At 44.9% G+C, this 51,168-nt stretch overlaps 1 protein-coding gene across 1 annotated transcript; it reads right to left on the bottom strand.

Annotated features, from left to right (window-relative positions):
- Positions 1 to 1,697: 1,697 nt before the first annotated feature.
- On the bottom strand, positions 1,698 to 27,250 carry EMILIN3 (elastin microfibril interfacer 3). The gene is made up of 4 exons (XM_081195663.1): positions 26,689 to 27,250; positions 16,018 to 16,140; positions 8,799 to 9,046; positions 1,698 to 6,842 (listed from the first exon to the last, which is right to left on the bottom strand). The coding sequence occupies exons 1-4, from the start codon at positions 26,886 to 26,888 to the stop codon at positions 4,948 to 4,950; spliced, it is 2,466 nt and encodes an 821-aa protein (XP_081051789.1). The 5' UTR covers positions 26,889 to 27,250; the 3' UTR covers positions 1,698 to 4,947.
- Positions 27,251 to 51,168: the final 23,918 nt, after the last annotated feature.

The raw sequence follows: 51,168 nt of genomic DNA, 5'->3' as shown, positions 1-51,168 counted from the left end.
AAAACTCCAGATGCTTTCATAATAAGCAGCTGCTACCCACCCAGCTTAAAGACCTAGCCCTGTCCTTGATCACAAAATCCTAGCATATCTGGAGGAAATCTGATGGGTTGACTTGCTTTACCTCCAGTCTATGAATGGAACTCTACATTATATATAGTTCCATGTCGTTTCTTTTTTTCAAATCATATATGTTGAAGCCTCTGAGGCTACAATTTGAAGCAGAAGACTGATTCTCTCACCATATTTCTATTGAAAACATTTCTGCTTCCCATTCCCCCAAGTTGCATTTACCTCTGCTTCAGAAAAAAAGCAGCAAGACATCTTTCCTTGCTGAGATCTGTATAATCTAATATTTCAGGGTTGTTTTTTAATGGACAAACACTTTGGCCCTTTAATTAGCTACAGGCGGGCACAGAACAAGCATGACAAGCATGAGGAAAGTGCTCTTATCTGCAAACTTATTTTCCCCTTTCATTTCATAATTTATTTCATGGAATTTATATACCTCTTGGTTGTAGAAAGAAACCTCAAAGCCCTTTTGCATGCTTCCCATCCTTCACGTTCCAAGCAGATATGAGTGGTAGTTTGTATTCAGCACATGCTCTTTTCCCCAATATGTGGTTGGGTTTTTTTGGTTTTGGTTTTGTTTTTTGCTGCTGTACGTAGAGCTGTTTTAGTAGAGAGAAGACAAAATGCAACTGAGAGGAGTGACTTGCCAAAGGCTAACTGGTTGTGAGATTTGTAGTGGGGTCTTTCTGCTTAACTCACAAGTCAAATCTCTTGAGGGATGAGAAACCTGCTGTGGTCCTTTCCAGATGTTGCTGAATTAGAAATCCCATCATCTCTAACCATTCACTATAATGCCGTTTTCCTCAATTGTCATGCCCCTTGGTTGATCCACCCACGCAAACACCCTGCCAAAGCTTCCATTAGCCATGCTATTAATCTTTCCTTCTGCGTGGCTAATACTTTTGGCCATGGACATTTAACTTTGCATTAAAGCTCAGTATTGTTTTGCTAACAATTAAAGCACTTTCCCATCCATGCTACAGACCTGATCCAAATGGGTTTTTCTCCCTTCTCTAATCTCCCTGCTGCTTTTAGCCCAACAAAACAAAAACAAAAACCCCAGGGTGGTAGATATAATCTCCTTCTTCATCTGTAACTTGGCCTTTAGCCCCTCTGCAATCCTTGCTCTGATAAAGGCTGAGATTATTTGAACTATGCTTCTATTGGGCCAATATGGAGGTCAGTACTGGGTCTACACAACTGAAAACAGTGCTCATGCATTCAGCTAATTTGGATTTTGGCTCTTAAGGAACTGAGCCCTAGATGGGAATGTCTAAGAAGCTGCAGGAAATGGCATCTTGCAGGTTTCAAGGAGCAGCAAAGATTTCATTCTCACAAGCAGTGAAAATGTTGGGCAGTGGTTGCACGCAAAGAGCTGTAGATACTGTAACTGCTACGAACCTACACCTGTTTATCCATATATAGCAACCCACATATCCCACCAGCAATCTGGAAAACAAACTCTAGACGGGTGTTGTTTGATTTTCTCAGTAACTCAAACCTCATGTTTTGTAGGTGGGGGTTTTTGTGTGTGGCTCTTTATGTTTAGAAGATACAGTAATCCAATCTTGGAAACCTTGGTGAGAGTCTTTCTCTCTCCTGCCCAACAGTACAAACAGTCATTCAACTTTTACAATCTGAACAAAATGTACAATATCTTTAAAAAAAATACAAACTGTACTGAACAGGATCTGTTACCAGCATTGGCAGAAACCCCATCAGGACCAGCAACTGAATGTCATAGTCTTTCTTCAAAAGTGACACAATGCCCTGTTTCTTGAAAGCAACCACAGAGTGATTTAGTCTTTAAACGAAGAAAACAGATAACTGTGAAAAATGTTGAAATATTCAAGTTCCCGGCTAAGAAATAAATGCAGACATTAGCACCATTGCTGAGAGATAGTCACATAACCATTATTTCTCAAACTCTGCTCACAGAAAACTCCCAACCAGCAGTCTACAAGAAATAGGTTGTAGATTAGGTTAGCTTCTGATTTTGTGATACTATTTAAACTCCTATTTTAAATAAGGAGTTTCTTTTTTTAGGATTTGCATAGCCCGTCTGATCTCTATCCCACATTTCAAACTGGTGCCCAGTTTATATGTAATATGGACCTATTAGTGAAACACTAGTGTAGGCATCCAATGCACAGCCTGTCACATTTAAATGCACCTGCTGTTGTGCTGCCCTGTATGCCCATAGTATTAGTATGGCAGTGGGGCAAATTTCTTCCTCCTCACCCCTGATAGGGCCAGTGCTACCATTAGGCAAAGTGGGGCAGTTGCACACAATGGATGCTGGGGGTAATGTCTTGAGCCAGCCCCACCTGCTGTACATGGCTGTGCTAATATGTGGGTTTTGGGTGACGCACACAGTAAGTGGGTTGAAACGACAGGGTGCATATGAAATCTTCCCATGGATAAACTGCTTCACCATCCGAGATGGTTACGGGTGCAAGTTATTTCAGCAGAGCTTTTATTTCTCCATCTCTCAACATGCAAGGACCCCAAGCTGAGGTTCTGAGGAGGTTGGGATAGATATAAGAAAGCACTTTGTGAAATGAGTCAATTGCAGAGTCCATCGTTGCAGCATTCAGTGATGGCCACTGGCTTATAGAACTTTTGAATAATGGGGGAGGTTAGAAAAACAAATGATGCTTCCCTTATTAGAAGCATGATGCCTCTGGATGCTGGGGAAAATCTGTGAGCTTCCTATGATATAAAGTTGGCCACAATTTAAAACAGAATACTGGGCAGGAACTGGGTTGGAGAAGCTTTCCTCCTGCTCCTTTCCCTTGGTAAACTCACTTTTTAGCTTTAAATTGGAACAAACAACAATCCCTGGATTGCCAATGCCGTTTGTTCCAGTCCAGCACTAAATATTGGGTTTCCCCAGCGAAAGTCAGCTGGGCAAAATGGAGGTGTGGATAAACGCTCAGTTCCTTGAATGAGAATGTAATTTTCATCAATGGAATTCATTTCAAAGTAGACGTGTTTACCACCTAGCTGCCATGCTTGAGGGTAGAGGTTATGAAATAGAATGGGTAGCATTAGGAACCCTCTGAATACTTAATGCTTTGTCTAAAGAAATACTGACGTCTTTAAAACAAAAAACAAAAACCTTTGCAGTTGAGATGGTGACAAATGAATAGCTTCACTTGAACATACTCCAGATCCAATAAGAGATCCTCACTCCCCCTCATGCCACTCACATACTGGGCTAGATGAATGATCATTGATCATTTTAAGGACATTCTCCCTTTGGTACAGGGAGATCAAGTTAAAGCAGGTTGGACCTGGCAAGCTGGTGAAATGAACCCAAATGATGGAGGCCCCTCACAATGTGCCGCTACTTATATGACCACCTGCTAGAAGGCAACCTTCTTGCCCATCCCGTAAGGGGAATATAAGAAACTGCCTTAATACTGCGTCAGATGTGTGTGCAATGATTCACAGTGCTTCTAGAGCACCGAGGGCTGCACCCAGTGCTAGTCATATGCAGAGTAGACTCACAAGAATGAACTGACCTGACTAACACATTCATTAATTTCAGTGGAGCTAATCTGAGTAGAACTTAGTTGGATACAACCGTAGGACTGCCATTGTGTGTTCTAGAGTGTCCCTGAAGAGGAATTTTGTTCAAAACAGGTTGGTCTTTTATCTTTTGACCTGCATGTCTCCCTCCTTCCTTCTCTACAATGGCAGGGAGTGACAGCATAGTATTCCTACAGCACCATATGGAGAAGTTCATGTGCTTCCTTCTGCTAGTCTCTAGGCTTACAGGAAGCCACCTAAGGGCCAGACTTGATGGTACATTAGCTTCATATTTGTGTCCTTCAGTGCAGGTTTAATGCAATTATTTAGCACAATCCCTAGCACAGAGGGCCTCTGTGTGGGAGTGGGAAGGTATTAACCCTTTGTCTTCCAGTTAGGATCAGGTTTCCTGTGTCAGCAGTTTGCTCCCCTTTTGCTTCAAGGGGGGAGCATTTCCCCATTGCAGATTAGCTGGGGGATCAGGCAGAACTATGGCCTCTCCCAGGGACTGAATCCAGATCAGGTGTCCCATGCATTTATGGACACAGATATGGAGCTACCTTGGTCCTAAGCAGGTGGTGCATTCAGCCTGCCCCCTGGTTCTTTCATACAAAGCGCATTCTGCACTCACAGTGCTTGAGAACAACAACTGTCAGAAAACTGTCCTGAACTTTGTAGCAATGAATGCATTGGAGGAGAAGATAGTGAATAGAGGGTGCTCTCTTCCTGGATGCACCCATGCAATACCTGTTGATTTCTGAACTGAGTGTTCCTTATGCTTGCATCAATCAATGCTGCCATGAAGAATTCCAGTCCAGGTTTTGTACACATGTATAATACGGAAGTGGGGGAAAGTCTTAGCTAAAACCAAAGTGTTTCTCATAGCTGGCAGTATTGCTTAGAATGGTCCCTGAACCAGACCTTTGCATCGAGTAGATAGATATAATGGCCAAGAACTGATTTTCTTTGCCCCAGCTCTTAAATAGCAGGTTTTTCATTATTCCCAAAGCAAATAATCCTATAGATAGGTCTGTCTCCTCTGCAGTTTCTTCCTGAACTGAACCGCATATTGGAAATGTAACCCAATGTGACCCCATCTATGGGAAGGCACTTTGCTACATACGCACAGCTGCTAAATATCCACAGAGAATACAGTAATGGCAAATGTACAGCTTAAACTGTAGCGGGAAAATGTCGTTCTTCCAGGGGCGGAATGAGATATGGGATTATAGCAGCTTTTAAGATTTAGTAACCTCCCCACCCCGCAAAAATAAAACAAGATCCTGGTATCATCACATTGGAGTCTGTATGATATAAGTTAGTTGTACTTTGGGTTTGACATAGCTAATGCTGGTTGCCTTGCAGCTTGGTTTCTAAGAGGCTGATGTCTTCAGCTAATTCCGTGACTTTTGCCTGGCAGTCCAACAAGTTATCTTTGAGTACAGTTATTTCCTGAGAGTGGGCAGCTAAGGTTGCATTCATATGGTCCATGTAGCCCCACATACTTCCTGCATTATTTTCCAGCTCACTTTTGATGTGGTCCAGGCTTCCCGTTACCATGCCCAGTCTGCCACACATGTCCTCCACCTGGGCCACACGGTCATCAAACTGGAGCACTTCCTTCTGCAGGCCATGAGCCACACTCTTGCAGTTGCTCAAATCACTGATGATTCTGGACTTGAGCCTTTCAAGGTCTCCTTTTAGGTTGAGGACTCGCTTGTTGCTGAACAGAAGCTGGGAGCCTTGGTTGTTGATCTTCTCTTGAATGGAGTGGACCTCATCTTCTATCTTGCGCTCGCGCTCGTCCAGAGAGGAGTTGACGTGGAGCACCGTGTCCGAGTACTGAGAAACAGAATCCTTCAGCCCAGTTAAGGACTTGCTCATGGTGTTCAGGTTGATCTTCAACAGAGTGATCTCACCTTGCAAGGACTCAGCTGCTTCCTCTTCAATCCGCCTCTGGATTTCCAGGATAGTAGCATTAAGTTTCCGAAGCAGGTCAGAGTTGCTGTCCATTCTGAGCAGTAAATCCTGGTTCTTGCTTTGGCAGTCCTCAATTTCTGTGCGAAAAATCTCTACGTCTTTGGAGGTGGCCATGCAACCCAGTGAGCATGTGCTTTCTAAGGTAGTCAGCCGACTCTGGATTACTTCCAACTTCTCATCTGTTCCCTTTCTTATAATAGCAAGCTCCCCTTCCAAGAGGGGCATTACAGCTCCATCTATGGCCACTGTGGAGCTGACATTGTTCACATCTTCTACAATGGTTATAAATCTTTCCTCCAAGGTTCGCATTTTGTCCTCAAACAATGTCCTTGTGCCATCCAGCTCTGACCCCAACAGACCTCTCATGTTGTCCTCTACACTGGAGCAACAACTTCCCATTTCCCTCTCTGTAAAATTCAGCCTGGCTTCAAAGTCCTCAAAGCGCCCTTCAACTATGTTCCCCAAGGTAACAGTGGAAAGTTCATTGTCCAACCTGGAGTGTAGATTCTTCTGAGACTCAGAAATACTGTGCAAGCCCTTCTCTAGGATATCCATCCGTTTGGTGAGGTAGTTTAAGTTGCTACAGCAGCTTTCCACAATGGTCAGCCCTTGGATCTGGGTTTCCAGCTGGGAGATCTCCTTCTTGATTTCCAGCTCTTTTCCATCCAGGGTCTGCTGAAGACGGAGATTGGCAGCTTTCTCTTCCTCACATTGTTGCTGGACTTCCTTGATCCGGTAATCGCATGTGCTCTGAATGTTCACCAGCTTCTTCTCAAAGCCATCCAGCAGCTCCACCCGCAAATTGCTAAGCCTACTGTCCACATATTCTTCTAGCATATCAATGGAGGTGAGAGGAGAAGGCCGGGCTGACTCCAGCAAGTGTTTGATCTGTCCATCGTGGTCCAGCACCATGCCATGCACCTCGTCCAGCAAGTTAGTCTTGGTTTTCAGTGAATCACTCATCTCAGTCACTTTGCTTAGGATCTCACCCACTGGTGGATAAGGGGAGAGGTCTGCTTTGTCTGCGGCATCCACAATCCCATCAGGAATGACTCCAAACCCCATGGTTGAATCAGGCACACTTGGGCTGTTCATCAGCGATCCAATCATCTTACTGGTGTCCTCCTGGATGGCAAGCCGCAAATGGTCCCCCAGGCCATTCACCATGTTGTGTAGGGTGTCATAGGACTGTGAGAGACGTCTGATTTCATCCTCTAGCCGATCAAGTCGGTCTCCAAACACACTAGGCATTTTTCGACCTATAAACAAGAAGAAGCAAACCTCAGTTATAATTAGGGGCACAATTTCCCTATCCGAGGGCATGTTCAAGTGGCGGCTGCCTAGACTTTCCAGTTCATCACAAATGAAGAAAGTTACTTACAAAATGCTTAAAATAAAAAAAATTCCTTCCAGTAGCACCTTAAAGACCAACTAAGTTAGTTCTTGGTATGAGCTTTCGTGTGCATGCACACCTCTTCAGATACACTGAAACAGAAGTTGCCAGATCCTTCTATATAGTGAGAAGGTGGGGAGGGGTATTACTCAGAAGGGTGGTGGGAATGGGAGATTGGCAGATAGCTGAGATGAGCCTGTTGAAGTGTGCATGCACACGAAAGCTCATACCAAGAACTAACTTAGTTGGTCTTTAAGGTGCTACTGGAAGGAATTTTTTTATTTTGACTATGGCAGACCAACACGGCTACCTATCTGTTACAAAATGCTTATAAACCTATTGGAATCAAACTGGACCCACACTTAGTGTGGAAAGCACATGTATGAACAGCTATGCTGGATCACATCAGTGGCCCATCAAGTCCAACATCCTCTTCTCACAGTGGCCAACAAGATGCTTGTGGGAAACCTGCAAGTAGCAGCTGAGCACAGCAGCACTCTCCCTCCTGCAGTTTCTAGCAACTGGCATTCAGAAGCATCACTGCCTCCAACCATGGAGGCACCCCATAGCCATCATAGCTAGTAGCAAGTTTTGCACAACATCCACACAGTATTGTCCTCCTCAAATGCTTCTGCTTGGCTGGAATGTGTCCTTGAACTGCAATCCTGCTTGCCTGGATGGAGAATAAAGGTAATCTGATTTCTCCATTTGAAATGTAGCCTACTGTAAAAAAATATGCACCACCTCCATCAATATGCTCACTGTCTCCAGTCGCCCAGCCCATCATTGGAATTTAGCCCCAGTAAGGTTATTATTGAGGGAATAGGAACCTTGGGCTGAAAAAGGTTCCTGTGATGGCCTGGGACTCAGGGTCGGACTCGGAGCCAGAGGAGTCCCAGTCCACACCGGATCCTTGGCCTCAGGCGGCAGCTGAGCCTACTGGGGTCTGATTCTGAAGAGCCCCAGTCTGCACAGGTGGCCCTGCAACAAGCACCAGCTGGGCCGAATCAGGGGCCTGAGCCTGCCCTGGCTCCAGGTGCAGGGATTACCTTGTTGCCTTCAGCTGGGCAATCACTTACAGCTGCTCCACTACCAGTTGGGTAAGGAGAGGCTGAGGCGGCCTCTGGGTCTAGTAACCCACCAAACTCTCCCGAGCTGTGGAGACTCAGGTCTGAGAGAAGGAGAGACCTGAGTACTCGCAGGAGGAGTGCTCGCCTTCGGGCGAGACAGGGAGGTGAGTCACCGGGGGATCAGGACTGGCCGTTACCTGGACAGAGATAAAAGGCTGTTGGACCCCGCCCCAGGTTGCGGGAGCAACGTTGTTGTTTGCCAGAACCTGCCTGTGATCCTGTATCTGACCTTGCCTGGTTTCCTGCCTCGTGTCCTGCCTTGGCACTGTCAGACTGACTTCTCATGGAACCCTTGGATTTGGGACAGGACCTGGACCACATTACTTGGGTTACCCCCCGGCCCAGCACAGTTCCCCAGTCCTGCCAGAAAGTGACATCTGGAGAAGGATTAGGGCAGAAGGATCAGCCAGGGCCTGATTCACACTGTACAGCAGCAGGACTTTTTTCAAGCAGAACTCAATTCTGGCACCTTTCAAGTGGGTGCAATTGCCATTCTAAGAGAGCAAGAGAGGTGTTCATGGTGAGTTCCAGCACCTCTTCTAGAAAAACAGCATTGCCCTGCAGGGACCTTCTTGACGGGTGAGAAGTGTTCTTTATCTGCATCTTTAGCCCACGAGCTTCCTGAGTTAGCCATGCCATTGGATTCTGTGAATGGAACTCAACAGACAATCCTAAATGAAGCCGCGACTCACCGTAGTGGTTCTTTTTTGGTCCTGGAAATGAGTCCGCATGAATTTTGGGGTGAGGGGGAACTCTAGGACCTGGGAACATCTTCTGAGTAGGAGGCAACTTGGGACTGGGGTGCTGGGGAAGAAGTCCTGGCTGGTCAGTGGGACTGTCATGACATCCTTCTCCCATGAGGCCTGGGCAGCACCTCCACACAATCTCAGTCACTGTCTTGTAGCCAATCTTGTACCTGGGTCTGAAGAACGTGCGGTACCTGAAGGAAAGAAGGCAGAGCAAGATTAAGAGCTGTACCTCTGCGTCCCAGCTTCCATAATGTGTAGGTCAAGGAAATCTTGGCAGCACTCACACACAATTTGTATCAGTGATAGGTAACACATGCATAAAGTGTGCACACCTGGTAATTTATATGTATAGAGCAAATTTAGAAATAATTACCGTACTTTGTATAGGAAAATGATATCTCTCCTCACATGGAAGTATCAGATAAGCCTGCTGGATCAGATCAAAGGCCCAGCATTATATTATGGGAAATTGTTTGTATATTAGGAGAAATTTAAACTAAAATGCTGGTGAATTTTCAGGAGGGTTTTTTTTAAAAAAGAAAAAAAATGCAACCTGATGTGGAAATGTGGAGGACTGAACTTAAGGATGGAGAAATGAGAAACTGAGATAAGCTGAAACTGATGGATGCACTCATCCCTATCTATTGCTGATCTCTTCTCAAGCCCTCTATGATTCTCTGCGGGGGAAATGTATCTGCCTCTCCACTCTAAGCCGCGCATGAAATTAAATCTTAAAAGTGCTGTCTTTTAGCACTAGAGGGCAGCAGCTTCCCAGCAGTTGTATGTCCTGCCTGTACTATCACTCTTCTGATCCTTTGCCCAGGGAATATGGTAATGATAATCTTTTGCATTTATAGTGGAGAATCTCAAGACACTCTAAGAGGTAGTACTTAATCATCTGGGATTCATAAACCAGAGGTTGGAGAAAGCAGCTTAAAGAGAAATATGTAATCCCCAGATAAAAAGATATACAGGTACATAGATATGTCTTTAAATGCAGGGATTGTGTGTGTATGTGTGTTTAATATTTTATTGATTTTGAATTATTGATTTTGTCTTTTGAACTCAAATGCACAGCTACATAGGTGCATGTAGCTTGCCCATAAAGCCTAACACATTTTACACTGCTTAGGGAAAGGAATGTGATCTACAAAGGCAGAATGAATTTTTATTATTTTGGTCACAGACCAGTTCCAGCCCACATATAATATCAAGGAAGTCATAAAACACGATAGGGATACATTTGAATTTGCAATTAGGTATAACAGGGACAATACAGATATAGCAACAGTTAAAAAATATATAAATCAAAACTTAGTCACTAACATATAACCTAAAATTATCATTTAAGGCCTTAATCATTATGATAACACAGCTTGTTCCAAGTTTTATGGCAATTGCACAGAATTTGGCTTCCCTTAACGTGATCTCAGGATCCTTGTCCTCTACCAGGGATTTTAGACATTGAAGTTTGGATTCACTGGAGATTTACAAAGGCAGAAATGACACTTACAGTCCAATATGAAACCCCACTGAGCTCAGGCATCAGGCAACATTAATCAGTACTCCAGAGCCATTTTGGTCTTTAAGTTGCATTGACTATTCAAAAGCTGCAGGCCAGCTTTCAAGGGCCAATCTAATGATCAGAAATTAAAATTTGCAGCAGCAGCAGCAAATAAATGAGTTAGGGTTGTTTGGGGTTTTAGTCCTACTCATGTACACATTTTTTTTAAAAAAAATAAAATAAAATGAAGTATTTTAAAATGCAGTGGGCATCCACAATCATGTACTGTAGTGGACATTACAGTGAAAGCATCCAAGTACATCACCTGATGAGTGTAATAACAAGCGATGAGCTTTGTCTTTGAAACAGCTATCACTGATCAAAGCAGAGCTTTTCATCTCATGTAACATGACTTCAAAACACTGTCATATTTTCCTGTGAAGGCAGCTCATGCACTCAGCTGCCAGACCTTGAGTGATAGATCACCAGGTGTCATGACACTGCCAGAGACATCCTAAGCATGTTTGCTGAGAAGCCCCACTGCTTTCAGTGAGCGTTACCTGCCAATAAATCAGTTTAGGATCACCACATTTATGATTTATATTCATGTGAGAATCGGCCCTTGAAGATGCATAGACTGTAACATTCATGGACCTGTGTATGCATGTTCCATATATACTGAAGGACTGGTTCTCCCGACCCAAAAAGTGCTTGTGATATATGATTGGAACCAATTACATCTGGTTCTGATATGCCAAGAGCACATGGAAGTGTCACCAACCTCAGAAGTTTTTTTAGGGGGGTTGCAGTCTGAGCAGGTGGTTATCTGTGGAAGCCCCTAAACTGTGGAATTTCCTCCATCTGGTACCTTCATTATGCAGTTTTTGCTGTCAGCTGAACCTCCACCTGTTTATTCAGCCCTTTGACCCCGAGATGCATATTTTTAGGACCAACACTCTGTTATTCAGCTTGCAAATTGTTTTAGCCGATTTTTATATTGTATCCTTACGTTGTTCTAACCTGCCCTGGAACCTTAAGGCGCAAAGAGCAGGTAAGAAATCTAAAGTAATACAGTGGTACCTCGGGTTAAGTACTTAATTTGTTCTGGAGGTCCGTACTTAACCTGAAACTGTTCTTAACCTGAAGCACCACTTTAGCTAATGGGGCCTCCCGCTGCCGCCGCGCCGCCAGAGCACGATTTCTGTTCCCATCCTGAAGGAAAGTTCTTAACCTGAAGCACTATTTCTGGGTTAGCGGAGTCTGTAACCTGAAGCGTATGTAGCCTGAAGTGTATGTAACCCGAGGTACCACTGTAGTAATAATAATAATGTGAGTTGATCCAATTGGTTCCAGGTTGGACACAAAACGAATCAGCTGTGCGGTTCCTTGACAAGATCCCTCGAGCCAGATTATACGGCGCTCCTTGTTGTCACACATGCATATTTCATGCTATTAAGCTAATTTTTTACATATCTGTAAGGCTAATGGTAATCCTCTAGAAAATGCTGTGGATTAGGTTGGATGTAGCCCTGATCGGATGCACAACATTTCATTCTTTTCAGGAATTAAGTGGTGCTGGTTCATGATGGAAATATGACCACTTTGTCACACACTCATAGGCATCACGGCTTGGCTTAACCCACTACATCTCAGTGCTGATTTTGTCACAAGAATTACCGCCCCACCCCACCCCCTATCTGATGACTTTAAAAGGGGATTATTAGACCAATTTGTGGGAGGGGTGGGATAAGGCTATTAATGGCCACTATTCATCCAGAATCAGAGGCACCAAACCACTGTCTGAAGACAAGTCACTGGAGAACATATGAGAGAGTGCTGTTGGACCCATGTCCTACTTTTGGGTTTCCCATACAGTGGAACCTTGGTTCCTGAACTTAATCCATTCCGGGAGTCTGTTCGATTCCTGAAACAGTTTGGGAACTAAGGCACAGCTTCTGATTGGCTGCAGCAGCTTCCTGCAGCCAATCAGAAGCTGCGGAAGCCGGGTGTTCGGCTTCCAAAGAACATTTGAAAACCAGAACAATTACTTCTGGTTTTTGGGAGACAGAACGTTCAAGGTTCCGCTGTATTTTAAAAAAAATAGTTTTATTTATTAAATTTGGATACCTCCCTATACCCGTAGATCTCAGGGCAGTTCACAACATAAAATCACAACATAAAAAACAGAAAATACATAATAAAAACAAAAAGACAACCCAAGAGACTCCTGTTCCACAGCACATTTAGAAGGGTATCAGATGTCAATCAGCCCAAGGCCTGGTTAAAGAGGAACATTTTCGCCTGGTGCACTAAGGTGTATACTGAAGGCACCAGCTGAACCTCCCTGGGGAGAGCATTCCACCAATGGGGAGCCACTGCAGAAAAAGCCTGGTCTTGTCTTGCTGCCTTCCAGACCTCTTGCGGAAGAGGCATATGAAGAAAGCCCCCAGGTAATGATCTCAGGGTCCAGGTAGATTCATGTGGAGAGAGGTGGTCCTTGGGGTATTGCAGTCCTGAGCTGTTTAATGCTTTATAGGTCAAAACCAGCACTTTGAATTGGGCCTGGAAACTAACTGGCAGCCAGTGCAATTGGGCCAGGACCAGTGTAATATGCTCAAACCATCTTGCACCAGTGAGCAACCTGGTTCTACACTAGCTGAAGTTTCTGAACTGTCTTCAGAGGCAGCCCTACATACAGGCATCTGTTGTCAAACAGGTTTGTTGGCTTAATAGACAGCCCTTCCACCTGATCCAGCAGGGCCCTTCTTATGTAATGTTCCTATGATAACTGTTTGCGGTGATGTGCTTAGGACTGGATGAGTCGTTGTTATTTTTCCGGTGAGCCACTGGACATTGGAAGAGGCTCCTTCTCTGGCAGCCCTCTTTTGGGAAGCTGCCACAGAACTCCAGGCTGTACCAGAACCTGCCGTAAATGTCTGTTTGTTCTCTCTGTCATTGATTGAGATGAGTGGGATTGGAGAATGCAGGCCTTTACAGATTATGGCTCCCTGCAGAAGCCTCCAAGTTACAGCGGTAGTTTAAAAAAGAAAACAACTCTGGTGCGCATAAACCCGCTTGGAAATCTTGCTGAGGCCAGAGAAAGCTGCCCAGCTGAGCCACTGTCAACAACAACATTGGCGCGAGCCATCGGCTTGGCTCTCTGCAGACATCTGGGCCACTGCCCACCTCTCTCTCTTTCTCTTGGCAGGGAGTCAGGCTTGTAAAGAGAGCAGAACCTTTTGCGGGTTAAAGGGGGAAGGCAGTTGGCATAGAGGTGCCTCGGCCGTGCCATGTTGCCCTTAAGTGCTGCTTTCACTTAGAAAGGAGGCTGCTTCTTTTCAGGGAAAAAAAGTCCTTTCAAAGTGCAAAAAACTCCACTCCACATGTCAGCAACAGGAAGTATTTATTGCAGCTGGATAAACAGTTACCAGTGGCCCTGGTGGCTGGAAAAAGCTACATCTCTTTCTCAGTCTTCCAAGCTATGTAGAAAGTTCAACTGGCAGGACTCGCTTGGTTCGAAAAAACATCCTTTTAAAAAATACCCTGTGCTTGTTATGAAAGGGTGGAGATGGTGGTGCCATGGTAGTAGGACTTTAGGGCAGGAGACCAGGGTCCCACTCAGGAGAATGAGCAAGAGGGCTCCAATGCAGCAAGGCTGGCTTGAAGTAAGTGAACACGTTCCCTTTTAGAGAGACCCACTTCTCTGTAAGACTCCAGAGTCTAAAATTACCTAACTGGCCAGGGTGGAAAGACTGCCATTTCCTTCTTCAGTGGCTTAATTCATTGGATGTATTGTAGACAAACTTCTACCCCCAAAAGGTGGGATATAAATATATAAATAACAGTAATTATTATAATAATAGCCAAATGGTTAGGAAGCATGCCATATGTACATATAACTGCCCAACCAGAGGTGGCACCGATGGGTAACTAGAAGTGTTTAACTTGGCTTGGATCTGCTTTTCTCAATCAGCTCCCTCCATCTTTAACACAACCAGGCAAAAACTATCTTGTCCCAAACTCTCCCTCAGAAAAAAAGGCAAAGGACCCCTGACAGTTAAGTCCAGTTAGGAACGACTCTGGGTTGCGGTGCTCATCTGGCTTTACTGGCCGAGGGAGCCGACGTTTGTCACAGACAGTTTTTTCAGGTCATGTGGCCAGCATGACTAAGCCACTTCTAGCGAAACCAGAAAAGCTGTTTACCTTCCCGCCGGAGCTGTACCTATTTATCTACTTGCACTTTTTGGCGTGCTTTCGAACTCCTAGGTTGGCAGGAGCTGGGACCGAGCAATGGGAGCTCACCCCGTCACGGGGATTTGAACTGACAACCTTCTGATTAGCAAGCCCTAGGCTCAGTGGTTTAGACCACAGTGCCACCCAAATCCCACAAACTCTCCCTAGACACTTTGAAAGCCATTTGGAGCTTGGTAAGTCCCTATCAGAGCTTTGCATGTTTTACCCCTATCTCAGTCCTGCTAATGAAATGCATCTGTTAGAAGCCTGGCCTTAAACAAATTTGCTTGGAAGTACCATAAGTCCCACCAAGTTCCAAGGGACTTATTCCAAAGCAAGTGTGTATAGGATTGCAGCCTTAAATATGCAGCACTGAGTTGATACATTCACGTTCATAGCTCTGTTTGCCATTCCTTTGTCTGGAAATATACAATCGGGAAGTGCCTTTCTGCATATGGAAGACATTGCTTGCTCATTGAAGGACTGTATTCCACCTGATGATAAAAATGGTGAAGCTAACTCCTAAGATGTTCTCCTAACTGTGTTTTCTCTTGCGCAAGCAGAAGCACAAGAAATGCTATTGAACCCACCTCTGATAGCACTGCCTGAACTCTCTTGTGCAAGTGTTTGTGGAATGATGCTGACGGCTATTTTCCTTCCACTCACGGTGCTTTGGACCTACTCCACAGCATGCGAAGGATTTATGCTATATTTGGGTGAACTTCCAAGAAATACACGGTCATGCTGAGCTGTTTTTGGACTCTTGGCTAGCATGGGCCTTTTGCTGGAAACAGGCAAGCATAAGAAGCCTTCCAAGTTTTAAGCTTGCGCGATACAAGAGCATTTCTGTCACTTAAATATATGACATGGGAAATCAAAACTCCCAATGGGAGCATGGGAAGCTGCTGCCTGGTTTGCCCTAAATAAAGCATCACATACCACAAGCAGCAAGTGTCAGCTGTCTGTCTCTGTTCAATGGTTTTCCATTGCAAGCTCTAAAGTCACTCAATCAATCTTGTCAACTACAATGAGCATGGCGCATAGGCAGTTCTTAAGCATTGAACGATGAGAATTCCACTCCCAAGGTTCCCCAAGTCCACCCTTAGCAATTAGTTTACTAGATTTAACTTCTGTGACATCATAGCAGCTAAACCAATGGTGCCTAGAAAGGTTACATGTGGCACATTTGCTCAACAGGGCCCCCTTGTGGCAGCAAAGAAACAATGGCCAGACAGGCAGAGAACATAAGGGGAGGAGATTTGATAGGAAAATGGAAAAAAAATGTTCATGCGTGTCGGAAATCTGCTGCTACTTATTATGACGTTTAATCCACAGGAGTTGCTATGGAGGCAACCGCTTCCTCTGACCATGTCAGAAGATGATAATAGTCCTCTGTGCTACAACTGCAACCCAACGTTTACTTACAGAACTTTCCCAGGACACTTGGGTCCCCAGCTGCACTTGTGATATTCGGCTTTCACGTAGCTCTCTGCTCCATCCTGAAGGGTGCAAGTTACATTCCTCTGCACCACATATGCACAGTAGCTCCTGCATTTGAAACAAAGCAAGATTTGGTCAAACATTTAGTTGCTGGATCTGGTTCCCAAACCCCTTCCAAAAACTCCAGGCTAGGCATTGCCTGCAATTGCCCACTTATGTTCCGGGGTGATCTCTCCTGGGGTGAAATAGCTAAAGGGCTCTCTGGGAATAACCAGTTCACTGATGCCATACCACTAACTCAAAGAAAGGGAAGAGAATGGGTGATATTCAACTAACTTTTACTCAGAGGGGACCAACTGAAATCAATGAGCATGACTAAATTAGGTCCAATAATTTATCGTCTATAGACTTAGCTGACTACCATACTACGGAAAAAAGAAATAATGTTTGTTCTTCTTATTGGCTGAGTTGCATTGAAAGTCACACCCAGCTGCAGAAGCATGGGGCTAAATCATATTTTGGCTTTTTATGGTTCTATGCTTAAGCAATCAAGGGCAGGATAGATTCTGCATGAAAGGTCACAGTGAGGGAAGACTGCAGGTGTATAGTGCTGGGCAGATGGAGACTTGAGACAGGATTTCAAACCAGCGTTCTTGGATGCAAACAGAAAACATATGGGATATGATGAGAAATTCAGGATGCGGTGAGTAAAAGATGGCAAAACTGCAAAGGAGGATTAAGGACACAGGGCTGTAGCAGATGGTACTATGAGAGGAGAAAGAATTCAGGGATAAAGGGAAAAGATGGGGATAGTAGGTCCCTGTGACATGGCAGATGGGAAGAGATGAAGCTCAGGATGCTGAGAGTGGAGATATTATTCAGAGGAAGGTGTAAGATCTCACTGGAAATGTCAAATGTAGTAGTTTTGTTTCTAGTAGGCAATGATGTAAGAATAAGGGACAGGTCTCCTGTTTGAGATCTCATCATTTGAAAGGAAATGCTAATACAGTCCTTATCAGACCTGATACATAGTGCATCTGACACCTGAGGATTTGAAATACAGGAAATCTGAAATGTGAGGGTTTGACATACAATGTTATCTTCTGAAATCCATTGCAATCCTAGTTAGGAATACTGGAGCAACCGCTGTAACAATTTGCCAGTGGAATGCCATGTGTTTGCAATTTGATAATAACGAAACTCAGTTTAAAAAGAAAAAAGGAAAGGAAAATTGGCATGCATAGCAAAGGACAAGGGAAAAAAATCCCGAACATCTCTTCGGCATTAGAAAGTGCTGCAAATCTTTAGTGGATTTATTGGGGAATATTGAGTGCGGGAAGTTAGCTAAAAGTTTATATATATAAAAAATGCCAGCGGGGTTCAGCCACTGTTGCCAAAATAGATGGGCCTTTTATGAGATCCACTAAGGCAGTTCTTACACACTTATACAAACCTGCATCCACCAAACGGAAAAAATATACTCCCAAATCCAAAGTCCACACAATAGATTTGAAGCTTAGAGGTTGAACTTTTAAGATACCCATATAAAATGAGTCTGGGTGAGATTTTCCCCTCCTGACATTTTTTCCAACTCTAGTCCATTTAAAATTGGTCCCAGCATTTCTTACAAAAGTGTAAGTTACAGGCTTCACCAAAGAAATGTGGTGGGCTTCATATAATGACGCCATTGCAAAGAAAGCTGCCCACTATGAGTGGGATAGTGGAGGCTGCTGTACTGGGGACAAAAGGATGCTGATTGAAGACAGGAAAAGAATGGAACAAGGGCATCCCCATCTCCATTAAGAGTCTTACTGTTTAGGGTTTCAGCAAACCGGCTATTCCCTTCTGCAGGATAAACATTGTACAGTGGTACTTCGGGTTACAGACACTTCAGGTTACAGACGTTTCAGGTTACAGACTCCGCTAACCCAGAAATAGTACCTTGGGTTAAGAACTTTGCTTCAGGATGAGAACAGAAATTGTCCTCCAGTGGTGTGGTGGCAGCAGGAGGCCCCATTAGCTAAAGTGGTACCTCAGGTTAAGAACAGTTTCAGGTTAAGAACAGACCTCCAGAACGAATTAAGTTCTTAACCGGAGGTACCACTGTATTCTATTCACTCCAATTTTCTGCTTCCCCCCACCCCACAACAGACATCAACAAAATTGACTGCATTTTCACCATACATTTGGAGCAAATGGCTTCCCCCACAGAATCCAGGGAACCCAAGTGTGTTAACTGTAGCTGTAGCAGATAGGTAGCCGTGTTGGTCTGCCATAGTCAAAATAAAAAAATTCCTTCCAGTAGCACCTTAAAGACCAACTAAGTTAGTTCTTGGTATGAGCTTTCGTGTGCATGCACACTTCTTCAGAAGTGTATCTGAAGAAGTGTGCATGCACACGAAAGCTCATACAGAAGTGTATCTGAAGAAGTGTGCATGCACACGAAAGCTCATACCAAGAACTAACTTAGTTGGTCTTTAAGGTGCTACTGGAAGGATTTTTTTTTATTTTAACTGTAGCTGTGTTAGGGCTAAACTGCTGTCCCTGGGAATCCTTGGGAGAAGTCATGTGCTTAAAATGTGCTTTAAGCCACTGTGGTTACTGAATATGCTCAGTCCTCATTGAGCTAGTTTGGGGAGAAAGATTTTGCTCCGTGTGTGTGTGTGGAGAGAAAGAGAGAGAGAGAGAGTTTGGGTTTGGGTTTTCTTAACTCCTGCAAACCTTGGGGTTTCTTAACACTGTCAATACTGCCTGCTTTTTCCTCAGTGACCTCATTGTGGCTCCATGTCTGTCAGCGCTCACCACCTGAGCTTGCTGTTAGAGGGAGTGATAGAATAGACAGATGGAACGAACCATCTTCACATCTGCTCACTGCCACAATGAAGGCTCACTCATGCTTTTTATCTCTCCACAAATCAACTCATTACACTGCAAGTATAAAAGTTTCCAAGGAGAGAGAGAGAAAGAGAGCAAGAGCGAGAGCGAGAGAGCGAGAGTGAGAGCGAGAGCGAGAGCGAGAGAGAGAGAGAGAGAGAGAGAGAGAGAGAGAGAGAGAGAGAGAAGGTCAGGCTCTCAGGCTACATACACTGACTGAGCCTGGACTTTTCATTTTATGTAGTCCAAGCACTTTTCAGCTGAAACAGCAGCTCATCAGACTGGAGGGAGAATGAGAGCGAATGAGCACATGCCTTGAGTGGCTGGGCTCAACAGGTGACAAATAGCTCCAGTCAACTATACAATCTGCAGCCAGGCTCAAAGGGAGCATCTTTGTCTTCCCCACCCACGGGAAAGATGGGACACTGAGTAGAAGACGACACGATGGAGATGGTTACAGGATGCAGCAGGGCACTCAGGGGCCCTTTTAGTGTGGGTGTGCATACTAGGCATGAATGCCCCAAAACAAAACACAAATACCATCTGTCGAGAAGGAAGAGTGTGTCAATGCATTCCACTTCACACAAGGGATGGCTGGAGCTGGGATCACTTGCATCTTAAAGGAGAAAATGCCAAAATGTGCATGGGCAGCACATGTGCTATTTTTATTTAGTTATTTAGTTATCCCTATAATGTATAAGCTGCCACGTACAGTGTAATAAAAATAAACCAATTTACAATTGCATCCATGTCCAAGTACACTCCAGATGCAGCTGGAAAACAGCTCCCATCACAACCCAGCCAGATGGGCAGCGTATTAATAGAAATTATTATACATTATTATGGCTATTAGCCATGCTGGCTTGAGCTGATAGGAGCTGGAATCCAGTAACTTCTGGGGTGTCCCAGGATCCCCATCCCAGCTGTAGGAAGTAGCCCTTAGTTATGGCAGGCAGCAGATAAGACCTCATGTGTCCCAGGGTAAAAGAAGACTTTCAGGGAACACAAGAGCAGCTCTGTCTTGATCAGACCACTGGTCACCAACAGAATTCTTCCCCAAAGCCCCCAAGCAGTGCAGAAAGACAGGAGCCCACCTCCACTGTCTTACCTCACTCCAACCAAAGTGACTGGTATTATTTGCTAAGAACATAAGGAGAGACTGGCAGATCAGACCAAAGACCTGCCTAGTCCGGCATGCCTAAGAGATGCTCACAAGCAGGACACGAACCATCCCAAAGCACTTTGCTGCCTGGAATAAAGATATCATACATTCTGTTCCACATACAAAAACGGATCAGACTGATCGGGCTGCACCTGAGATCAGCAGGTTAGTTTAAGGGGTTCAAGTTAGGGCAGGTTAGGTGGCATACACAGTCTGCCCTGTCACAGAAATTATATTTTTCAAAATTAAGTGTGTTATAGTACAGTAGCATCCTGCACCAGTTTATGTAGTTTGCCATATAAGCGGTAAGGGTCATGCTGGACTCACTATGATTCCCTCATAGGTAAAAGAACAGTGCAGACCCAGGGACTGGCTGGGGCACATGATGGTTCAGCAGACCAGTTACAGCTGACCCCTATGAAAGCCCCATGCATGTGGGTGCACACACACACACACACACACAGAGAGAGAGAGAGAGAGAGAGAGAGAGAGAGAGAGAGAGAGAACCTATAGTCCACCAGAGCATGTAGACATGGCTGGAAAATATCAGGTTTCCAACATCATGAAAAGAAAGGAGCACTGGTCTCGGTCCTGGTCCCACAAAGCACCGGCGTGAAGCCCCCTTGTTGGCACCCAAGGCAGGGGCGGAGGAAGGGGGTGCGGTGAGTGCAGGCCACCCTGGGTGTCACCGCTGAGGGGCAGGGTGATAAAATACCAGGCGGCACTCACCGTGGGGCCTGCAGCACTCCTGAGCCATGCGTCTCTCCTGGGAGAGGCGCAGTGGCTTGGGTGTGTGCAGGCTCCACACTGCCCAAATGGCCTGCCTGCTACCTCTCCCCCAGCTGTAGGGCGGCTGAGTGGGAGGAGGCAGGCAGCCCCCTGAGGCCCAGTGGTGTGCCCTGCCCCTACGGGCAGCTCGCCCTGTCCTCACCCCACCCCTATGGGCAGCTTGCCCTGCCCCTGGGCGCGCTGCCCCAGGCACCCAAGTGGCTTCCTCCGCCACTGACCCAGCATGCATTGGGCAGAGGAAGGAGCATTGACCCTGCCCCATGAGGCACCAGGGTGAAGCCCCCACCACTCCCCCCACCGCCTGTACCCGATATACTGCCAGGTCAAGACACCATTGTGGTCCAGCCCTCAAACCAGTGGTGGACGATGTAGTGATACATCGCCCAGGCTTACATGTAGGCAGTGGGCTTTCAGTGCAGGCTGTTCCTTCCACATGGCATGAAAGGTATGGCCAGTTTGCCCACCTCACATCCTTCACATGTTCCTTCATTTCACTCCCACTCTTCTAACATGAGATATATAAGTAATTGAACTGAGGAGTGGAGACCAAAGAGTAGGAGAACCCCACACTCCACAATGTTAAGTTCTCAGAGGTGCATAGGAAAGAAGTGGCAACCTTCATTATGCCAGGGGTCTGAAGCTAAACCAGGCTTGGAAGTTATGCTAGGTAAAGCTGGATTTGTTGACCTGGGTAAATTATGCAAATCAAGTCCATTTGCATATATTTGCTTCATAACTTTAAGTTAAGCTTCTTTAAATCATGGCATGCAACGTATGGCCAGTTTGCCCACCTCACATCCTTCTACACAGCTCCTTGAGAGCTTCTTGGTTTTTCTAAACCCCACAGTGGGAATGCCGAATATGCACACAACCCCTGATTGTGCTGTATGCTGCACCATGGTGAATCCAGCCCTGGGGTGCATGTATTCCGTAAAGCGTCATGCATGCTGATGGTGTAACAACAAACCACGTAATCAACAGCAGTACACTTGGAAATGCTAGGAGCCGTACTCCATCAACAATTGGAGGACCACAGGCTCCCTGCCCTGGGTCTATGACCTCAGTGAGTTGCTGATGGTCAGAGCAGATAATACTGGCATATATAGACCACGGATGTGTAACACACCTACAAATGTCCAGTCCCCTTGCAACAATATCCTATTCTTCTACCTCAAGAAGAGCTCTGCTCTTTGTCCTCCACTTGACTAATGGACATCAAATTTCTTCCAACTTGGCCCTGCTTTCTCCTTGTTGGTACTGCTACTTTGGCTGTGTATATTACATTGTATAGGAAGGGGAGAGTCGGGTAAGGTGAGCACACAAAGCTCATTTCATTCATTGGCCTGTCTGGCCATTTTGTCTGCTTTGATGGTTTCTGCAAAGGTCAGCTTCTCCTCAGTTGTGGCTGGGGATAGCCAGCTGTTTCTTTTCTTATAGAAAGTCATGCTTACTTGAAACCATGGACTTAATATTCCAATCCTTTGCACATTTACTGCAATGAGACTTACTTCCACAAAAGCATGCTTGGGATTGTTGCAGTCTAAGTGTGACACTTTTTGTGGCGAGACACTCTGAGCCTTTAGGAGGTTAGCTGTTACAGCAGGAGACAAGATGTGACGCTTACCAGCAGACTTGATGTACAGCTGGAAATGGAATATGAACACAAGAATAATATTATGATAGTTGGGTAGGACAGAGGGAGGGCATGGATTCCAGTGGACACCCTCATGCAGTTCCCAGCCCTACCCACGGCTTACACGCCTACAGTCTGCTCATATCCCATCTATGAGTATATTGTCTGCTGCAGTTTGAAATACAATGTAAACTTCTCAGTGTTGAAAGGATCAGGGAGGAAGTCATGGTCCAGGGTCACAAGAGGTTGAAGGTGTGTTTCCATATCTGCAGCACGGTTCCTGTCTCCAGCATCATAGAGCCATTTAATAAAAATTAATGGGGAGCCTTTTAGCCACGATATGCTCTGGACCTAAGTAGTCAGGAACACTGAAAACACAAGGTGCTTCTGTTTCAAGAGAACGGTGGGCAAGTCCTGTTATGCATAATGGAACTTCAAGGAAAGCACAGCTTAAGTCATTCTGAAAGATTTGAGAGCACTCCAAATTATTTGCCCACATATGTGCACAGAAAATAGTAGATCTAGTTGAAAAGCAACACATGGAGATCTGAACCCATTGTTGCAATGCATCCCCAATTATTATTGTTGTATACTTGTAAAATGATGATATGATCAGGGCTTATTCTTTTTCAGCCGAAACGTGCCAGAACTCAGTTCCAGCACCCCTCAGGTGGGTGCCATTGCCATTATAAGAGAACAAGGGAGGTGTTCATGGTGAGTTCCAGCACCACTTTTTCTATAAAAATAGCAGTGAGTATAATCTTAGGCTGTATACTCTCAGAAGGGGTGTGGCTGTTGACCGTCATGAATGGACCCTGCATTTCCGAATTTGCCGCTACACCACTGGGAGGAAGTGCGCTCTCAGTGACCACTACTGCAGTCTAATGGACAGACTCAAAATCAGAAGTCTCGGGGTGAAATCTCATTCCTGTTCTTATCAAGCCCCAGCAGTGAGATGGGCCACTCCAAAGGCATACTCCCTCTCTCATCCACCCCCTGCCATCCACACATAACAACCCCCACAACCTCCATCCATCCATGCTCAAGACTTAAGAAAAGCTCTGCTGCATCAGACCTATGTCAGCAACCCATTTCCCACAGTGCCCAAGCAGATACTTCCAGGAAACCCACAGCCCCCTCCCCTCCAAGCCTTGCAGTTGCCAGCAGCAACTGGTGTCCATTGACATGCTGCTTCTGCACACGGGTATTCATTGATTAGCCTATCCTCCATGGCTTTCTCTAATCCCCCTTTAAGCCATATAAGCTACCACCACATCTCAGGGCAGGAAATTCCATAAATTAATTGTGTGCAGTTTGCCTAATTTTCTTCCATGGTGAATGCCTTGCCATTGGGTGACCCCACATTCTATGTACTATGGGGGAGGGAGGGAGGGAGAGGAGAGGAAGAGAAGAAGGCGAGAAGCAGCCCTCTTCCAAACCACAATTTCATATCCTTCAAAGAACTTACTGTCCATATCTCTCAGCCTCCATCGCAGGATGTTCAGTGGACATTTAAGGAGAGCAGGGGGTTATCCCCCAACTCCATTTCAGACCCTTTGTGACTATGGGTCAGAACTACCAGCACTTCTGCCAAGCTTTCTACACAATGAGCAGCAATTGTTATAAATTATTACATGGACTTACATGCCAGCGATAATGTACAGTGCCTTTTTTGTCTGTAGAAAGCCCCAGGTTCAGTTCCTAGCATTGCCAGGTTTCTGTCTGAAACCTGGGAGTAGCACCGTTGCAATAATACTGAGCAAATGGACTGATGGTCAGCATAAGGCAGCTTTCTGTGAGCACACACCTGGCAGCCTCGGGATGCGATGGGATCTCCTTTGCCAGAGATATTTAAGTAGAAGCTGGATGTCCACCTGTCAGGGATGTTGAGGCGTCACATCCACGCCATACATTTAGAGATCATTTAAAGCACATGACTCCCCCAGAAAGATTCATAGGATCTGTAGTCTGTTAAGAGTGCTGCTGGGAATTATAGTTCTCTGGAGGGGAAGGTCAAACTACAGTTCCCAAGATTCTTAGTGGGAAACCATGTGCTTTAAATGTATGTTGGGGATGTGACCTTTGCACACTGCATCACAGATCCTAAATGATCTGGAGGCTAAATGATCTACAAAGTCTCTTCCAGGCTGATGATTCTGTGAAACCCCTTTGATTTGCTTAAAAAAAAGAAGCATGCGTGGGACTGTCCTGTCCAGATATAGATAATGCTGCTGAAGTTACTGTGTGGCATAAAAAGCAACAGCAGCAAATGCTCCCAAAATAAACGACCACTTGCAATTTAATCTTGACTATATCTACCAGTAGGTTATTAAGCTAGGCTGGAAATCTCTCCCAACTCCTTGTTCCTTCTGATTCCACTCAGCCCTGAAAGTGCTCTCAGTTCCCCATTAAATGAGAAGCATAATGTTGTACCTCACATAGTTGCAAGGAGGAAAACAACGAAGTTTTGAAGCACTTTCCAGTTTAAAATGGCCAAATCAGTGATAAATATGAACAACTGAATTGAACTGGTCCTCCATCTATGACTTCACTCAGCTAACCTTATAGTAACTGTAAGGCCAGAATCACCAACCTTTGGGGGCACTGCAAACCAGAGAAATAGTTGTGGGTGCCACAGATACACTGAAAGCAAGCACAGCCGATTCTATTTGCTATGCTATAATGCTGCTTTCATGCCTTATTTCATCAGGAGAGGGAGTGGCAGAAGGGGACCTCATGAGCACTGGGGAAAGCTCTCAGGGCACATGGGTGCCCATGGGCACCACGTTGGTGACTTCTGCTTAAACAATCAATGGGACCTTCCTTCAGGACTAGGGCTGAGTGCACACTATACAGCTTAAAGCACATTTGAAACACGTTTTCCCCCTTCCAAGAATTCTGAGCACTGTAAGGGGGAGGGGACGCCAGGAAACAAATGCATTCTTCCCTTGGAATTATCTTGTTCCCATATCTAACAAAGTAAGTGCAATTCAGGGTTTGCTGCTCCTCTGGATTTGACCGCCTGGATCCCCTCCGCCTTTGGCAGAGAGATCTGATCCCGGCTAAATGCCCCCTCCAACGCGCTCGCTCCTCCTCCAGCACTGTGCAAACTTTGCCTGGCTCCACCCAGCTAGGAGATGAATTCAGACCGAGGAATTCTGAGAGAGAGAGAGAGGTCCTTAGCCAGTCAGGCAAAAGGTTACGGGGCAGCGCTGGCTGGAGAAACCATCCTTCCCCACCTGCGGCTTGCAGTTAGACGCCAAAGTGCTCGGCCCGGTGTTTACACGGCGTCCAGACGGAAAATCTCCCTTTGCTGCCGGTATGTGTGCGAGAGAGGAAGAGAAAAACCATCGGCGATGGATGCATGGGTGGAAGGGCGCGGCTGGGGAGAGAGAAACATCTCCTTCAGTCCTGCAATCTGCATCCTTCCTTTTCTTTGCAAAAGAAGCTCTCCTGCGCAGAAAGCAAAGCAGTGCAAAGCACGCTCTCCAGAAAAGGGGCACCCTCCCCGCCATTCAATGCAATATCTCCCCGCCGACCCACCCCTTCCCTGAGCATTCCAGAATGCTAAAATCCATATGAATTTTTGGCAGATCCGCTTTTCGTGGAAGGAAGAATGGAAAGGGGTGTGTGAGGGAGAGGGGGAAAGGCAACGGTATATACGCGACTGACCAGAAGAAAAAAAGCATTTCGATCGAGTCTTTACACCCAGAGGCAGAAACAACCAACTTCCATCATTTGTCCCACATCGCTGTGCCTTAAAGTGGGGAGTAGGAGGTCGTATCCAACTAGGTTAGAGCAAATCTACTGAAATTAATAGGTCTATATTAGTCATGCCTATTATTTTCAGTGCTCTACTCTCAGCAAGGCTAACGTTGGACATATCTCATGATATCTATTTATATAGGCATGCATATGTCTGTTTCTATCTATCTACGCGCACATCTGTGCATACACGCCCAGACGTATATCCCTCCAAGGAATTGCCCCGTGGGTGAAACTGCCACAAACCGGGTGCGATTGGCCAGTAATGCCACTGTGCTAGGGACGTCCCTCGGATGAAGAGACCCTCGCCATCCTTTCTCCTCACCCGGGTCTTTTTGAGAAGAAGAAAAGAGAGAGGAACGGAAGGAAGGAGGGAGAGAGCGCGAGGAAGCTCGGTGAGCCGAAGGAGCGAGGAAGGAGGCGCAGCGCTTACTTGTGCTTCCCCATGGGCTTTCCCGGCGTGAGCTGGGGGCTCGATCCTGAGGTGTAGAGGTTGTATCGGTTGCCGTAAGGGATGGGCACGGGGTGGCGGTAATAGGTCCCTTTGGCATCGGCGAGGCCAAGCAGGGCGCAGAGCAGCGAGATGGACGCGCCAGAGAAAGCTCCCGCCGAGAATCGCCTTGCCCTGTTCATGTTCTCCCGGGAGAGCGAGGGAGATGCGCGGCTCCGACGAACTCTTCCCCTTTCCCCCCCTCACCGAGGATCCGCCGAAGGAGGTTTGGCTGGAGCCAGTTTGCTCTTCGCTTTCCAAAGTGGGGAAAAACCTGGAGGGGGGGACCCTACAGGGGAGAGGATGAGCTGCGCTTTGCTCCTTTACGCAAAGTTCTTCATCCAGTTTTCTAAGGCGCGCGGGGAAAAGATCCTCTCCCCAAACCTAGACTGGCCAAGCGAAGGCGAGGATCTCCGCCCGCTGTTGCTGGAGCTCCGCGCTCGCCAGCCAAGTCTCTCTTTTTGTACCTTTCCTCGCTCTTCGGCTCGCTCTAGTTCAGCCCCGGCTCCCCTCGTACGGCCGGAGAGAGGGAGGCGGGTCCCTCGTTCCCGATTAGCATAATACTCCAGCCGTCTCCTCCTCCAGCCGGCGGGCCTTTGAAATGCGCACCCCTACCAATCGGGGGACGAACCCCCGCAGCGCAGCATCAAACAAATGCCTTCTAAAGAGAGAGAGAGAGGAAGAGGGAAACAAAGGCAGGGATGAGAGACAAGAGAAAGTGGAGAGGAGGATGCCCCAGGCAAGGATGCCAGCTTCGGGGAATCTTGGCCGGGGGCTGTGCATTTCTTAGGCCTCTGGTGCCCCGATCCAGCACATCTGAGCCGCGTAAACTGCCATGTGCAGCTGGCACCCCAGTAGCTCACAGACAAACGGGGGGGGGGGCGTCTGGTCCAGCATCCTGTTTTTACAATGACCACCCAGATGCTGGTGGTAAACCTGCAAGTAGGACCCCGGCACAAGAGCACTGTCCCGTCCTGGGCTTTCCAGGAACTGCTATTCAGAAGCATTGCTGCCTCCTCCAGCTGTGGAAGCAGAGCATCGCCATCATGGCTAATAGCCTAATGATTGCCAGCCTCAACCTGTGGGTCCCCAGATGTTGCTGAACTACAACTCCCATCACCCCTAGCTAGCAAGGCCAGAGCTCAGGGATGATGGGAGTTGTAGTCCAACAACATCTGGGGACCCACAGGTTGAGAACCTAATCCTCCATGAAATTGTCTAACTCTTTTTTAAAGCCCTCCAGGTTGTTGGTCATCATTGCCTCCTCTGGGAGCGATGTGTCACAGAGCACACTGGGGAAAGACGCAGAGCTCTTTCGGGGTTTTGCCATCTATTCCTTTTTGAAAGCATCAAAGTAGGGAAATGGGTTGCTCTTTGGTGGCTAGGTTCCCCAGCCTGCCATAAGGGAAAGGCACTATAGCCAGTGGAGGCTGGTCTACACACCAGTCTCAGACAGCTCTTGCCCAGTCCCTACTTGCCAGGCTTCTTACAGGCAACCAGCCAGAGCATGGCTCTGTCTGTCATTGACTGTGGCTTCACCTACTGCCAGTATTCCTATCTTCAGCCCTACCACTCCCAATGGGCACAAGCCACTGTTGTAATTCCAGGGATCCGATGCCTCCAACCTCATATGCTGCACCACCTGGTTCAATCACCTGCTCTTAGGTAGCACAGCACTGAGAGCCCCACCAGTCAGTGTTAGTGGGAGAGCATTCTGGGCCAGGTGAGCCAACTGTCTGATTCAGTGAACACAACAACACCTTACATCCTTCTGTCACCTGTGTGGCAGATTAGGGGAGGGCCTATTTCCACTGACCAGGTCACAGGCCTAGCACACAAGTGACGATGAAGAAGAACATGCATTTTTCTTTTTTAGTTTCTCCAAAGTTGTTTCCCACTAAGAGCAAATAAACACAACCAATGCCTTTTGGGGTGTGTATGGCTTTTATAGAACAGCTTCCAGAATGGATGTGCAGTTTGGACAGACTGGACCTCTGCTAGATCTCATCTTAAGATACTAAGTGTTAGTAGAAGCACACTTGTTTTTCATTCCCATGGATCTAGTCTCCACAAAACGTTCAAAGTGGTAAAATTATCACAATTGTTTGCATACTGACCTGATCTTCTGAACTTTCCCCTTTCCTTGACCCCCTCAGTCCATTTGGAACATTAGATATATTGTTGACTTTGGACCTAAAAGACCTGGGTTCAAGTCATCAGCTACTCAGACCTGCAGTACCTCTCCAATACATGCATAGAGTGAATGTATTGCAAGTGGTGAACACACCAATTCTTTCACTGTGTACACATTACCAGCTTAAGACACAAGTAGGTGATCCCCCCCCCCAGTTTGGATTGAAGCTGGTTTTGGGGAAAATGCAACAAAATGAAGTTTTTAATAAGAAGTAATGGGATAGATATGGATTGTGGCTTATGTTGTGTGTACACATTTTCCCAAACCAGTGATGGTAGCGCACTGGATGCAGAATAAACAGGTGTGCATACGCAGCCTTAAGGTTGTATTCAACTAAGCCCTACCAGAGTAGACTAACTGAAAATGAATCAACATAAGATGTCCATGTCCATTAATTTCAGTGGATCCACTCTTGGTAAGACTAGCATTGGCTACTGTCCTCAGAAACTGGGATTTGCTCTTGCAAGTAGATATCACGCTTCTTCTTTCATGTGTAAACGTGGCCAATACTCAGCCTCAGTTCCCCAGCTGTCAATGGAGATCACCTTTCAGGTAAGTTGTGAAGATAAACAAGGTAAGAATATGTACTGTACAACTTAAAAGGGCTACTAAAGCAATAGTGCCATATACTGACTGATTGTTCTGTATGTTGAGATCACATCATACTGGGGTTTGGAACTTTCTTGAAATGTGGCTTAGAGAAAGTTGACAGGGCACTTAATTTGGCTTTTGCATTTCCTGCATCTGTAAGGTTTGCAGAAATGGCATAGTAGCACTAGCAATTGAAAATAATGCTTACTTCTACTTTCTACAGATACATGCACAAAGTGTAGGATAATAGCAACATCTGAAAATGCTGTATAACCTGTGCACACACCAACCAGAATTAATGCTCATTATACAGCAACAACACATAACTGAAGTGCCAATGTCATGTAAATGAATCAGGTTGAATGTTCAATAAGCAGGTCATGTCAGTGGAAGGGTTACTTGTCACCAGTAGTAAACAATGGAGTGGTAGTGTTTACCTGATCTCCTGGCTGCAAAGCTGCTGCTTCTTACTAGGAGGGAGAGTAGGAGGGGCAGGGCAGTAGAGAGGCTATCACTGTGCAAGCACATCTGCAGGAGCACTGCATTGGCTCTGCTGGTGGGTTTGCACAGCGCTGACTTCTATGCCACCTTGTCCCTCCCACTCTCCCACCTGGTAAGCAGCAGTGACTCCACTGCCAGGAGGTCAGGTAAACACCATCATCTCACCTTGTGCCCCGTTATGGTTTGTCACAGTTGCTGCCAAGAAGTTCCAGCATTCTTGGCACTCTGTGATCTTTCTCAGCAATACCTATACAAGATCTTTATGTGCTTGAAGGATAGAATTATGCAAAGCAGAAGATATATGTATATATAAAGAACTATGCCTAGTTGTGCAGTATTTGAGTGTCCCCTGTGTGGGCTAAACTAACCCAGAAGTCCACCTTTCCCTCTATGTTTCCCCATGCTCCCCACATGCTCACAAAGCACCATGAGTATTTCTGATCTCACAGCGGCTCAGGAATGTCCCTTTCAGTGACATGATGATTAAGTAACTACACCCCCATCATTGCCATCACCTTGGCGAAATGTGTGTGTGTCATCATTTACTGTTGGGTGGTCTAATGGTACAGTGACAGCTATTCCCACACACAATTCTATAATGGTTTAACTACCATAGCTATGATGATGATGATGATGATGATGATGGTTATTATTATTATTTATTTGTACCCTGCCCATCTGGCTGGGTTTCCCCAGCCACTCTGGGCAGCTCCCAGCAGAATAATAAAAATACGATAAAACATCAAACATAAAAAACATCCCTAAACAGCGCTGCCTTCAGGTGTCTTCTAAAAGTCAGATGGTTGTTTATTTCCTTGACATCTGAAGGGAGGGTGTTCCACGGGGAGGGTGCCACTACCAATAATAATAATAAACCAAGAAGAAGAAGAAGAAGAAGAAGAAGAAGAAGAAGAAGAAGAAGAAGAAGAAGAAGAAGAAGAAGAAGAAGATTGCTCACACAAAGTAGACATATGAAGCCAGGCCCAAACTACAGTGGTACCTCAGGTTACATACGCTTCAGGTTAAAGACTCCATTAACCCAGAAATAGTGCTTCAGGTTAAGAACTTTGCTTCAGGATGAGAACAGAAATCGGGGTCCGGCGGCGCGGCAGCAGCAGGAGGCCCCATTAGCTAAAGTGGTGCTTCAGGTTAAGAATAGTTTCAGGTTAAGTACGGACCTCCAGAACAAATTAAGTACTTAACCTGAGGTACAACTGTACTGTATCCACTGAATCACTAATTGGATTGATAAATTGGTCAATTTTGGTTTCTATCTTTTTCTAAATTCATTAGGGTTTTAATTAAATTTCTCCTAACATACACATTCTTGTATATATATTTGCCTTTCAAACACTTTTTTGCATGCAATTTGCATGTTATTTTCACTTATATATGCATTTTTATCCACACTTTCTCCTAATATAAGCATTTTTCTGCACTTTTTCGGTTGGAGAACACCATCAGAAAATTGCAGAAGTGTGTTCCATTTCAGCTCATAAATTGTTTCAGGGAATGAGAATTAGGTAGGCTCATGGTCAAATTTCTCCCCTACCCATAACTGTGCAGCTACTGGTTTAGGTGTTTTTGTTTTTTTTGTCTCATGGGGTAGACACTGAGCCATTTTGAGGCCTACCAGTGAGGTTCTGGTCCAGGGCAATCCAAAGAGAAGAGAATTCACTCCAAACTGTAACATTTTTCAAAAGAAAGATCATCCTTTCTTCTTTCTCTACTAGCATGGGTTTAGTCAGTGAGTGACTCCCCACCCCCAGCATGAAGAGAACTAAGGCTGGAATCCTAGCACCTGGGAGTAAGCCTCATTGAATTCAATGCAACTTCATTCTAAGTAGACATGGTAGACTTATTTGTTCTGTTACTGGCCAAAGAATTGTGGCTTATCTGTTTCATTGATTTAAAATGCCTGTTTTATATGCTGTACAGTCAACCCTGTGCATGCTTATGCAGAGGTAAATTCTGTTGAGTTTACTGGGGCTTACTTCTTAGTAAGTGTGCATGGGATTGCAGGTTTCAAATATTATTTACAAGCCAAGAGCCTTCAGGATCAGAGACGGCTTTGAAACAGATTAATGAAAACTTGTCCTGCCTACTCTAGCCAAGTTGCTAAAAGCACACAAAAATTAAATAAAAGTATTCAGATAAAGCTTTGTGTTTGGACAATCATCTATCTATTCCTCCTATTTTTAGTCAACATCTAAAGTTGATTATAGGTGTTTGGAAGGCTGTCAAGTTTACTCCACAAAAATCCAGAGAGGCCTTCGTGACCTCTCTCGTACCTGATTGCCATCTTCATGTAATTTTTTTTGAATGGCCCCCAGGGCAGCCAATCAGGGGGTCTTTTGAGTGAGCTATCCCAGGATAAATCATCACTGGACAACATCGCCTCCTTTGTCCAGCAGAGGTCACTCCATATCACCAGAAAGGTGAGTAATTTTGAAAAGCAGGGTGAAGGCTGTGTCTGTGCCAGAACTGATAACACTCTTTAGCTGCAGCACCAGGTGAAGGAATAGGAGGCACACCAATTATAGAATATTCTCTTTTAAACAAGAATTGGGGGGGGGGGGAGAGAAATAATGCAAATTTATAGCATCCAGCAGTCTTCCCTTGGCTGTGACCAAGATAAAAGGCCCTTCCCCAACATGAAAACAGGGGAGAAACATGTTCCTTATTCCAATGGAATGAAACAACAGGCCTGAAATTGTATCATGTCCTTTGCAAAGTTATCTAACACTGTCATTAACCCAGCTTTGTGCAGACAGAAGCAGGGCTGATGTAAGGCTCATCTGATGTGGCTGCTGCAGAAAAATAGCTGGTGTGAGCAAACGATGAATAGTGATGCAATCAAATCCTAAATTTTGGGTGGGGGTTGGATACCGGGTTCCCGTAACCTCATAAACTGCTTAGGAACTCGGGGCTTTTGGTGCCCTTTAAGAAACCTGTAGAAAAACATTTCAACTTCACAGGACACTGTTAGTGACCTATGGTGGCCATTCATGAACAAAGGGATTTCAAAGGGTGACTCAAGTTATGCTAAGGAGTTCAGTTCCGTTACCTGTGACCTGAATCAGGATAATGGGTTGTTATTCCACCAACAGGTATCATAGAGTATCATAGAATTGTAGAGTTGGAAGGAACCCTGAGGCCCATTTAGTTCAACCCGCTGCAATGCAGGAATCTCAGCTAAAGCATCCATGACAGATGGCCATCCAACCTCTGCTTAAAAACCTCCGAAAAATGAGAGTTCACAACTTCCCCAGGGAGACCGTTCCACTGTTGAACAACTCTTACTGTCAGAAAGTTTTTCCTGATGTGCTGATTTATTAATTCATAAATGCCCGTATGTTTGTGCTGTCATCAACACTGCTTTGTGAATGGTCGCTTTAATTATATTCCGTGCATTTAACCTTTCGCACAATTATCAATGGCTCTATTTCTTTCTTTCTTTCTTTCTTTCTTTCTTTCTTTCTTTCTTTCTTTCTTTCCGTTTTTATTTGTTTTCATAGTGCAGAAGATAAATTTTGAGAAAACAATTGTTACAACAGTAAACAACAAGTAACTTGTCCTGATAAAATCACAGACTTTTATCGTGCCATGTGTTAAAGTTTCATTTGATTGCTCTAAGAGATCAAGTCACATTTCCCCATGAGTGCTAGGTGGATTCCTGCCACAGTCTGAACAATTTATGTATTCAGTGGTGTCTGTATTTCTTGCATTTCATTTCACTCCGACCTCACGGATACCTTGCTCCACCCATCTGCCCCCCACCCCCTGTGCCCACCTGCCTGCCAACTCAATACAACATTCCATGCATTTGATGAAGTGCAGTGGAGAGAATGAGCATCTCTAAACATGTAGACGGCCGTATAGCCTGATCTACTTCCAATATTCTACATCAGAATATGCTTCCTGCCCATAAGTCAGAACATAGGCAGCCTGATTCTGTGCAGAACTGAACATCAAATGGACTTAGGTGCCACCAAACTACTTACTGCTGTGTCCCTGCTATAGCAGAGCTATAAACTACTGGTGGTTTGACAGAGGGCAGCTACAGAGGTTTGACAAGAAGGTGTTATTTTCTGTGCAAGGAGGCACAATATAAGCCACCTAGAGGCTAATTTCACAAGAGACTGACACCAAACAGTGACCTCCTCTCCCTGATCTGCTTTTTAATTAGCACCTGTACAGAGTAATCACCTGAATAATTGCCTCTTTTCATGGGTCAACAAATCAGCAAGCTCTGACCTCCCTTCCCACCTGGGTAAAAGATTTTCTTGGAAGTGTGTGCAGGGGCAATTGATTTGTTTATCTTGCATCGGCTGTAGAGCCGATGAAAGATACCAGCACCGTCTTCCCGCCTCCCAAAAAATCTCCACAGTGTTCCTTATTTGCCAGAAAACGAAGTACTGTAAAGCACTTCACTTGGGGATGCCTTTGATGACTGTTTAGGAACTGTGGTTAGTGCAGAATGCTTTATGATCATATCACAAATGGGTTATGTCAGCTGCACTGATTCCAGGGCCCAGTTCAAAGTGCTGGTTCTGACTTTTCCTACCCACCATGGCTTAGGACCAGTGACCTTGAAGGACTGCCTGTTCTCATATTCTGTTCCTGAAAAAATGTGTCGAGATTTCTGCATTGAGAGAGGTTGGACTAGACAAACCTCGGGGTCTCTTCCAACTCTACAATTCAGTGTTTCTATGATTCTCTGTAACCAGGCCTTTGGCCTCTATCTGTCACCCTTTAGAGTGCATGGGATTTTTTTAATGTATCCCCCCCCCCCCCCGGTTTTAATGTTTCTACATGGGCTTCTTTGTCGTTTGGTTGCAAGTTGCTTCAAGTTGCCTTGGGCAAGAGAAAACAACTAACAACACTGAATAAATAAATAAAATATCTGGTGCTGAGGAACAACAATGGGAGGGTGACTGTTTTGCTGATGTCCTGCTTGTAGGCTTCCCAAAGACATTTCAGGTTGGCCATTCAGGGATGATGATGCTGGAATAGACGGTCCTTTGGTCTGATCCAGCAGCCTATTCTCAGCCTTGTGTGGATGCCATGTTCTCATGAAAAGTGGCATCTGGGGAAAATAACTTTGTCCATGCAGACTTCTCAATGGACAGCTGGGGCATTAAGCAGTACAGGCAGAGAACACAGTGCTAGTTAATGTTAACAAAGCTGATGCCCAAGTTATTTGTGCAAATCGAGTGTTCGTTGACAGACAGAGCATATGTTTATACTCCTTATAAATGCCTTGTTTTCATGGGTATCTGTGTGCTTTGTGGGTGGCAGGAAGAGAGGCCCAGGCCAGCAGCCCCTCTGGCTTGAAGCCTTGGGGGATGTTCCCTAACATTCCAAGCAATAGAAAGCTTAAAAAGCAGGGAATGGGGGAGGTTTTCTGTGATTTACCCTGGAATAGATGCCCAGTCCCGCTTTTCAGGAATGTAAACACACAGACACCCATAAAGACTGAGCAGCTGGATGCAATGGGTGCTCACCACTCTACAAGAGAAGTATTCATCTCATGTCATATGTAGCCAGCCACCCCCTCCCTCACACGCAGAAGGCATGTGAGTTTGTCTGGGGGTCTCAAGATGGAGAGATTTCAGCTCCTCAGGAAAGACACCCCTACCCCTGTTTCTTCATGGGGGGAAATATGTCTGCTTGAAGTGGTCACACAGCCTTATCGCTGGCTTGGCAAACCTTCCTCCTGTGATTTGTCGAGATTAACTGCATGTCCTAGTGAGGATGGAGCCTGTCCAAATCCACATTAAAACCTATTCACGGTTCTCATGGTCATTCACAAAATTGCTCGGGTAGCAGCAAGCAGCAGCACATTGGATGAAGTGGATGCAAAAGGCAAATGCAATATGAAATCCCAGGCGGTGGGTTGGAAGTGAGGCTAGCAGAAGGCATGAACGGGATCAGTGGGAATGAATTTTGGAACTAGAAGGTAATAATAGCATTGATGGAATGCAAGCAATAGTGTCCTTAGGGAAAGGTAAAAAGGACCATAGCTGTCAGCTTTTCCCTTTTCTTGCGATGAATCCTACTCGGAATAAAGGAATTTCCCTTAAAAAAAGGGAAATGTTGACAGCTATGCCCTGGACAGTTAAGTCCGGTCAAAGGCGACTATGGGGTTGCAGCACTCATCTCACTTTCAGGCCAAGGGAGCCAGCGTTTGTCCACAGACAGCTTTCCGGGTCATGCGGCCAACCGCTTTTGGCACAACGGAACACCGTGACGGAAATCAGAGCACATGGAAATGCCATTTACCTTCCTGCCACAGTGGTACCTATTTATCTACTTGCACTGGTGTGCTTTCGAACTGCTAGGTTGGCAGAAGCTGGGACAGAGCAAGGGGAGCTCACCCTGTCGCAGGGATTCGAACCACCAACCTTCTGGCCAGCAAGCCCAAGAGGCTCAGCGGTTTAGACCACAGCGCTTCAGAGTGACATGGAAGAAAATCTTATCAGTAACTGAGTAATCCATATCCCTCACCTTATGTCAAGCTTGGAGAGGTTTGGAATGAGCAGAGATGTCCCATCACTCAGCTCTGGTGACTGAGCCAGCCTCTCACCAGCTAAGCACTGTTTGCACTTGCAATGCTTCTGAATGCCAGCTGCTGGGAACCACAGGAGGGGAGAGTGCGCTGGTCCTCGAATCCTGTTCGCAGGTTTTCCACAGGAATCTGGTTGGCCGCTGCGAGAACAGGATGCAGGATTAGATGGACCATTGGCCTGATCCAACAGGCTTTTATTATGAAAGGAGATACAGTGGTGCCTCGCAAGACGAAATTAATTCGTTCCGCAAGTTTTTTCTTCTTGCGAGTTTTTCATCTTGCGAAGCATGGTTTCCCATAGGAATGCATTGAAAATCAATCAATGCGTTCCTATGGAGACCGTCCGGGGACAGAGGGGAAGCGCCGCGCGCCTTCCCCTCTGTCCCCGGACCTGTTTTAAAGCAAGGGAAGGGGCAGCGGGGAGAATCGCTTCTCCCCGTTGCCGCCCCTTGGTTCAAAAGGGGTCTGGGGAGAGAGGGGAAGGTGCGCACGCCTTCCCCTCTGTCCCCGGAGATTGTGGGGCTGGCAACGGGGAGAAGCGATCTTCTCCCCGCCGCCCCTTGCTTCAAAAGAGGTCCGGGGACAGCGGGGAAGACGCGCTGCGCTTCCCCGCTATCCCCGGAGCTTGCGGGGCAAGCTTCGTTTTGCGAAGCAAGCCCATAGGGAAATGCGTCTTGCGAAGCGGCTAAGAAAACGAAAAACTCATTCGTCTAGCGAGTTTTTCGTCTTCCGAGGTGTTCGTCTTGCGGGGTACCACTGTAAAAAGAGTGGAGCTGATAGTGAGAAGAGGTACAAAAGAGAACTCCTAGGTTTTGCGGCTGCAGTAAAGAAGAATATCCTGGTTTCACCCCCACAAATTCTTGCTGAGGATATTCTGGCTTCACTGCTATGGCTTGGCTGTGGGGGACAGCCCAGTGTTTGTGAAGCTTTCCTGAAGCATTCTTGGAGAGGGCAAAAATACACCATGTACAAGTCTCACATCATGTCACAGAAACAACATAAAACCACAGAGCTTCTACAGCCCACAATAACATTTTTTTTATTTTATTGGTCTGGTGCTGACAAACCTCTGTTATCTTCTCCTTCTGGATGGTTGCAGTGCCAACCCAATGAAATTCTTCTCTTCCATCACAAAGAGTGAGGCCAAGTGTCAGGAAACTGACCCTTGGCTGTCTCTTGCCCTCAGGTTTTGCTATGGGCCAGTTCTGGTTTCACAGACACTTACTGCACCTCTGACCTCTGTTGCTTGCACAAGAGATGAAGAGAAGGGTCGTGGCTCACACACACAGGGAGAAAATGTACTTTGCATGCTAAATGTCCCAGGTTCGGTTCCTGGCATCTCTAAGCAGCATTGAGAAAGACTCTGGAACAACTGTCCATCATTGTCGACCAGCAATAAGGAACTAGATGGAACAATGGTCTGAGGCAGCTCTGATGGTGTTTCCTGCTTGGCAGGGGGTTGGACTCGATGGCCGTTGAGGTCTATTCCAACTCTATGATTCTATGATTCTATGATTCTATGATTCTATGTTATGAAGATATCTAATGGGCTGTTGTGATTTTTCAGGGACACATTAAAGAGCTGCACAACCTGCTCACCCCCCACTTTCCCCTAGCATTTATGAAGAGGCATGCCAACATGTTCAGGAAATTGCACTGGAGTTTTAAGTATGAGAACCATAAAATACTGGCTCACTGTCCTTGGAATTACCTAGTAAAAAGCAAACTCTAGCCTTCCCTGGGTCAGCTGCACAGAGCTGCTAATATGTGAAGGATATGCATTATTATTATTATTATTATTATTATTATTATTATTATTATTAAAAGCTATCAGTTAAAGAAAGCACACAATATGTCTTCCAGCTAAAACAATAAATTATCTTGAAAATATATTATATTATTAATATAAGGAGGCAGTTTATACGAACGAGAAATACATAAAAGGGCTTTTTTTCACCTCTTAAGTGGGTGCCATTGCCATTAAAAGAGAACAAGGGTGAGTTCATGGGGAGTTGTGGCACCTCTTTTTCTACAAAAACAGCACTGAATAAATATATGGTTGATTTTTTTTTATCTTGGTATTTAATTCTGGGGGGAAAGTGAAAAGAGTGCATTTTTCTGTTGGTTTGAGGATTCCAGTGACTTCTAGCAAAATGTGTTGATATTATAGTGCAGGGGTCTACATCCAGTGTCGCCCAACCTTTGGGGGGTGGGCAGATGCCAGTGGTAAGTGATGTGGAACATATACAGTGGTACTTCGGTTTACGAACTTAATCCGTTCCAGAGGTCCATTCTTAAACCGAAACCGTTCTTAAACCAAGGCGTGCTTTCCCTAATGAGGCCTCCCGCCACCAGTGCCCTTCTAGCGTTTGGATTCCGTTCTTAGACTGAGGTAAAGTTCGCAAACCAGGACACTACTTCCTGCAGAGAAATGGTTGCTCTGATGATGAGGGAGGAGCAATTTATATCCACATCAGACTTGCTAACCTGTATCTACTTTAAATCCTGCCCCCTTTTATGTTGTTTCAAAAAACCACAGGGGTCTTAGCTGGCAAGGAAAAAAAATTCTTGGGGGAACCATTCGGATCAGGCCAGTGGGTTGAGGGGTTAGCCACTCCTGTTGCAGAGAAAGCCTTTTTTTCTGCACAGAAATATATGCCTGGGAGTGGAATTGGGGCCAAAGTTACCGTAATTCTCTCCAGCATGTTGGCACAACATCAATCTATTTATTTATTTATTATTCTATGAAAACCATAGCATGCCCTTCCTCCCCAAAAGGAAACCAGGGTGCCTCACAAAACGAAAATCGCATTAAAACATTTAAAAACGAAAACACAATATATTACATACACCAGTTAAAAGCCTGATGAAAAAGACCCATCTATTGCCATCGACCCACAGAGTCTGCCAGCGCTTTTGTTCTCTGTGCTTACTTCAGAATAAGGAACTCAGGTTTTTGTGTTTAAAACCCTCATGTCACTCTTTATTTCTGAACTTTTTTTTAACCTTATAATGCTCTGCTTTACTTTGTCTCAATGTTTTTCTAGGTGCAGATGAGCTTTGCAAGAAGCGAGGCTGTCCAAAATGTTGCCATTTTGAAGAACGTTGGAAGAGCCAAGGATTGTTCCTGCTACTGTTGTAGTTAAGGGCTTTGTTTAAATTTTATTTTAATCCCGTGTTGCTTCACAGCTCTCCAGAGTTCTGCACCAGCGTTCTGGGCAACCTCATGTTCTAATGGCAACCAAGCCTATTAGGTGCCTGTACGACCTAGCACTGGAAAGGCAAGTGCAAAGGTCCGAAGTTTATTTTAAAATGTGCAAACAAGAGGAAACACCACTCAACCATTTCTTAATTTCTTTAAGGTAAGAAAGAGCAAGAGGCAAACAAATCCCTGCTCCGCCTCTCCAAAACTATGAAACTAATATGGATTAAGGAGGAGAATGAAATCCATTTTAATTCCCCCCAAAACCCCATTGGCGCATTTGTCTGCTCTTTGGCAAACGTAATCCACTCTGGACTGGTGCTTGTGCCTGTAACTTTCATCCATTTTCACCAAAAGGGAGACAAATCAAAACTGTTTTTAGATTGGCCATGATAGTGAATGAAGCCACAGAGCTTCATTCTAGATAGGGTAGCTTGGAAAATGAAACACAGATAGAAGCAGAGAGATCACAGATTTAATAAAAATGAACAAATAGCTACAGATACAAAATGAATCTTGGGGCCCATGTACACTCTTACTCTTTATCATGTTTTCAAATGATATTTTAATCACCCTTCATAATATTACCGTGTACAGACTTTTCAAGATGTGAAGATCTCTTATACTGCCAGAATAAGGATACTAGAATGGTCATTGAACCATTTGTGGAATACACACAAGATATGGGTCACTGAGGCTGTGTATATTATATTAAAACACATGAAGATAAATTGAAATAGGTCAAGTGCCAAGCTAACCACTGGAGTGAGACTTTTGAGTTTTTCCAGATACCACCAGAGACACGCATTAATTTCTACATTATTTCAGAGCAATCTTACAGCCTCAAAATAATTTTTGCATTACTTCAGAGAATTTTTATAGCCTCAGAAGTGAACTTTCACATCCTGGGAACTGCTATTCAAAAGCCTTATTTTGGCTGGCTGTACTTTATGTGGTGGTTCTTATATTGTGGATTTTTATAGCGCAGGTTTTTTTTTTATAGATATTGTTTTGCTCTGTTTTGCTCTGCAAGTGAATATATTTTACTGTATTGCTATGCATCTTATTTGCTGGAAATGATGTGTTTGAAGGATACTTCTGCCCCCCCTTCAGTGCAGTGTCTGATCGACTGCAGGTATACAGACACATTTGTTATAGGGAAATGTGCCAGATAACGTAAGACCAAAGGATGCTGACCTGCTTAGCATATGTACTACATGTACATTAAACCTGTGGTCATGTCAATAGGCCCCAAATGAGAAGACTCCTTACACAACACTGCTTGCTTATCAGCCTGTCAATTGTGATCAGTCATGGAGATAAGACTATCAGTGGCTACTAACCACTATGGAAATGTTCTGTCTCCTATGTCAGAGCCACTATGCCTTTGGATAACAGTTTCTGGGAATCACAAGTCAGAAGAGAGCTGCTGCACTCAAGTTCTGATTGCAAGCTTCCCATAGGCATCTGATGAGCTACTGTGAGAATCCTGGAATAAATGGGCCTCAGCTGGCTCCAGCAGGACTCTCCTTATGAGTAGGGGTGAGCGGCCGGCGGGGGGGGGGGAGTGGGATTTGATTCAGGTCCCATTTATAGTCTTACCTACCCAATTTGCACTTTCCAAAACAATATACAAACCGGAACATAGTCATCCTTCCTTCAAAATTCACAGTTCTTCTAATTCTGCAATGCAGTTCTGTAGCCAAGTAAGGAGTACACAAATACATATGCCTGGCTAAATAATGATAATGATAATGATAATGATATTGATATTGATATTGATAATGATAATGATAATGATAATGATAATGATAATGATAATGATAACGATTTTTTATTTATACCCCTCCCATCTGGCTGGGTTTCCCCAGCCACTCTGGGCGGCTTCCAACAGAATATTAAAATACAATAAACTGTGTGTAATGCATGTGTCTGTGAAAATAGCATACAAAAATGGATTATATAAGGGAAAGGTGTGTCTATTAGGCAAATTTGCATGCACAGATCTGTATAGAAGAAGAATGCTGGTGAATTTTCATAGGGAGTTCTTTTTTAAAAAAAAAAAAAAAAACACCACCACAAAAAACTGCAAACTCCAGTGAAGAACCAAAAAGAGTGGAGAAAGAAGAAAATAAACTTCACAGATTTACCCATCCCTACTTATAAGCATAGGGACACAGGTGGCGCTGTGGGTTAAACCACAGAGCCTAGCACTTGCCGATCAGAAGGTCAGCGGTTCGAATCCCCGTGATGGGGTGAGCTCCCGTTGCTTGGTCCCTGCTCCTGCCAACCTAGCAGTTCGAAAGCACGTCAAAGTGCAAGTAGATAAATAGGTACCGCTCCGGCGGGAAGGTAAATGGCATTTCCGTACGCTGCTCTGATTCGCCAGAAGTGGATTAGTCATGCTGGCCACATGACCCGGAAGCTGTACGCTGGCTCCCTCGGCCAATAAAACGAGATGAGCGCCGCAACCCCAGAGTCGGTCACGACTGGACCTAATGGTCAGGGGCCCCTTTACATTTACTTACTTTAAGCATCCCTGTTAATTTTGATCAGCATCCCCTCCAACATTTCTCCATTGAAAATAGGGATGTCCTATTCAATAATAATAATAATTAACAACAACAGCAATTTTATTATTTATACCCCACTCATCTGACTGGGTTGCCCCAGCCTCTCTGGGTGGCTTCTAACATATATAAAAACATTTTTAAAATTTTATTTTTAAAAAACCTTCCCTATACTGGACTGCCTTCAGATGTCTTTGAAAGGTTGCATAGTTACCCTATTTTTTGCACCATAACACTCACTTTTTTCCTCCTAGAAAGTAAGGGGAAATGTCTGTGCGTGTTATGGAGCGAATGCCTACGGGTGGCGGGGGGGATCTGCTGCAGTCATGAGCAGAGGATCCATGGTTCCCCTTCCTTCCCTCCTCCTTGGTTACAAAGCATGGATCCTCAGGATTTTTGCATTGGGCTACTCCAAACTCACTGTCAGATCACATGTCTGTGGCCACAGCATGAACCACAAAAATTATATATCCACTATTTCGTTTAGAATATTTTTTTTCTTGTTTTCCTCCTCTAAAAACTACGTGCGTGTTATGGTCTGGTGCGTGTTATAGAGCGAAAAATACGGTACTTATCTCCTTGACTCGGGAGTCGCATAACTCCATACCCTCCAAAAATTATCTGATGAAAATAGGGATATACTAAGGAAAAGCGGGACATTCTGGAATCAAATCATAAACCAGGATGACTTCTGTAAATCCAGGACTGTTCCTGGAAAATAGACACTTGGAGGGTCTGAAATATACCATCATTTCTGCATGGCTCTTTGGTACTTCTTTCTCCAACATTTATGAAGCAGAGCTCTAGGTTGTCCAGGAAATTGAGCTGGAGCTTTAAGGATACAAACCATAAAAGAGTGGTTCTCTATTGCTGCAATTACCTGCTCAAAGCAAACACCAGTCGTCCCCGAGCCAGGTGCAACGTGGGGTAGTTTGTTTTTATTTTTACACAGACCTACTCTCTGTTCTGTTCCTCCAGCCAAAGCTTTCCTGTAAGACGTTAGGGCCGAGAAGAGGGCGCCTTCCAGCAGGAAAATATGATGTCATCTGCTTCAGAAATCATTCACTCGTTTCCACACCGTTTAAATAGCTCAACCCCATCTCAGCACCTTGCAGTTCAAACATGTCCTTTCATTTCTCCTGTGCCAAAGGTTCTGTTTACAGATTGTGTCACTGGAACAGGAAATGAAGTTTCAATAGGAGGGCTGAAATTACCTATTGGCTTTCGAGGGTGTGGGGGGATTGGAGAAGCCAGGCTGCCTCTCCTGAGATATCCCTGAACTTCCCCTAAAGGCCAATCAAATCTTTTGCAAAGTGCCCAATAATATGGAGTCAGACCAAGACTCCTGCATTTGAGAAAGGTTTCTCTTCCTCATTGTATTTACTATGCACATATAGCGACAAGCTCATTTCCAGTAAATTTATCACTATTGCCAGAGATTGGGATGTATGAGATCTTTGTTATCTAGTTTTAAATTCAGTCGCCCCATCAGTCTGCATTTTTTTTTAAAAAAAAGTTTGCATGTGCATTTTTGTGGATGTTGCTTCTAATAGGCACATTTCTGCAAGTATTTCCCAGCAGTTTTGCATGCTATTTCCCCTAATTTTTGTATGCACATTCCCTTGTTGTTGTTTAGTCGTTTAGTCGTGTCCATCTCTTTGTGACACCATGGACCAGAGCACGCCAGGCACTCTTGTCTTCCACTGCCTCACGCAGTTTAGTCAAACTCATGCTGGTAGCTTCGAGAACACTGTCCAACCATCTTGTCCTCTGTCGTCCTCTTCTCCTTGTGCCCTCCATCTTTCCCAACATCAGGGTCTTTTCCAGGGAGTCTTCTCTTCTCATGAGGTGGCCAAAGTACTGGAGCCTCAGCTTCAGGATCTGATTTCCTTAAGAATGGAGAGGTTTGATCTTCTTGCAGTCCATGGGACTCTCAAGTGTCTCCTCCAGCACCATAATTCAAAAGCATCAATTCTTCGGCGATCAGCCTTCTTTATGGTCCAGCTCTTCCATACCCACACTACTGGGAAAACCATAACTTTAACTATACAAAACTTTGTCAGAAAGGTGATGTCTCTGCTTTTTTTTTATTGTATGCAACTTTCGTACCCATTTTCTGATTGGGGTACTGGACCGCAAAATTCAGAAAACAGCTGCATTCTGGTTCACGTATTGGTTCCGAAAGTGAAAAATAGATATCTACATTTACGTTCTACAAAAGCGGAACAGTATGGTCACACATTGGAAGGTGTTGAGTCAGGACTCCAGCATGAACTGGGGGATTGAGAGATGATGGATGAGGGTTCATTTTGTGTACATCACCCAGCTCTGCCCCAAAGAGGGAATTATGGGGAAATCAGCCAGGCCAGCAAGGAAATGTCTTAACAGTCTAGTGAGGGTCATGTGGTACTCCTTGACATCTATAAATGTTCTCTAGCTAGGTTTATGCAAAGTTCTGAAAAACAAGGAGACCCTTTGGCCACTGGGCTCCTACTGAGGGTACAGCTATATGTTACATTTATAATCCGAAGAAGAAAACAGTCAAGGGTCTGCAACCTGAAGCTAGTTCCCCGCTAAATGATCACCTTCAGCTGCTATTTGCCCCTGAATGTGCTCTTTGCAGCACTGCCAGGGCAAATTGCAGCTTGGGGTGGATTTTGGTCAGGAAACTGGTGCCACATTCCAGACTGAGGTTCTGTGTTTACTTTTTCTTCAAAATTAAAATGGCCAATTTAGGGGTGCAACCCTAAACCCATTTATCTGGAGTAAGGCCTATTGAACTCACTGGAAATTATTTATGAGTAGGCATGTACAGGATTGAGTTGTAACTAAGTATGTTTTTACATATATACTTAAGTATGATTTTACATATACAAATAATGAGATACAGTGGTGCCCCGCAAGACGAACGCCTCGCAAGACAAAAAACTCGCTAGACGAAAGGTTTTTCCGTTTTCGATTTGCCTCGCAAGACGAATTTCCCTATGGGTTTGCTTCGCAAGACGAAAACGTCTCGCGACTTTGTTAAACCGTTAAAACCGTGCTTCGCAAGACGAAAAATTCGCTAGACGGCAAAACTTGCGGAACGAATTAATTTCGTCTTGCGAGGCACCACTGTACATAGTTTCATCCTAAGAGAATATTTTGGCCTTTGCCAACTTGACACATTAAATTCACATGTTGCTAGAACATTGCAAAACTCATTGAAAAGGTTATATGTAAGTAGTTAATAAGGACAAATAAATAATTCAGATCTCCCACTGAAAGCTTACAGTCTAAATGCCAGAAATGGGAAGAAGAATTAAGAGCTAGTTGTTTACATGGCCACTTTAAGGACTTTTTCCCCAACCTGTGTGCCCATTTTTGTTTTGTGTTTTGTCACATTGGATGGAAAATTGAAGTGAAATGCCTACCACAATGCCAGAATACTTCAACTTCTGCCAACCTGGCATTTACCAGATGTTTGGTAACATAACTGGGAGTTGGAGTCGAAAATATCTGGAGGATGGCAGGTTGGCAAAGACTGCAATACTCTACCAGTGCAAACAATGGTATGAGTCGGTCAAGTTAAATGTGGAGAAGTGAACTCAATACTGGGGAAATTAGAAAGAGATAAATTGAAATTGACAGATTACTCTATCCCTAGTCAGACTAAGTAATTAATGTGCACGTGGGTTGATTTTTTTCATGTTCACATTTGTGCACTGTCATTCACGCACAAGTGCTTTCAGTTTTATGCCTCCAGAATCTTAATACTTGTGCTGTGCATAGTTGGCCCCTCTCCTCAATTCCTATTTCCCTGCCCTCTGGAAGCTCCAGAAACCTGAGGTCCTTTGTTTATTTATAGCAGTATTTCTAGACCACCATCTCACAAAATATCTGTGTGCTGTACAATTATAAACATCCAACAGCATTAAAAACAACACAAATAATTGTGAAAGCAACTGATGGCATGGAAGCAGAATGTGATGGCCTGGGAATCGGATTCAGAGGCTGAACCTGAGGAATCCCAGCCTGCACAGGAGTCCCCGCCTCCAGAACCAGCTGAGCCGGGGCTGGGGCTTGAGCCTGAAGGGTCCTCACCTGTGCTGGATCCTCAGGTGCAAGCACCAGCTGAGTCTCCTCTGGCTCCTGAGGTGATGGAGAACCTATTGCCTGCAGGTGCTCCACTCTCAGCCCCGTCAGAGGAAGCTGAGGTTGCCACTGGGTCCGGTAACCCTCCAGCTTCTCCTGAGCTGCAGAGGCTCAGGGCAGAGAGGCAGAGGGAACTAAGTTCCCGCAGGAGGAGTGCTCGCCTCCAGGCCAGGAGAGGCGAGTCACCTGATGATGGGGGTCACCCTGTGCCTCGGGGCAGATAAAAGCCAGCCAGCCGCAGTCCCAAGCTGCGGGAGCAACATTGTTGGTTGTCAGTTTCAGCCTGATCCCTGACCTGCTTCTCTGCCGGAGCTCCTGACCTCACCTGACTCCCTGCCCTGCACCCAGCTTCAACTTCTACGGACTGCCTCCATATTGCACCATCAACCTCAGACTGGACTCGGACCTCGCCTCTCGGTTAGCCCACGGGACCAGCACACAGGTCTTTGTTTATCTGTGTGCAAACACCTTAAAAAACAGTTTTGTCCATGGAGTTGTGCAACAATTGTGTGGTGATAGCTAGGTGCCCACTATTTGCATGCAGGCAGGCTCTATTCGGACCTGTAGCTGACTGCATAGAGTTTTGAGCAGCGGAAAATGGGCACAATCCATATTCACCCTCTGTGAGTTCACTGAAGACGTGAAAAGAGTTTCAAAGTTTTGAAGCGCTCCTGGGTCCCTGGGGAGAAATAAAGAGGGTGCTGATGCAATGATTGCTTAGCATTCCCAACAAGCTGATAGGGTCCCCCTTTTCTTTACTGGGGGCGCCACAGAACACTTTTAGGCTTTGAAAGACAGAGAAAGGAGCAGGAGAGGAAAGGAGAAGCAGGGAAAGGAAAGCAAGAAATGCAGCTTGAACACAGATGCCAGGCAGGGGAAATTGCTGCTTTAAAGAAGTGTTTGTCTCTAGTTTGTTTAGTTATTCTCTAGGCAATTTCACAGCTGATGAAGCCAAGGCTGCTCAGGCTGAGAACCGAACAATATCCTCACTGTTTCAGCAGCTCTTGCTCAAGCCCTGGCTGCCGATCTGGAGGGAGGGCAGAGAAGGCTCCTTTATAAAAGAGCTGAAAGTGTCCCTAGAAAACGTCACAGCAGAGGATGTCCTGTAATTAAGACATTGTTTAAAAGGCCCAACCTGATCAGCTGTCAGCGTCACTTAGGATAACGCTCAGGCCAAGACTTTGCTCTTTTGCCTCCAAGGGAAGGTCTTTATTTGGGGCTGTCTAATGGGCCCATTCTCTCGCTTTGCTGAATTTCCCCCCTATAGGTGTTACAAGAGCTGGGAGCCAAGTTGCTTGGCATAGATATGTTTAGATAATGAAACGTGTGTTGTATGAACGTACTTGAGGGGAGGGTTGCTCCTTGGGTGGTGTGGTGATGTGGTTGTGGACTGGTTTCACTAACTGCTCCCCTTCTTGATTTACAGCTTTGGAAACTGCGGGAAGATGTAGAAAAATTGAGAACAGAGCACATGGCAAAGTGGCTGAATGATCAACACTCTCACCATGCCCTGACAGGAGGAAAACCTCAAAATCCATTAATGAGCTCTCCATATCATCACCAAAAGGCCATGAGCAGCACAGAGTTAGCTGTGGTTAAGACCACTGAGATCAATGAGCACTCAGTTCTGTGGCGGATCGCTCTGAATAAGTGAATCAGACATGAAAAGGAAGCACAGAATGCAGAAGCTTGCAGCATGAAATGAGAGAGTACATCAACTAGCACAGAGTGATTACTGGGTTTCAAAATCGTATGGGAGATTACATTATCCTGCATTAGAAGATACTGTTATGCTTGTCCAACTCAGAACCAGAGAACTGGAAGATTGTGTAGTAACACAACCCAGGAAATCTGTTGCAACAGGATCCTCAATAGGTGGCTTTCAGTCTCTGTGTAGAAGCTTCTGATGTAAAAAGACAAAACAAAACCCCTCTTCCTTGAGCAGTACAGTGCTTGCCCAAATTGCCACTTGTTCCAATTTAGCAGTTTTTGCAGGAAAAGCTCCAGGGCAAAAGAAAAAAGACACTCAAACACAGCACTTTAAATATGGGCCTGTGCCTAAAAAGCAGGGGGCAAAAGTTAAGTGTGGATGGGCTCTCAGCTTACCCAGTAATTATGGGTGTAGTTTGAAATTTTGAGATTTTTGAACTAATTCAGTACACTTTGTTGAACTGAACTGGTTCATTCCAAGCAAAGGAGTTTCCAGATGGGTAGCCAACCCATGTTAGTCTGTTGCAGCAAAAGCTCAGCGATGCCAATGATGGGAGGCCGAGTTTGTAATGGTGCCCCTCTCCACTGGCTGCCCCTGTTTCCAGGGCTGTTATGGCCGTCTTCAACAGTTTTTCTGTCTCCATTAATCTCTCCTGTCCAAACGCCCAACCTTACAACACTACATGTGGACTTACGCAGTGCTGCTGCGTAAAGGTGCAGAAAACGTTTCGCGGCGAAATCAGTCTCTGCTGCTCACCTTGCATCTTGGTAGAAACCATTGCTGATAAAGCTATGGAGCCTTCCTTGTCCTGAAGGGGGATAGCATACTGTTCACCCTTTTACACAGATTATGTCAAAAATGCAGAATGTAAAAAGCAGTCACGTACTGCTTTGTGTTGCAATCTGAACGCCGGAGAAAGTAGCATTATAAATAATGTACAATCAGATATTTATAAGATCTGAGATGGTCACGTTTTTCCTGTTTACTTTTCGGTTGAACGGCTTGCTCATGAAAAAGGGGAGCTGGACCGCGATGGCTAGACACAACCATTGTGCAAGGAGAAGGCACTGTACAAACTGTCCCAGAAAGCTTTGCCAAGTGCCAAGCCGCATCACTTCTGATCTGCATCCCATGCTCCCACCCTCTGCTGCCAGAACTCATTGGTCCTTTGGGCCGTTCAGGAAATGTCAACTACGCCACTAGGAAATGCTGTTTCTGGGATGTGCACTGAAAAGTAGAATGAAAGGTCACCGTGGCCTTGTGCCAGAATTCAGTGTAGCGAGCTCTGTGTTGAATGGTATTCTGGGACCTCGTGCATCTCAGACACATAAGCTGTGCTTTTCTGCCCTTTCAGCATTCATGCACAGAGGTAGATTCATTTATTTGAAGCTGGAAGGACACACAGACATTGGAAGCTCTTCAAGTTAGGTTACTAGGGCATAGCCCTCCCAAAGAGAATGTTAAGCCATTGTTTAAACTCCTCCTCCTCCTAAAAACCCCAAAGCCATTTTGGAAATTTGGTCAAATTTGAAGCTTTCACTGTTAGGCCGTATTGCTGCGATAAAAATGAATGTATTGCCTAGAATGTTGTTTTTGTTTCAAACATTGCAAATTGTGGACAAAATGGACTGTTTCAAGAAGTGGCAGAGAGATATTTCTAGATTTGTCTGGCAGGGCAAGAAGCCCAGAATAAAATTTAAAATACTAACAGATGCAAAGGAAAGAGGTGGATTTGCCCTGCCAGACTTGAAACTTTACTATGAATCAGCAGCTTTTTGCTGGTTGAAAGAATGGCTGCTTCTTGAAAACGCAGATATTTTGGATTTAGAAGGTTTCAACAATGTATTTGGATGGCATGCATATTTGTGGTATGATAAGGTCAAAGCGCATAAAGCATTTAAAAACCATATTGTCAGGAAAGCATTGTTTAATGTTTGGATAAGATACAAGGACTTATTGGAAAATAAAACCCCAAGGTGGCTGTCACCGATTGAAGCGAAAGCCTTGAAAAAGCTCAATATGGAGGTCAAATGGCCGAAATATTGGAAAATATTGGAACAAGATGGAGATAGATTGAAATTGCAGAGTTTTGAAAAACTAAAAAACAAAGTGCGTGATTGGTTTCATTATTATCAGATAATGGAGGCATATAAATTGGACAAGAAAATTGGCTTCCAGGTGGAAAAATCAAAATTAGAAACAGAACTGTTAGAACCCAAAACTAAGACTTTGTCAAAGATGTATAACTTGCTGTTGAAATGGAATACTCAGGATGAAACGGTGAAATCTGCTATGATTACATGGGCACAAGATGTTGGACATAACATTATGTTTGCTGACTGGGAACAGTTGTGGACCACAGGTATGAAATTTACGGCATGTAATGCCCTAAGAGAGAATATTATGAAAATGATATACAGGTGGTACATAACCCCAGTCAAGCTTGCAAAAATCTACCATTTGCCCGATAACAAATGTTGGAAATGTAAAGAAACTGAAGGTACATTCTTTCACCTTTGGTGGACGTGCCCAAGGATTAAGGCTTTCTGGGAGATGATATATAATGAAATGAAAAAGGTATTTAAATATACCTTCTTGAAGAAACCAGAGGCCTTTCTCCTGGGCATAGTTGGCCAATCGGTGTTAAAGAAGGACAGAACTTTCTTTATGTATGCTACAACAGCAGCAAGAATACTTATTGCAAAGTACTGGAAGACACAAGACTCTGGAAGAATGGCAGATGAAAGTGATGGACTACATGAAATTGGCGGAAATGACTGGCAGAATCTGAGACCAGGGAGAAGAGTCGTTGGAAGAAGATTGGAGGAAATTTAAAGACTATTTACAGAAATATTGCAAAATTAAGGAATGTTAGAATGATGTTGGATTGAAATTAAGTGGTTTCTAGCTGTAATGGTTTAAAAGAATATGGAAAAATTGGATTTTTAA

Source organism: Podarcis bocagei (assembly GCF_964188305.1).
Source record: "Podarcis bocagei genome assembly, chromosome: 5".
NCBI classification, from domain to species: Eukaryota; Metazoa; Chordata; class Lepidosauria; order Squamata; family Lacertidae; genus Podarcis; species Podarcis bocagei.
This window is presented reverse-complemented; position numbering and strand designations above follow the sequence as displayed.

Coding starts and splice junctions, on each gene's coding strand:
- EMILIN3 (XM_081195663.1), bottom strand. CDS start 26,888: ATGAACAGGGCAAGGCGATTCTCGGCGGGAGCTTTCTCTGGCGCGTCC. Junction 16,141..26,688: donor AAGCCCATGGGGAAGCACAA/GTAAGCGCTGCG, acceptor TTTCAAATGCAG/GAGCTACTGTGCATATGTGG. Junction 6,843..8,798: donor ACCAAAAAAGAACCACTACG/GTGAGTCGCGGC, acceptor TCTTGTTTATAG/GTCGAAAAATGCCTAGTGTG.